General features: G+C 32.2%; 1 protein-coding gene and 2 long non-coding RNA genes across 3 annotated transcripts; 1 reads left to right on the top strand and 2 right to left on the bottom strand.

Annotated features, from left to right (window-relative positions):
• Window positions 1-8,719: 8,719 nt before the first annotated feature.
• Window positions 8,720-13,074, top strand: LOC143058635 (uncharacterized). The gene is made up of 2 exons (XR_012973161.1): window positions 8,720-9,161; window positions 12,253-13,074. It is a non-coding gene; the product is annotated as an uncharacterized LOC143058635 (long non-coding RNA).
• Window positions 13,075-18,569: 5,495 nt separating this feature from the next.
• LOC143059266 (uncharacterized) lies at window positions 18,570-34,359 on the bottom strand. Its single transcript, XM_076232748.1, has 7 exons — window positions 34,342-34,359; window positions 32,606-32,635; window positions 28,523-28,552; window positions 27,237-27,266; window positions 26,754-26,789; window positions 24,460-24,496; window positions 18,570-20,977 (listed from the first exon to the last, which is right to left on the bottom strand). The coding sequence occupies exons 5-7, from the start codon at window positions 26,784-26,786 to the stop codon at window positions 20,238-20,240; spliced, it is 810 nt and encodes a 269-aa protein (XP_076088863.1). The 5' UTR covers window positions 26,787-26,789; window positions 27,237-27,266; window positions 28,523-28,552; window positions 32,606-32,635; window positions 34,342-34,359; the 3' UTR covers window positions 18,570-20,237.
• Window positions 34,360-45,710: 11,351 nt separating this feature from the next.
• Window positions 45,711-48,039, bottom strand: LOC143058412 (uncharacterized). Its single transcript, XR_012973049.1, has 3 exons — window positions 47,825-48,039; window positions 47,179-47,311; window positions 45,711-45,885 (listed from the first exon to the last, which is right to left on the bottom strand). It is a non-coding gene; the product is annotated as an uncharacterized LOC143058412 (long non-coding RNA).
• Between the last annotated feature and the right edge of the window lie 24,050 nt (window positions 48,040-72,089).

Here is a 72,089-nt window from a genome sequence, read left to right as displayed (position 1 = left end):
TGAGTCAAAGTCAACCTTAACCTTAACTTTAACCTTAAACTTAAAAAATAGCCTACAAATGCTTAAGAAATGATTAAGGTTAAATGGAAAATAAACCTTAACCGTAAACTTAACCTTTAACCAGTAACCGGTTAAAAAAAAATTAACCTCAAAATTACCCTTATGCTTAACCTCAATCCTAATCTTCAATAAGAGCCAACATATGCTGAAATTAAGATAAAGGTTGAGTAAACGTCAACCTTAACCTTAACTTTAACCTTAAACTTAAAAAATAGCCTACAAATGCTTAAGAAATAATTAAGGTTAAATGGAAAGTTTACCTTAACCTTAACCTTAACCTTTAACCAGAAACCGGTTAAACGAAAAATTAACCTTAAGCTTAACCTCAATTTTTATCTTCAATAAGAGCCAACATATGCTGAAATAAAGATTAAGGTTGAGTAAAAGTCAACCTTAACCTAAACTTTAACCTTAAACTTAAAAAAATAGCCTACAAATGCTTAAGAAATGATTAAGGTTAAATGGAAAGTTAACCTTAACCTTAACCTTAACCTTAACCTTTCACCGGTTAAACGAAAAATTAACCTTAACCTTAACCTTATGCTTAAACTCAATCCTAATCTTCAATAAGAGCCAACATATGCTGAAATAAAGATTATGGTTGAGAAACGTCAACCTTAACCTTAACTTTAACCTTAAACTTAAAAAACAGCCTACAAATGCTTAAGAAATAATTAAGGTTAAATGGAAAGTTAACTTTAACCTTAACCTTAACCTTTAACCAGTAACCGGTTAAACGAAAAATTAACCTTAAAATTACCCTTATGCTTAACCTCAATCCTAATCTTCAATAAGAGCCAACATATGCTGAAATAAAAATTAAGGTTGAGTAAAAGTCAACCTCAACCTTAACTCTAACCTTAAACTTAAAAAATAGCCTACAAATGCTTAAGAAATAATTAAGGTTAAATGGAAAGTTAACCTAAACCTTAACCTTAACCTTAACCTTCTGCTTAAACTCAATCCTAATCTTAAATAAGAGATAACATATGCTGAAATAAAGATTAAGGTTGAGTAAACGTCAACCTTAACCTTAACTTTAACCTTAAACCTAAAAAACAGCCTACAAATGCTTAAGAAATAATTAAGGTTGAAAGGAAAGTTAACTTTAACCTTAACCTTAACCTTTAACCAGTAACCGGTTAAACGAAAAATTAACCTTAAAATTAACCTTATGCAGAACCTCAATCCTAATCTTCAATGAGAGCCAACAGATGCTGAAATAAAGATTAAGATTGAGTAAAAGTCAACCTTAACTTTAACTTTAACCTTAAACTTAAAAAATAGCCTACAAATACTTAAGAAATAATTAAGGTTAAATGGATAGTTAACCTTAACCTTAACCTTAACCTTAACCTTTAACCAGTTACCGGTTAAACGAAAAATTAACCTTAACCTTAACCTTATGCTTAAACTCAATCCTAATCTTCAATAAGAGCCAACAGATGCTGAAATAAAGAATAAGGTTGAGTAAAAGTCAACCTTAACCTTAACTTTAACCTTAAACTTAAAAAATAGCCTACAATGTTTAAGAAATAATTAAGGTTAAATGGAGAGTTAACCTTAACCTTAACCTAAACCTTAACCTTTAACCAGTAACCGGTTAAACGAAAAATTAACCTTTACCTTAACCTTATGCTTAAACTCAATCCTAATCTTCAATAAGAGCTAACGTATGCTGAAATTAAGATTAAGGTTGAGTAAACGTCAACCTTAACTTTAACTTTAACCTTAAACTTAAAAAATAGCCTACAAATTCTTAAGAAATAATTAAGGTTAAATTGAAAGTTAACCTTAACCTTAACCTTAACCTTTAACCAGTAACCGGTTAAACAAAAAATTAACCTTAAAATTAACCTTATGCTTAACCTCAATCCTAAGCTTCAATAAGAGCCAACATATGCTGAAATAAAGATTTAGGTTGAGTAAAAGTCAACGGGAAATCAATAAAGTTAAAAAAAAAAAAAAAAAGAAAAAAAAAAAAGAAAAAAAAAAAAAGAAAAAAAAATTAGTCAAACACTCCAGCATGTGGCATTTAGTAGACAAGTACCTAAATATCATATAAAAGAAGAAATGTTTGCACTTTTTATATCTGTTGACAAGGGTTTTAGACTCTGTAGACTCAAAACTATGTACCCAAAAGAATAAAATATGATGCCAGTATAGAATCAGCAGGAAAAAGGTCAATGTTGGCACCCTATACTGATGGTAACAACATATATAGCCATTTGAAATTAACAATCCTTCACTTAAATGTCCAACATTCAATCTTGAGGTACAAAGAGTACTTAATTACCAAGCCGGTACAAGAAAATTAATCTAAAGAAAGAAATTCTGTCGCCTTTTTTTGTTATCGACACAAATAAAAGTAACCGTACACTTATACAGGTCTCATTTTGTGTCAAATTATCCATCATAAGAAGAAAATGTTCATGCCAGCACAGAAGTATCACTAAAAATGATAGATTTTGGCACCATTTATAGATACAGCCAACAAATACAGCAACCTGAAACCTTCATTTCTTCAATTTTGTGTCTGAGAATCCATATAAACTCATAAATATTACTTTATTGTCAGAATATCATAAAACATATGAAATGGTGTCGCTTTTAATTGTTTCGCGACATAAATATAAGTAACCGTAGACTTATAAACCTCAAATAATGCATTCTTATAGTTGTCGACAGAGGTTTTAGTAACCGTAGACTTCAAACCTGTGTAAAAGTATCAATCATGAGGTACTGACAGAATAAATTGTTAATGCCGGTAAGTAATAACCATTAAAATGGTCAATATTGGCACCCTATAGTGCTGAATGCAACAAATTTAGCAATTCAAAAACCTTTATTCTTTCATTTATATGTCTGACAATCCATTTGTAGGTAACAAATGTCCTCTATGATCAGGCCAGAACAAGAATATCATAATAAAGTTGAAATATTGTCGCTTTTAATTGTTTCGCAACACACATATAAGTAACCGTAGACTTATAAATCTCTTAATGTGTGTCACAATATACATTCTTATAGTTGTCGAAAATTTTTTTAGTAACCGTAGACTTCTAACCTGTCTAAAACTGTCAATCCTGAGGTACCAACACAATAAAATGTGAATGCCAGTAAGTAATAACCAAGAAAATGGTCAATATTGGCACCCATTAGTGCTGAATGCAACAAATATAGCACTTCAAAAACCCTTTATTGTTTCATTTTTATGTCTTACTATCCATTATTAGGTATCAAGTGTCCTCTTTGATCAGGCAAGAAAAAAAAATTATAAAAAAGATAAAATTTTGTCGCTTTAAATTGTTTCGCGACATAAATACCAGTAACCCTAACCCTAAACCTAACCCTAACACTAAACCCTAACCCTAACCCTAACCCTAACACTAACCCTAACACTAAAACCTAACCCAAACCCTAACCCTTCTCATGCATGCGCAGTCACAGAAAAGGGCAGACATGCGCAGAAGTGAAAAAGGGCACCTCACTAATCTCGCCAAAGTATACTACACTAACCCTAACCCTAACCCTAACCCTAACCCTAATCCCTAACCCTAATCCCTAACCCCTAACCCTAACCCTAACCATAACCCTAACCATAACCTAACCTTACCCCTAACCCCTAACCCCTAAATCTAACCCTAACCCTAACCCTAACCCTAACCTTAACCCTAAGCTTAACCTCAATCCTTATCTTCAATAAGAGCCAACATATGCTGAAATAAAGATTAAGGTTGAGTCAAAGTCAACCTTAACCTTAACTTTAACCTTAAACTTAAAAAATAGCCTACAAATGCTTAAGAAATGATTAAGGTTAAATGGAAAATAAACCTTAACCGTAAACTTAACCTTTAACCAGTAACCGGTTAAAAAAAAATTAACCTCAAAATTACCCTTATGCTTAACCTCAATCCTAATCTTCAATAAGAGCCAACATATGCTGAAATTAAGATAAAGGTTGAGTAAACGTCAACCTTAACCTTAACTTTAACCTTAAACTTAAAAAATAGCCTACAAATGCTTAAGAAATAATTAAGGTTAAATGGAAAGTTTACCTTAACCTTAACCTTAACCTTTAACCAGAAACCGGTTAAACGAAAAATTAACCTTAAGCTTAACCTCAATTTTTATCTTCAATAAGAGCCAACATATGCTGAAATAAAGATTAAGGTTGAGTAAAAGTCAACCTTAACCTAAACTTTAACCTTAAACTTAAAAAAATAGCCTACAAATGCTTAAGAAATGATTAAGGTTAAATGGAAAGTTAACCTTAACCTTAACCTTAACCTTAACCTTTCACCGGTTAAACGAAAAATTAACCTTAACCTTAACCTTATGCTTAAACTCAATCCTAATCTTCAATAAGAGCCAACATATGCTGAAATAAAGATTATGGTTGAGAAACGTCAACCTTAACCTTAACTTTAACCTTAAACTTAAAAAACAGCCTACAAATGCTTAAGAAATAATTAAGGTTAAATGGAAAGTTAACTTTAACCTTAACCTTAACCTTTAACCAGTAACCGGTTAAACGAAAAATTAACCTTAAAATTACCCTTATGCTTAACCTCAATCCTAATCTTCAATAAGAGCCAACATATGCTGAAATAAAAATTAAGGTTGAGTAAAAGTCAACCTCAACCTTAACTCTAACCTTAAACTTAAAAAATAGCCTACAAATGCTTAAGAAATAATTAAGGTTAAATGGAAAGTTAACCTAAACCTTAACCTTAACCTTAACCTTCTGCTTAAACTCAATCCTAATCTTAAATAAGAGATAACATATGCTGAAATAAAGATTAAGGTTGAGTAAACGTCAACCTTAACCTTAACTTTAACTTTAAACGTAAAAAATAGCCTACAAATGCTTAAGAAATGATTAAGGTTAAATGGAAAGTTAACCTTTAAACGATTAAACGAAAAATTAACCTTAACCTTAACATTAAGCTTAACCTCAATCCTAATCTTCAATAAGAGCCAACATATGCTGAAATAAAGATTAAGGTTGAGTAAACGTCAACCTTAACCTTATCTTTAACCTTAAACTTAAAAAATAGCCTACAAATGCTCAAGAAATAACTTGCACATGTTGATATTCAAAAGTATATTGGCCCATCACTAAGCCTTAACCATGACATGCTTTGATTATGACGTTTACTTTCGTCCTATCGACGAATTCATATTGTCATAATATCTGAATTAGAAAATTAATTTTATAATGACAAAAGTTATTAATATAATGTCAAATCAAATCGATCTGTAATAAAAGACAACTCAATATTTTAAAATTAACTATTGCTTTATGCTTCTTGAAATAAAACAAATTAAATCTACTAACAAATGTGTCATGTGTCTCTTTTCTTTGACTCCATTGAGCATCATAAATCCGATTCTCATAAATCTAGCATTCATTTAAGTCAGGTATTAGAACAATAAATGGTTCTTATGATTTCATCAAACGATGGTATTTTGATTTAAATGCGGAAAAAGAACGGTCTGCAATACGTCTGGATGTACATGCGGCCTTATAACGCATATACGCATCTTTCTCAGATTGTATTTTCAAGGATATAATAAAGTCTAGGACCTCAATTTCATTACTACTCCATTTCATAGTTAGTCCTGCTGGTAAATGTCGTCTTCCTTCTTTTGATATGTTCTCGTGTTCGATGTTGGGAGGTTCTTCTGTACTAGAGTCATCTGAGTCATCCTTGTTTTCTGTGGATATTCTATTATCATCGTCCGTTAAATCGTCTTCTGATGAAACTGTGCTGACCTTAGTTACTGGTTCTGGTATAGATAATTCTAACGATGAATGCAATCTAAAAATATGCAATCTATGAATTGAATTAAGCCTAAATCTTGAAAGAATTTCACGACTTTGAAGGACCGACTCGATTTTTGGAATGTTAGTTAATATTTTATTGTGAAGCTTTGAGAACTTACAATAATGAACATACCACCGATTTTGTAAAAGTCCTATACATGAAAGATATGATATTACCTGTAATAACACATCGTTTGTTGCAGAATAATCGGACAGTTTTTCAAGTATGCTGCACATCCATGGAAACGTAAAATTGTCCTGTACTGACAAATATTCTCTAAATTTTGACATATGCACTAAACCTTCGTTTTCAAGAAACCAAATCACATCTGTTGAAAACTGACTTGTTTTAGCTAACACAGAGTTTTCATTGCTATACCCTGTTATTCGTACAACTCCGTTGTTAGGCCAGTGTATTTTGCTATTGTTTGCTCTATCAGTAAATCGAACATCCGGAAAGTAATTGAGTTTAAAATGATTAAATCCAATCTCTAAAACATCTACAGGTTTCATTTGCAGCATTTCGATGAATTCAATAGCTCGCCGAAATACAAATGGTGGTTTATAGATTTTCTTTCTACAAAGTCTTCCACACAAATTATGTACAGTTATTTGTCCCGCTAGAATAACCCAACATGGAAGGTCTTGTGTTCTTAGATCCGATAAAAGTGAGCGATCACATTTGGCAATACGGCTAGGATCTGTCTGTAAATCGTGTATCAAACGGATCACTGACCGAATACCAATAGCTATTATACCGCCATCCATTACACCGGAAAAATTTACAATCTTTTTAATGCTTTGCTTTTGGCATTCACTTAAAGCCCAAAATGTGAGAGGTGGCAAGGAACATTCATCAAATGCGCAGGCTGTGGCATCATCAAGGCATAAAAAGCCTTGTTCCCAAGTCGAACAGCGACTTGGAAAACAACCTCCTGGTCCTAAATTTATTCCAAAATTATTATCTGCGGCGCTGTTAGGTCGACCTTTGAATAATATTTCACATGCCAGCTCGTACTGGTAACATTTCCAAACGTTTAAAAATCCACCCATTTTACAATTTTTCACATAAAGATCCCTTAGAGATTCTAATAAATATGTTCCTAACATGCGAATCGATTTTGTGAAGCTAAAATTTTCCTTGTATAAGTCATTAATAATTGGAACAATGATTGGATGCTTTGTTAACAGGACTGACAGTGCACTTTTTGATATATACCTTTCAGCACATAGCATATTCTCTTTTTTGGTTTCACACACTATTTCAAGCCGTGCGTTTGATATTCCTAATTTAAGTATATTTTCCTGTATTGACGTTAAATATTCAGATGCTCTGTTTTCAAGAGCTTTTTGAATATTACCATGTAATACACCACACGAAGCGATACATCCGAAGACGGGATGGATAGAAGATGAACTCATATGTGGCAAATCAGCATACATTTGCAAAAATCGCAATGTCTCAGGGCATGTGCATAACTGTCTTAAATCTCCAGATATGTCAATACTTCTGCCGTCTAAATTTGTTTGGAAATTACAACAGGAGCGGAAACTTAGTGACGAATATAAAGTTCCACGATCACCAATTATGTCTTGTATACCACTTCGTGACCAAAACAGATTTTGATTCAATATTGGGGATGACAATGTTACGGCCGCATGTATCGTTGTTGATGCGTTTGCAGTGTCATATTCCGTAATGTTCATAGCGTTGCTATTTCTGTCCCCAAAACGGTGGGCTATGATAATGAATTCGAAATTTTCGTCACGAGGTAGAGAGTTTTCCGTTTGGCATAACAGATTTAAGACAAATTCCCTGTCATCTGGTAAGACATGCCAAGTTCTTATATCAATTATTTTGTTTTTCTTGAATGTATTTCGTGTAATATCTTGTTCTGGCAAACCTTTGCATTTATTTGCTAATGATAACCTAAAAGATTCGTAAAATTCAAATTGCAAGTTTTCAATTTGTTGGCGGCTGTAATTCTTAAATAATCTCAGTGGTCCGGATTTCGGTAACAAAGTAATCAAAAACTGAAAACCGTGATCGCCTACAATTTGTATTCCTTGGCTCCATCTTAAGTATTGTAAAGCTTTTTTATTGTATACCTCCAGTTTTAGGTGTTTTCGTAATATATTGAAAACTGGAATCAAACTGTTTCTACCACGCGGTAGTATATTCAAATAAGAAAACGGAACAAGGATGTCTTTCAAAGAGGAAAAAGTTGCGACAATACCATCTAAATCATATGTTTGATTCAACCAAAGTCGTTGCGCACACCCTGTAACTTGACAATCACGTAGAGTAAGATTTGAGTCTCTCATAAAATTTACTGTGTTAACTTAGGTCAAAAAATGTTTGTCACAACGTTTTTAGAGTTGGGACAGTCGTTAAATGTTTGTTACAACTTTCTAAAGGTTGGCACAGTCATTAAATGTTTATTACAACTTATAAAAGGTTGACACAGTCGTTAAATGTTTAAAACAAACACTTCAAAGGTTGATACAGTCGGTAAATGTTTTAATACAAATATTTTAGCGTAACGGTAGTCCATCAGTGTAAAAAAAAATCACGTCTGACCCGGCTCTCAAGATTTGATTTTGTTGTGAAATAGTCCATTACTTATACTATTATCGTCTATCGGGCGATTGTAAACTTGTTTTGCTGTTTATTCACTTATTTTGCGATCGTTGTTTGTCTTTTGTCGTTTTCCATTTATTGCCGTAGCATTGTCCTTTCATTTTTGACAGTCATGTGCGTTTGACTTTAAATAATCCTTTTGATATCCTTACTTTTTATTTTATAATATCTGTTTTATAACATTTTCGTTCATAACTGGTTTTAAAAACCAGAAGCTTTCATTTAAAATAGAGTTTTAATATTATTGCAGAAGAATGAGAAGATGATAATGGATTCATTCAAATCATATTTGATAAATTCTGCGCAATAGAAAAATGTACAAGGGTGTACCTGAAATAAATTTAAAGATTATGACTAAGTTACCAATATTGTACAGCATAATAAACCCGTTTTAATTCGAATTACACCAAGAGGGACATTTCCGATGATTAAAAAAATAATTAGTAAAATCTGTCAAGTTTCATTAAAAACGGAAAACAATTCTTCACCGTAAACGATTTATCCACTTTAATTTTTTGTCGGCAAAAAAACAAAAAAACCGGGACCTCAGGTCGGCAAACTATATTTTTACACAGGTAACTACAGATGTTAGACCACATGTTCAATAATCTGAGCTGGAAAATACAATCGGTGAGTAGAAATTATCAATATTTTAAAGCATGTCTATCGAATAATCATGGATTCATAATTTTGAAGGGAAAATGTGCACATTTGTCGGCTTACAGATCTACCTTACAATGAGGCCCCTCATGGGGGGTCCTAGTAATCACATAATCACCATTTTTTTGCCAATATAATCACATAATCATTAAATATTTGCTTATCTTTAGTAATCAAATAATCATAAACTAAAAATACAGTCCTAGGTAATCAAATAATCATGAAATATTTGGCTTAATAATCAAATAATCATTAAAAAAACGGCCAAGTAATCACATAATCAAAAACCCCATGAGGGCCCTCTACAATGTGTTCTCATTGGCGGATCCAAAAGGGGGGGGGGTTCCAAGGGTTCGAACCTCCTTTGTTTTGGCCGCTCAATGCATTTAAATGGGGACATATAGTTGGACCCCCCTACCCCTGTTTCGTTCTGGGTTGGACCCCCCCCCCCTTTTTAGAATGGCTGGATCCGCCACTGATCCTACGGAATCTATATTGAGATACTCCGATAGGCTATATATAGCTATGAATCGACGTTATATATTACCACACTCGTGCATAGTTGCATGTTCCAGAGAAAATATAAGCTTTGAGCCACCTTTAAGCTTCAATGTACATATTGTATGTTAAAGTATTGCTAACTCGGGTCATAAATTTGCATGAAATACTTGTCACTGGACATTTTATAACCAACAACCAACCGATCTTTACATGTACGTATCCATATAAATGTGTTTCTTATCATGCTTATGCTGGATTACTAGTATTTCCCTAGTTTTGCTTTATCAGCTGATAGTTTTTGTTCTATTTAGAATGCATTGTGACGTCACAATTTCGATTAAAAAAAACCATGCATAGTACAAACACATATGATTTGATCATAAAATGTTAAGAAAATTATTAACTTTAAGATTAAATAGTGACTTATTTAGCAAGTGTCCATTTTCATTTAGATTTTAAATAATTCTCAAATCATGGACAACAAAACATTAATATATTTGATAATACATTTGTAGCATGCATATGCCAGGCATTGAAAGTGAATAAATATTTTAAAATGGTTTAAAATAGCATTAATCATCAAAATAAAACAATATTATTAAATTAATGTTCCTGAAACAAGGCACAGAGTCATAAACAGTTGTCATTTAAACACAGTTGATTAAACAAATTGTGCTAATTCAATTAGTAATTGTTTTATCATGTACTACATTGTTTAAAAAACACATATTAAAAGAGCAAAGCTAGCATCATAATTTTATTCTTTTTAGATTTAACATAGAATTTATATTAAATCACTATAATTTGTTAATACTTTGATTGAACCCAAACTATATATTTTCATGTGAAATTTTTATATAAATTGTGCCCTGTTAGCATTGTTTTTCAAAATTCATTTGTGCCATACATGTTATCTAACTTACAAGTAGTAACATTCAATGGTCATTATATTTATTCCGCAATGATTAAGGACCTTCTAATCATAAGTCATATATATTTTTCGACACGCATTCAATTGTGTTTTGGTTACTTTATTGTTGCCTATTAAACTGTTGGGTTGATGCATCATTGATATATCCCACATCTCCTTTGATCATGTGCATTCACATACGACTGCAGATTTTTTGCATTTTTTACATAATCGTGATAATTATTTTATGTAAACATTCAAAATGTTAGGAAAACATAAAAAAAAATCTATCTGTATGCATATTTTTTTATGTTAACATGGTATAAACTTTTTAAAAGTATTTTATGAAGCTCAAAATATTTTTTATAGATATACACAAATGTAGTATTATCCAGTAAGTTCTCATAAAATTTACTGTGTTAACTGCATTGTATGTGTTGTATCTACTAATTTAGTCTAAAACAATTTTTTTTAATTCAAATTCAAAATTAACAATTAAAATATTTGTATTTACTGAATATGACCATGCAAATGTGACATTAAAATAGGTAATAATCAGGATGTTAACACTGGATATGCAATAGGTAATAATCAGAAATTCTTATATACATGATTTAGCTAATATACAAATTAAGACACAATAGTTTATTGCCCTGGGGGATGATATTTAATCTGTCATTGGTATAATGATACAATTTTATAATAATGTTCACAAATTATCATGATTAAAATTGTCCTCTTCAAAATTTTGATAACTTTTTCAAAACAAATTATAATTTAAGAAAAATATGAAACAGCAGGATATATATTATTTTGGATATAAAAATGCAAATTTTAAAAGTAATCTGAATATTGATTTATTAAAATAAAATTGGGTAAATAACTAAATTAAATAAAAAAGTGAGCTGCAAAGCAATATTTAATGCAAGCTGTTATAACAAATGAATAAGTAAAAAGTATTCAGGGTAACACAAAAGATGTAAAAATTATTAAACTCAAGGATTTAAAACATTAACTGAGATGGTTAAGTCTTGGAACAATATTTTTACATCACAAAGGTTTATTCATTATATGCACTGGACAAAGGTAAAGTCAATATCATAGATCTACATGTATATAGTAACAGGGCATTTATTTATTTTATTTTTTCGTTCCTTAAACTTTTCTTTGTCATGTTTGTCATGTTTGTAGTATCAATATATTTCATATTAAATCATAAACATAATTAAAATAAACAAAAGAAATAACCTGTTGTGTTTTAGAGAGGAATAACTATGTCCATGATGTCTGACTTTAAAGAATTGATGAAAAAAAGTATGGTGTGAGCCTCAATGAGACAGTAACCCTTCAATGAAAGTACATAATCACACTTAACAAATCATTAATGCAGGAAAAAAGACAATACTATATAGAATTTAGACCCCCTTAAAAGATTTATTTTTCTTGTTAATAGGGACTTGAAAATAGAATTGTATTAGTGCTAGAATTTTTTGGTCAATCAAATGAGAAGTGCTAGTTTTATCTAGGTAAATACAGTTATTGTAATTAACTTTCTTATTATTGCACAATGTATATACATGTAGTATTATTTATTTATTATTAGTTAAACATTTACTGTACTTGAGTCTAAATGTATATTTTATTTTGTAGAATCATACTGAATATGTATTGGTTTGACCATGATTCCCACTTTAATAGAATATGACACCTGCTAGTACATGTGCACTTTGATGCATAGAAAATATAGATGTCACTGAGTCGCTGTATAGCTGCAAATTGTGAAACAATGGATTAATTCATTATTTAATGCTAGGTTATCTATTGTTTTTGGAAATTATGAATATGGCGTGCAGCATTATTCCATGATGATAATGTGATGTTCTGATTAAATTGGACAAGAAGAAAATTGTGCCTTGTACAAATAGGAAAATTACAAATTGTATTAAAGGAGGACCACATTACTGGAGGACTAATTACCTTGGATTATCATGATCAATTGTGAATTTGGAATAACAAAATTTCGTAGTTGCAGTGAATATTAATAGTGCGATCATATATGTACATTATTTCTGAATTCCATGAATACCCAGGATAACTATTCATTTGAAATAGCAATTTGGAATAATGAAAATGCATAGTTTCAGTGAATACTACTAATAATAGTGCATCATATCTGAATTCATGAATACTTTTAATTAGTGGATAATCAGTCATTTTAATATAATAACAATATGGATAATGTGAATTTCTAGTTTCAGTGAAATTAACAAAACAGTACATGTATATCACATCTGAAGTTTATGTTGGCATTGCAATTGTTAACTACCGCCAGCATGTCCAGGGTGTGTAAAAAGATCTTAACCAACTATGAGGGTCTCGTGCAGTCCGTGTCAATTGTTTAGAGTCAAATGACTGCTTGCTGTACTTAAATTATTAAAGTCTGAATTAGAATTAAATAAAAATCTTAATTAGCATGATTAGTCATGTTAGTGGCCAAGTGTTCATGGTTTTTGAAACAAATAAACCATGCACATACATTAAAGTATAATTTTATTATCCCTCCTGCAACAAAAGTTGAAGTACATGCATGCAAGCCAAGAAATATGTATTACAATCTGGCAGTGGCTACAGCGTACCGTTTTGTATTTAAGCTTCACCAGATACATTTTAGAAGCTGAAATGCCTGGATACTTCCTTTAAAATGTTATGAAGTTTCTGTTATTGATTTGTTCATTGCACTTCACCTAGTTTTCATGGTACACTACATGTACATGTAACTGTTTACAAAAAAATATTACTGTTTGAGCAGTCACAGTGAAATACACTTGAAGTCTTAAATGTATAACGTATGTATATTAATTGAGTTACTGGATTAATTGTTATGGTATCTTGAAAGGTGTACATGTCTCAGTGTCTGTCAGGCAGGGTTGGCCTGATCCTGACTTTATTTCATGGATCAGTGATTAAGGTTACTTCAGTTACATGTAATTTGTCAAGTTTGTTTCTCACACATGTTTAAAAATACTACAAGCAGTAGGAAAAGTAGGTCAACTATATTTGGTTTATGAAATGAGTGTAAGGTGAATATGTCTAATTGCAAGACTTACATCAGACTTTGACCCCAATGAAAATGTCATGGTTCATTGAACAATGCTTAGTTTTTGTGGTTTGATCTATTTCAAATGTTTCTCAGATGCTACAGTATAAACTACATGTACATGCATGACATGTATAGGATCACTATTTTTGGCATATTATTGGATATTCATAAGTTAGTTTTCATGGTTTGGATGTTAAGAATGTTAAGTCTATTTCACAGACAGTATAAATCGCTAAATTTTGGGTATCATGGGTATGGAATGTCAGTTTGAAGGGTGTACATCATCTAGCTGTCTGGCATGGTTAATTTGACTGCAACTTCATTTTCAAAGGTTAATGAAAATTGAAAGTTTATGTGATACTTGTACATGTAGTAAAACCTTCATACATGTAGGCAAAGCAGAGATGACATTTCAGCATTTGCACAGTCACTCTTGTTTACATCTGACACCAGTGATCATGTCTACATCTTGATTATACACATGTACAGTAGCTGCTTTTTGATAACAAAAGTCTGACAACTATTAACAATTGTTATAATTCATTTGATAATACTAGGTATTTTAGTCTTGTATAACATATAAAAAAGAAGATGTGGTATGATTGCCAATGAGACAACTATCCACAAAAGACCAAAATGACACAAACATTAACAATTTAAGGTAACCGTATGGCCTTCAACAATGAGGAAAGCCAATACCACATAGTCAGCTATAAAAGGCCCTGATAAGACAATGTAAAACAATTCAAACGAAAAAACTAACGGCCTTATTTATTTTAAAAAATGAACGAAAAACAAATATGTAACACATAAACAAACGACAACCACTGAATTACAGGCTACTGACTTGGGACAGGCACATACATAAATAATGTGGCGGGGTTAAACATGTTAGCGAGTTCCCAACCCTCCCACTAATCTGGGACATTGGTATAACATGTATACTGTATGATAACCAGAATAAGGAGATGTGGTATGAATTTCAATAAGACAACCATCATGAACCGTAAACCAAGACAGGGATCTCCATGGATGAACATTGAACGATGGAGGAACTTCAAGTGAAGTGATGTTATTGTTAGTAACTGTACATCCTTCAACTATGAGCAAAATCAGTTCCCCATAAGTGTGATAATGAAAAACCTATAACAGGCCTACATGTAGCTATATTAGATAATGTAACACCGTGTAAACAAGTTCAGATGAGAAACCCAAGTTGGATTTTTATACCATGTATACAAAAGCAACATTGATACGTCAGTGATGACAAATATAATATTGTGGTTAATCAAAGACTTGTACTATAATAGTTGATCATCTGCCCTTTAATATTCATGTTTTTCTACAAATCAGTTCTATCTGCTTTTGAATAAATGCCTTCTTAATATATGTCCCAAGATGTTAAGCAACATTTTCCCATTGTTTTCCATAGACACAATAAGCATTACAAAGTCATACATGTATAAAGCACTAAATCATTATAGGTCAATGTATAGCCTCAGGCGCGGATCCAAGGGGGGGGGGGGGTCCGGGGGTTTGAACCCTCCTTTTTTGGACGATCAAGGCATTTGAATGAGTACATATAATTGGAACCCCCCTTTGTCCTGGGTTAGTAACAACTCCTTTTTAAAATGGCTGGATCCGCTCCTTGGCCTTCAACATGGAGCCTCGGCTCACACCGAACAAAAAAATATAAAGGGACCCAAAATATTGTCTGTACATAATTATCTATCTATCTATCTAGTAACATTGTTAGTTTTCTTTACTGATTGAATAATATGTCATTATTGTACAAGCATTTATGGGATTAAATAATTTGAATTTGAACAATTGAAATGGGAAAATATTTTGGATAAACGTTAGTACATCTGATCAACTGAAACCACACAAGAGAATCCGATGTCAGTCTTTAGAATTTAATAAGACCGGAGTACATCAAGTTATAAAAAGTGATGTGAAAAAAATAAAAGAATTAAGATTTAATTTCCCTGTCTTAAACAATGCGAGTTTTCATGTTTTGAACATTTGAACTTTCACTTGCGCTAGTTATTTTGTCGGGTCTTGAACAGTACGTCCATCTACTAGTATTTACATAAATTATGTATGGTAAATTCTTTGAGAAAAATCCGGTGAAAATATGAATTTTTCTCGCGAGTGATAATATTTTTTTTACCTCAATCATGAATGCTGACGTGCTATTTACCTGTATCATGTGTATCAATTACAATTGAACTTCAAATAGACCATTCCGTACAATGTACAATACAAAGTCGAGTTAATATTGACCTATTCAAAAATAAAATACGGTAAAATAAAATAAATTAAATTCAGATAGATTGAAGATTTGTTTTCCATAGCTGCAAAAGATGTGTTAAATGTCTGATTTTTTTTTACATGTATAGAAATCAAAATGATTATACGGCAATATTTATAATTTTACAAGAAATGTAGCCCCCCAAAAATTAGTGTGTGAAATAAGCCCTCAAGAAAATATAAAGCAGTTTTATGTGGGGATAAGTTTGACAAGTGCGTGTATTAGGAGTTCCCCGCTAGGTTTAGAGTATATCATGTATATTCAGCGTTATTATGAAGTGATGTGATTCGTAAAACTACGGGTATTGAAAACAACCGTGTATGCATGAATGATTTTACACCTAACTAATTTAATAGAAAAATAATTAAATTGTTATTTAGATGATATAAAAATTGTCAACTTTTAATTCAGTTATAAAGATACATTTGGTAACAAATATATTGGGTAACGTTTTTCGATTTTTCTGTTAGTAGATATATCTTTTATCTAGTGAAATTGCAGGTATCTAGTGCTGGTTCCGATTTTATTGGTTCGAAGAGATAAGGGCGAGGAAGTGTTAAAAAATATATAAATTCAGCACATTCACTAAATAACCGAGGAATACAAAAATGTGTTCAGCGGCAAATATTTCAAAATACTTTTTTTTTTAAATCAATATCTATCTAAAATTAATGTATTACATTGGAGTGATAGTTGTTTCTCTTTGTCACAACCTTATATTTCACACAGTAAATTTTTTTTTACAAATAATTGAACCTATATCCCTGACTGTTGGACATTTTGTATCCGTGACTTTTAAGTGTACATGAAGATCAATGTTTGGAGTTGCTACGCCTATAAATTAGCTATGCCTATACAATGGTTGTAGCTATCATATTTTAACTGTTACAACTTTTTCTGCGTTTAAACAGTTTATTTATGACTGTTTCAACGTTTTCCGTGTTGGTACAGTAATTAAATGACTGTTACAACTTTCAAATGGTTGCATCAGTTTTAGTACGACTGTGACAACCCTTTAGGCGTTTAATCAGTTTATTTATGACTGTTGCAACGTTTTTCGAGTTGGGACAGTTGTAAATCAACTGTTACAACTTTGAAATAGTTGTATCAGTCCTTTAATAACGGTGACAGTTATTTCTTGCGTTGTTACAGTCGATTTATGTTGTAGACAAACACTTTTAAAGTTGGGACAGTTACAAAAAAACTGCAGCAGTGAAATTTAACAACTGTTACAACTTTAACAAACATTATCAGTCTTAGAACGACTGTTACTGGTATGGACAGACGTTTTTTCGTCCAGTAGTGTAGTTAGCAACAGTCAGTATCATTACTTAATGCATTCTAAGTGTCTATTTTTTGTTTTTGATAAGAAATCGTCTAGACATACATTTGGTGTTCAACGTTTGCTTCTTTTTCTACAACTGGTACTAACTGTTAGAAACTGACATTGATTACTGCAAATGGCAAACACATCCTTTCTTGTGACATTTTTATTTTAACTGATAAATTTTTTTTAAGGGATTTTCTACATAAAAATTGGCTGCTTAACGTTTTAAAGAGCTGTAACTTATACATGTTGACGGTCAATCTATATTTGAAAATGATATGACAGGTAATGTTATAAAATTTCCAAATGTCATTAATTTGTTGTTGTTTTTTCAAAAGAAAATAATAAAAAAATGTTTCAGTTTAAAATATAACACATAATGGAAAACAATATACCAATGTTCAAATAATGTCAGGACTGAAAATATGTGTTCCTTAAATGTCTAAATCACATCACAATCTTAAAGGAAAAAATGAAAAAAAAAACATGGCATTTGTTTGTTTTATTTAATCAGGACATTATGCGCAAAGCACTATTTGAAAATATTTTCATCAAACTAGTGTTTTTCTCAAATAATTTTAACATTAAGCTAGCAGATAAATTTGCTCAATGCCTCCGAGGACTATTTGTATTCTTAATCTTGAAATTAGCACCTCAGTTTTAGCTTAATTTATAATATAAAGTATTGAGAAAGCACTAGACCCTAAGTAGCTGAATTATACTAAGAAATGCAAAGCTTGAATGTAAAATCATAAAACTAGCATTCACAATGTTGGGACCTTGTTTCATGTGATAAATTGTATCATATATATAACACATTTGTATTATCAAGTGGGTTTTTTTGTTAACAGTTTACTAAACAAAAATGCCTTTCCCTAATATTTCGTTGTGAATAAACTCATCATAGATACCAGGACTAAATTTAGTATATGCCAGACGCGCGTTTCGCCTACATAATGAGATTGAGCTCTTGAGGTTCAAGAATTTGCCTTGAAAGCATGTGTTTCCTTGATTTAAAACTTCCGATATCAATTCCAATTTCATATAAGTTAACCCAATATTTTTACGTAACTACATTGAAATTCAAATGCAGAAAAAGATTTAGTTCCAATTCGACTTTGAACAAACTATATGAGCCCACTTAATTCAAAATGGAGGCTAAAACAAGATTTCATTTATTGACAAATTGAATAAATTTCGATTATCATAAATTCGAATATAGTATGTGCTTTCTAATTTTTATTCTTTATTAACTTTGAGCCTTACGGCTCATCAGCATAAACTAGTACATGTACAGTGTATATGTATGGCATAGTATTACAAACAATATGCAAAGTACACAATAGGTGACATCAGAAGTTTCATGAATACCAAATATCTTTTATTACAATAAACTGTTTCTTAATTTGAACAAAAATGTATATACTTTCATACGTTACAAAGCTGTTTTGTGTTTTCACCTGACAATAATTCTAAAAATTATTAATTAGATTTAGTATTAAAAAATTTCAAACAAATAATGACAATTAACCACTGTTTAACTTCATTGATATTGTTATTAAGACAACAACATTTTAATACCAAAGCCTACCTATTGTTTGTTAAGAAAAACTCAAGTAGTGATTAACACCTGTAAAACATTAATGGATGTGTCAATTATATTCCAACAGACAATAAAACTATACTTAATTAATTTGTCCTTTTTTGTTCAGGTTTTTTGTTAATAAGGCAGTTGGTTAAAAATGAGAGGAAAAAGATAAAGTTAACTTTTTTACTTAGAGAAAGGACACTTGTCCATAGCTATTTTATCAAGTTACACATGTTACACTGTACTTATCGATAAATTCTTTCAAATAAGAGGAATAAATGAATGCTTTCAAAAAAATCCCTAAAGTTAGTTTTTTTTTGGATAAAAATTTATAAAAACACCTTTGATATTGCAATATACAATGTAATCATAAGTAATCTAAAGTAATCATCATTACTTTAAAGAAAAGTAATCAAAGGTAATCGATTACATATGAAATAAGGTGTTTTTGTAATGTAATCGATTACATTTTATAAGCAAACTAATTGTAATTGAATCGATTACATTTTAAAGTAATCGACCCCATCCCTGCTGTACATTAACGATATTTCAAAAATGAAAATAAACTCGAAAGTAAGGCAAAACAATACAAATATAACAATTCACTTTAAGAAATAGTATGCAGTTTCAACAATATTTAAGTTATTTTTTATATATTAAGTAAATGGAGATATACATTTGGGACAATATTTTTGGCATAATAAAATATAAGATTGCTGAAGTTCATCACGACTTTCAAACAAACAACAATATGGAAAAAATTGACTCATGCACATTTCAAAATGAATAATGTCTTATTGTTTTCTACTGATTAACAGTTTGGTTGTTGATTAAACAACATTAAAACACAGAAACAGTTAGAATTCCTTAATATTTAATCATGACATTTGAAAAGTCACCACTATCTAACTGCACAATAATTTTTTTTTCAAAATTGACAATAAACTCGTAAGCCAGGCAGAACAATACAAATATAACGTCGTTGATATCAATCAAATAATAAAAGAAAGGAATTTATAAGTGGACGATCTGTAATTAACTCTAAGAAATAGTATGCAGCGCTGAAACACTCTTTCAGTTAGTTTTGATATAACATTAATGGTAAAATACATTTTGGACAGTTTTGTAAGCATATCAAAATGTTAGATTTCTGGAAAAAACACAATGTTCTATTAAACAAAAATAATTTAAAAAATCGAATTATGCACACTTTGAAATGATTATATACGTACTCCCAGTACTTTTACTTTATGACCTTTAAATCAAATAAAAGTTAAATAAATGTATGTCGAATGATTCACATTACTTATTTCTTTAGCTTGTGCAGATTGTCAATTTTTTGGCACACTCTCATGAAAATATTGTTTGCCTCAAGCCATAGGCCCCTCTTAATTCCCTCCTTATAAACATTCATTTTGAAATCTTGGGCCCTCGAAAAATCAGGCACATCGGCTCTGCTTTCAAGGAACTCCAGTCCCGCTGGATTGCTCTTCTTCCATGAATATCTTAATAATATTTTTTTATTGTTTTTTTTCCCTCCATCCTCAACTGTTCTCTTTCTTGTACATTCAGGTTTTTTTTGTAGTAGGTTTGTTGAAACAGGGGTTGACGTGGCATTCATTGGTTCATCCACTGACTCATCAATCTCGAATGTGTTGGGGGATATAAACGCTAATGTCCCGCTGGATATGATTTCTTCAATGATTTTTGGTATCCCAGCAGTGATCTCGTTCAACTTACGATCTACATCTGTCACTTTGTTTTCTAATTCTTTTATTTTTCTTTGGCTGTCATTGGTTTCAGTTTCGATCTTTGAAATGGTGATTTCCATGGAGTTAACAGTGGCTGTTAAATCTTTAAATCCCGTGTCACATTCCTCTGCGTTCCTGTTAACTTCTTTTTTTACTTCATCTAGATGGGCTCTTAATTCCCCAATAGCATTATTACTGTACTGTTTTCTAAATTCAGTTAACTCCTTGTGTATGTTGTTTTCTGATTTTTGTATTTCATACTTAACTACGCATTCGATAGCATCAAGGGTTAAATCTAGAAATAAATAGAAGCAAAGTGTGTTACAATTGGCTAGAAGAGATACATTGATCTTACATGATTACAAAAATAGTTAGCAAAAAAATGCAAGATATGACCCCGCTGTTTCTACAAGTTCCTACTTACCAAGTAGTTGTTCTCAATGGACGATGACATTATATTATGCTAAATGGCCAAATCTCAACGGACTGAAATACCATTGTTCATGATTATCTAAATCTGATGATATAATATTATATATCAACTTCCACATGTATATAAAAAATAAAAACTAGGAAGTTACAATGATAAAGTAAATACTCGATAGGGTAAACAAAATAAGTACAAAGGTCCATAACCCATGGAAAACTCAATTGACCAGAACGTCCGACCGTCGTGCACACCTGTATATGTGAATCTAGCAATATAAATACTTTCATGTATGTTTGACCAACCATGCCAGAGAAGTTGCTATGACAAGAATAGGGTCAACATTTCGATATCCGAAGGGCTATAACTGATACTAGATCATCATATAGAGAGCGATTTTAACACATAGCGGTTAGTGGGGCATGTGACAGACAAACGGACTTACAATATAAAACATATAGAACTACATGTACATAAGCATATGCGAATATATCAATGTACAAACTTCTATGTGTATCAAATAAGACTGGTCAGAGGAGTTGCGATGAATAGGGTCAAAATAGCAATGTTTAAAAAGGCTATAACTCATGGAAACAAGATGAACCGGACCATTTCATCAACATGTACATATGAATACATGTATCTAACAATGTACCCACATGCATGTGTATCCAACAAACCATGTAAGATGAATTCCGATGACAAGCTGTCTACTTCAAAAGGGTCCACATTTCTTAGTCCGAAGGGTCATAACTGCAAAAGAACTCAATATACCGGAACATCCTTCTTATAGTGATTTCAACACATCATGGTCAGTTATGAATATTTTCAAAGGTTGGACAAAAGATATTGGAATTGGTCCGGATAATGTGACAGACAGGCGGACAGACAATGTAAAACCTATACAACCCTGTAACCTTGTTAGAATGTTGGAATAACTGAAGATCATGTGAGTTTGTATTACTTACTTGAAATAATCTATTCTTTTGGATAATGGGATGATGCTCATTATTTTTTCTTTTGATGCGAAGACAGGTTGGAACTATTTTGATTTAAAATAAGTGGTTCCGCTAGGTTTTTTTTTTTTTTTTTTAAAGTAACAGCACCCACCATCGAACAAGGAGAATCTTGCTAGACATCCATTTGAAAGGGGTCATATGTAAACCATTCAGGAGGAAATTTCTATAGGATAATGTTTGAATGTTTTTTTTAATAGTCATCGTTTTTGGTGGATCCAGGAGGGGATTTCTATATGCTAATGTTTGAATGTTTTTTTTTATAGTCATCTTTTTTTTTTTGGTGGGGTCAGGAGGGGATTTCTGTAGGCTAATGTTTAAATGTTTTTTTCTAGTCATCGTTTTTTTGGGCAGTCAGGAGGGGATTTCTATATGCTATTGTTTGAATGGTTTTAAACTAGTCATCGTTGTTTGGTGGGATTAGAAAGGGATTTCTAGGAGGGTGTTTCTACCTGTTCATGTTTGATTGGTCTTACACAACTCATCTTTTTTAGGGGGTCAGGAGGTCTTTTTTACATGCTAATGTTTGATTGGTTTACACTAGTTATCTTTTTAGGGGGTTTCTACATGTTAATGTTTGATTGGTTTAACATAGTCATCTTTTTTTAGGGGGTCAGGAGGGAGTTTCTACATGCTAATGTTCGAATGGTTTTACACTACTCGTCTTTTTTAGGGGGTCAGGAGGGGATTTCTACATGCTAATGTTCGAAGAGTTTTACACTAGTCATCGTTTTTTGCTGGGGTCAGGAGGGGATTTCTATAGGCTAATGTTTGAATGTTTTTTTCCTAGTCATCGTTTTTTGGTTGGTTCAGGAGGGGGTTTCTATATGCTAATGTTTGATTGGTTTACACTAGTCATTTTTTAGGGGGTCAGGAGGGGGTTTCTACATGCTAATGTTTGATTGGTTTTGCACTAGTCGTCTTTTTTTAGGGGGTCAGGAGGGGGGTTTTACATGATATTGTTTAATTGGTTTTACACTAGTCATCTTTTTTCAGGGGGTCAGGATGGGGTATCTACATGCTAATGTTCGAATGGTTTCACACTTTTCATCTTTTTTTAGTGGGTCAGGAGGGAGTTTTTACATGCTAATGTTTGATTGGTTTTACACAAGTTATCTTTTTTAGGGGGTTAGGAGGGGGTTTCTACATGTTAATGTTTGATTGGTTTTAACATAGTCATCTTTTTTTAGGGGGTCAGGAGGGGGTTTCTACATGGTAATGTTCGAATGGTTTTACACTAGTCGTCTTTTTTTGGGAGGTCAGGAGGGGATTTCTACATGCTAATGTTCGAATGGTTTTACACTAGTCTTCTTTTTTGGTGGGGTCAGGAGGGGATTTCTATATGCTTATGTTTGTATAGTTTTACACTAGTATTTTTTTTTGTTGGGTCAGGAGAGGGATTTCTATATGATAATGTTCAATGGATTTACACTAGTTATCTTTTTCGGTAGTGTCAGCTTGCTGTACGGTGTGAGTCAAGGCTCCATGTCGAAGACCGTGAGCTAAAGTATTATGGTTTACTTTTACAAATTGTGACTTGAATAGAACTTTGTGTCATTGGCACTCGTACCATATCTGCTTACATCAATGATATTCTATTTTGCCTAACAGCATTAACAACCAAAAAAAAATATCAAAGTTGCCAATCAATCCAGTTACATGTGTTGAAGAGTTGTTAAACCTAAAACGGAGGTTTTTAGATTTTTTTTATGGTTGGGGACTTGTTTTGCAATTCGGATTTGTAGGATTTATTTTCTTGTATTTCGACCAAGGCATTGCTACGTTTAAAATATCTTCAACATAACAGTTGTTCTCATCAAATTAGAAAATCGCCAAAATTTTAGCGACATTTTTTAGCTTGTAACGTCACACTAATCATTGTCGTACCCCGTTCGTGTAAATGCACTCGACTCATATCTTAAATAACAACGATTGCTAGTTTACCTAACGAAGTTAGATTGTTTTCCCCGAGCACTTCGGCTTTCTCCGCTAATAAAAAAAAATGTGGCCAGGAAACAGCCAAAATGCGATGCTTAAAAGTGGCGTTAAAACACCACAAAACAAATCAAAACATTATAATCAGCTGTAATGCACCTTGTAACAAACTTTAATGTGTGCTAATTACTTCCGTTATTTGAAACAATTTCGAGAATGCAAGTGTTCTTTTTTATGTAGGACATACACTCTATTACAAAATATATGTACTCCTTCTTTTTAAGACAACTGCACACGATAAAGTCATATCAAAGATCAAGGAAAGGGACATCATTTAATGACCAAGGTCAAGTCATAAAGTTGTAATGAGAGAAATTGAACAAATGGTTTAAGACTTACCTTCCTCTAGATCTTCAGGGTCACTCTCTGCTTCGTTCTAAAATATAAATTTCAACTATATAGTTTGAATATAAAATAATTCTAACTAATTCCATTTCAATAAACCTAATTGTAGAAGGGTCTAAATACAGCACAAACAACATTTTCTAAAAGACTAAAAAGTGAAAAAGTATATTCAAACAAAAAGCATATGACTAACAGGTCGAACAACTGATGTTCTTAAACCCTGCTTACTGCCATTGGCGATTGCCAAATAAAATTGATCACAAGACGTAACAAAAAGGATCTTAATTTAAATTTAATACTAAACAGAAAAAATTAAACTTGTGGCTAAGATGTTATGCCACAAACGTAAGGTGTCAATATCTTTTTTGTACACCAGATCCAGATTTCGACAATAAACGCCTCTTCAGTGATGTTGGGGATCGAAACGGTATTTGGAAGGCCATATAATTTACCCTCAATTTTAGACAGACTCTTGAATTGTGATAGTCAATTTAGGATGAACGATTAATATAAACCGGAGGGAACATATGATACAGGCCCAAACTAAAAAAAATAAACAAGTCTAAATTGAAAACTTCGTTCAAACCTATGATTGCGTTGGATAAAAACCGCATTTTTTATACGTGTGCATTTAAACAAGTTTCGTTGTAGAAGGGTCTAAATACAGCACAAAAAACATTTTCAAAAAGACCAAAAAGTGAAAAAGTATATTTTAACAAAACACATTTGACTAACAGGTCGAAAAACAGATGTTCTTAAAGCCTGCTGGCTGTCATTGGCGATTGCCAAATAAAATTGATCACAAGATGTAACAAAATGGATCTTAATTTAAATTTAATACTAAACAGAAAATTATAAACTTGTGACAAAGATGCTATGCAACAAACATAAGGTGTCAATATTTGTTTTGTATACCAGATCCGGATTTCGACAATAAACGCCTTTTCAGTGATGTTAGGATTAACGGTATTTGAGAGGCCATATAATTTACCCTGAATTTTAGATAGACTCTTTATGTATATATATATATTGGTGATTTGGTGTCACAATATCTCAGTACCATGGGTTGGAATCTCGGCGAGGGAAGAACAAAAAATTTGCGAAAGCAAATTTACAGATCTAACATGGTTGGGTTGATGTATAGACGAGTTGTATATACATAATGTACACAGCCGTGTATCACCATCACTGCTGGTGATCCGATGAATAAATCTGTTGTAGAGTTGTCACTGGTTCAGACGTACTTATAAATATAATAATTTTCTGTGACTGTATCTTACATTGATTTGTAGGATTCTTTACTATAGATAATTTAACTGATCTGTAAAAATAACATCTCCATGCTTTATATATCATGTACTATAGTACGACGCTAGATTCAAAACTGATATGGAAAGGTTACAACCGGCCACTGAAGCTTCATTTTTATGAAGCCCAGGTGGTCGTGTGGACTAGCGAGACGGCTACAGTGCAGGCGATTTGGTGTCACGATATCTCAGTAGCATGGGTTCGATTCCCGGCGAGGGAAGAACAAAACATTTTAGAAATTAGATTTTCAGATCTAAGATTGTTGGATTGATTTTTTTAGACGAATTGTATATACAACACTAAATTAAAAATTACGTTCAAACCTATGAACAACCGCCACTTTTATACGTGAGCATATAAAACAAAGTTCGTTGTAGGAGGGTCTAAATACAGCACCAAATACCTAAAATTTACATTAATGAAACTTTCAGTGGCCGGGTGTTACCTTTCCTCGTATTTTTTTTTTTATCTAGTTTCGGAAATAGTCAATCAAGGGTACCAGTATTATAATTTAATACTCCAGACGCGCGTATCGTCTACATAAAACTGATCAGCGACGCTTATATCAAAATATGTATAAAGCCAAACAAGTACAAAGTTGAAGAGCATTGAGGATCCAAAATTCCAAAACGTTTGACCAAATACGGCTAATGTAATCTATGCATGTAACACAGTACACGATATATAAGGCATAATGATGCATTTTTTACAGATAAGCTTAATCATCTGTCTTACAGGAATTTACTAACTAATGTTTGATGCAGTCCTAAAAATAGTTCTATTATAAGATTGTTTGACCCATAGACAACTTGGGCAAACATATTACATATATAATGGTGGAGTTTTAGCCAAACTCTCACGGTTATATGTATTTACTTTTAGTGCGTTTGAAGAAGTGGTACCATTAATGCATTCCGTATTTGTTATATTTTTTATCAGTTTTGTAAAAGTAAAAAGGCAGTGTAGTATTACTGACATACCTCACTTTCTCTGCTTCTATTTGTGATATCCATATTCTGGAAAAAAAAATAATATAATTCATATCATCGATTATAAGCTACTGTTCTTTTCAAAGTAGATATCAAATTAAAATCTTCGAACTATATAGCAATAATTTACAACAAATTAAGTAAGGAACAACAGTGGCTTATTTTATTTCCACATTTAATTCCAAATTATCAAGTTTTCACAGTTTGACCCTTTCTCTTTTCAGAAGTATATAGCTTTTTTTTTGTGCAAATTAGCAACTACACAAACACGGGAAATAAAAGTAAAATTATCGTCTTTAAAATTGGTTAATTTTATTCTTCACTTTTAACAATCATTTTTGCAATGAAAAAAAATTAAAGCACTATTTACAATTTTGTTAGTACATTTACACAAATGAGAATGAAAAAAATCTTGTTTAACTGTTATATAAAGTTTTTTACATATTTTTTTTCTAATAATCTAATGTGACTTACCCCTGGTCTCTCTTCTTCTATGTTTCCTTCCTGTATAAATCGAAAAGAACGAGTAAATTAAAAGACGAATTTCAATTGTCACTTAATGTCACAAGCATTTATTTAGTTAATGATGTAATAAAGATCATCAATACGTTTTGAAAAAAGGTAAATAGATCTATTACCAACAACTGTCATCAGTTTGATACCTTTTAATTTAAGACTCTAAGTATACATGTGCATGTTATATTAGGCTGGATGTTTTAATTGTAACGTGAACAACGTTAGATAGACACATGTACAAATACATCTGTGGAACAGTTCCGATCTAATACGCTTTAATTTTTTTAGGATTTGTTCATATATCCATATAGAATAAAACATCTGGTCTCCATGCTGTCGTTGACACTTGAATCGAAGTGTGGTTACACCGTGATGTTGCCACATGAACCAAGGCAGACCGACGACCAAAAGGTTCCCGTCTGCGACCCGAAGTTTGATGCTACATGATATTCTGTTTTCATTTTATATTCATATAATAGTAGTAGTTGATATATTGATAAAGTGACATGAGGTAATAAGCAAAGAGACAACCACAAACACCTCTTAAAATTACTTGATAGGTGAGCACCAACACAGAAACTGGAGATATAGGCTAAATTATTGCTCGTCATACATGTTTGGGACCTAATTTTTTTTTATCATTATACTAATTTTTTGCACGAAAACGTCACAAAAAAACCTGTCTTACATCTTTCAATAAAGTTATGAAAATGAATAGTTCTTATTAACCATGGTATTCAAATAGCAAAAACGTTACCTACCAATAAATTTCACAAGTTATTGTTAGGTCAACTTAGTAAATCAAACTAGTGATCGTCATAATGATATTAGAAACCTTGCGAAAAGGAATTTGGAAAATACTTCTTAACCCTATAAATTCTTAAACTAGAATGAAATGTAAATTTTTCAGCAAATGGGAGGTGCTAATCTATTTCAGTCGTTGATATGCATGTTTTGCAATTTTTTTTCACAGTTTGACCCTTTCTCTTTTCAGAAGTATATAGCTTTTTTTTTAAATTTATCAACGACACAAACACTGGGGAAATACAAGTTAAATTATCGTCTTTAAAATTGGTTAATTTTATTCTTCATTTCTAACAATCACTTTTGCAATGAACGTAAATAAAAACAAACTTTATAATTTTGGTAGTACATTTACTCAAATGAGAAAGAAAAAATCTTGTTTAACTGTTGTATATAGTCTTTTACATATTTTTTTTTTCTAATCATTAAATGTGACTTACCACTGGTCTCTCTTCTTCTGTGTTTTCCTCCTGTAAAAATCGAAGTGACACGAATAAAGGTATTTTTTAGTCAATGTTGTAATAAATATCACCAATACCTTTCGAAAAAGAGGTAAACAGGAACTACGTCCAAACACTTTGAATTTCTACGCTGGAATGACAATTTAAGCATTGAGCCTATTGGGAGCTACTACTATATTATCGTCGTTGCTATGCTTTTTTGCATTTTTCTATCGGCTGACCCTTTATCTTTTGAGAAGTATATAACTTCTTTCTTTGCAAATAAGCAGCAACACAGACAATTTGAAAATATAAGTTCAATAATTGCTCTTCATAATTAGCTAAATTTATTCTTTTCTTTTATCAAACATATTTTGCAGAAAACGTGAATATAAATATGCTTTATTTTTTTTAGTAAATTGACTGAAATGAGAATGACATTGTTTTTTAACTGACATATAATGATTTTAACACATTTGTTTCCTATAAGTAAATGTGACTTACCACTGGTCTGTCTTCTACGTTTCCTTCCTGTTTAAATCCAAGAGAACGAGTAAATTAAAAGACGAATGAAAATTGTCACTTTATGTCACAAGTATTTTAATGATGTAATAACGATTATCAATACCTTTTGAAAAAAAAGGATCTGACTTATTACCAAATAGTATCATCAGTTTGAAACCTACAAATTTAAAACTCTAAGTATACATGTGCATTTTATATTAGGCTAGATGTTTTAATTGTAACGTGAACAACGTTAAGTAGACACTTGGACAAAGACGTCCATAAAATATTCCGATCTAATACGCTTTAAAGGTTTTTGATTTGTTTATGTATGCATATAGAATAAAACATCAGGTCTCTATGCTGTCGTTGACACTTGAATCGAAGTGTGGTTACACCGTGAGGTTGCCACATGAACCAAGGCAGACCGACGACCAAAAGGTCCCCGTCTGCGACCCGAAGTTTGATGCTACATGATATTCTATTTTCATTTTATATTCATATAATAATAGGAATCTGATTTCTATGTAGTAGTTGATATATTGATAAAGTGACATGTGGTAATAAGCAAAGAGACAACCACAAACACCTCTTAAAATTACTTGATAGGTGAGCACCAACACAGAAACTGGAGATATAGGCTAAATGATTGCTCGTCATACATGTATGGGACTTAATTCTTTTTTTATCATAATACTAGTTTTTGCACGAAAACGTCACCAAAGAAAAACTGTCTTACATCTTTCAATAAAGTTATGAAAATGAAAATGAATAGTTCTTATTAGCCATGGTATTCAAATAGCAAAAACGTTACTTACCAATAAATGTCACAAGTTATTGTTAGGTCAACTTAGTAAATCAAACTAGTGATCTTCATAATGACATTTGAAACCTTGCAAAAAGGAATTTGGAAAATACTTCTTAACCCTATAAATTCTTAAACTAGAATGAAATGTATATTATTCAGCAAATTGGGGGTACTAATCTATTTCAATCGTTGATATGCATTCTTTGCAATTTTTTTCACAGTTTGACCCTTCTTTTTTCAGAAGTATATAACCTTTTTTAGGCAATTTAGCAACGACACAAACACTGGGGAAATACAAGTTAAATTATCGTCTTTAAAATTGGTTAATTTTATTCTTCATTTCTAACAATCACTTTTGCAATGAACGTAAATAAAAACAAACTTTACAATTTTGGTAGTACATTTACTCAAATGAGAAAGAACAAATATTGTTTAGCTGTTGTATATAGTCTTTTATATAATTTTTTTCTAATAATTAAATGTGACTTACCTCTGGTCTCTCTTCTTCTGTGTTTCCCTCCTGTAAAAATCGAAGTGACACGAATAAAGGTATTTTTTAGTCAATGTTGTAATAAATATCACCAATACCTTTCGAAAAAGAGGTAAACAGGAACTACGTCCAAATAGTTTGAATTTCTACGCTGGAATAACAATTTAAGCATTGAGCCTATGGGATGTACTACTATATTATCGTCGTTGCTATGCTTGTTTTGCATTTTTCTATCGGCTGACCCTTTATCTTTTGATAAGTATATAACTTCTTTCTTTGCAAATAAGCAGCAACACAGATAATTTGAAAATATAAGTTCAATAATTGCTCTTCATAATTAGCTAAATTTATTCTTTTCTTTTATCAAACATATTTTGCAGAAAACGTGAATACAAATATGCTTTATTTTTTTTTTAGTAAATTGACTGAAATGAGAATGACATTGTTTTTAACACATTTGTTTCCAATAAGTAAATGTGACTTACCACTGGTTTGTCTTCTTCTAAGTTTCCTTCCTGTTTAAATCCAAGAGAACGAGTAAATTAAAAGACGAATGAAAATTGTCACTTTATGTCACAAGTATTTTAATGATGTAATAAAGATTATCAATACCTTTTGAAAAAAAAGGATCTGACCTATTACCAAATAGCATCATCAGTTTGAAACCTACAAATTTAAAACTCTAAGTATACATGTGCATTTTATATTAGGCTAGATGTTTTAATTGTAACGTGAACAACGTTAGATAGACACGTGGACAAAGGCATCTATAAAATATTCCGATCTAATACGCTTTAAAGGTTTTTGATTTGTTTATGTATGCATATAGAATAAAACATCAGGTCTCCATGCTGTCGTTGACACTTGAATCGAAGTGTGGTTACATCGTGAGGTTGCCACATGAACCAAGGCAGACCGACGACCAAAAGGTCCCCGTCTGCGACCCGAAGTTTGATGCTACATGATATTCTGTTTTCATTTTATATTCATATAATAATAGGAATCTGTTTTCTATGTAGTAGTTGATATATTGATAAAGTGAGATGTGGTACTAAGCAAAGAGACAACCACAAACACCTCTTAAAATTACTTGATAGGTGAGCACCAACACAGAAACTGGAGATATAGGCTAAATGATTGCTCGTCATACATGTATGGGACTTAATTTTGTTTTATCATTGTACTAGTTTTTGCACGAAAACGTCACAAAAAAAAACTGTCTTACATCTTTCAATAAAGTTATGAAAATGAAAATGAATAGTCCTTATTAGCCATGGTATTCAAATAGCAAAAACGTTACTTACCAATAAATGTCACAAGTTATTGTTAGGTCAACTTAGTAAATCAAACTAGTGATCTTCATAATGACATTTGTAACCTTGCAAAAAGGAATTTGGAAAATACTTCTTTACCCTATAAATTCTTAAACTAGAATGAAATGTATATTATTCAGCAAATTGGGGGTACTAATCTATTTCGTTGATATGCATTCTTTGCAATTTTTTTTCACAGTTTGACCCTTCTTTTTTCAGAAGTATATAACCTTTTTTAGGCAATTTAGCAACGACACAAACACTGGGGAAATACAAGTTAAATTATCGTCTTTAAAATTGGTTAATTTTATTCTTCATTTCTAACAATCACTTTTGCAATGAACGTAAATAAAAACAAACTTTACAATTTTGGTAGTACATTTACTCAAATGAGAAAGAACAAATATTGTTTAACTGTTGTATATAGTCTTTTATATAATTTTTTTCTAATAATTAAATGTGACTTACCACTGGTCTCTCTTCTTCTGTGTTTCCCTCCTGTAAAAATCGAAGTGACACGAATAAAGGTATTTTTAGTCAATGTTGTAATAAATATCACCAATACCTTTCGAAAAAGAGGTAAACAGGAACTACGTCCAAATAGTTTGAATTTCTACGCTGGAATAACAATTTAAGCATTGAGCCTATGGGATGTACTACTATATTATCGTCGTTGCTATGTTTTTTTTGCATTTTTCTATCGGCTGACCCTTTATCTTTTGAGAAGTATATAACTTCTTTCTTTGCAAATAGGCAGCAACACAGATAATTTGAAGTTATAAGTTCAATAATTGCTCTTCATAATTAGCGAAATTTATTCTTTTCTTTTATCAAACATATTTTGCAGAAAACGTGAATAATATGCTTTATTTTTTTTAGTAAATTGACTGAAATGAGAATGACATTGTTTTTTAACTGACATATAATGATTTTAACACATTTGTTTCCAATAAGTAAATGTGACTTACCACTGGTCTGTCTTCTTCTAAGTTTCCTTCCTGTTTAAATCCAAGAGAACGAGTAAATTAAAAGACGAATGAAAATTGTCACTTTATGTCACAAGTATTTTAATGATGTAATAAAGATTATCAATACCTTTTGAAAAAAAAAGGATCTGACCTATTACCAAATAGTATCATCAGTTTGAAACCTACAAATTTAAAACTCTAAGTATACATGTGCATTTTATATTAGGCTAGATGTTTTAATTGTAACGTGAACAACGTTAGATAGACACGTGGACAAAGGCATCCATAAAATATTCCGATCTAATACGCTTTAAAGGTTTTTGATTTGTTTATGTATGCATATAGAATAAAACATCAGGTCTCCATGCTGTCGTTGACACTTGAATCGAAGTGTGGTTACACCGTGAGGTTGCCACATGAACCAAGGCAGACCGACGACCAAAAGGTCCCCGTCTGCGACCCGAAGTTTGATGCTACATGATATTCTGTTTTCATTTTATATTCATATAATAATAAGAATCTGTTTTCTATGTAGTAGTTGATATATTGATAAAGTGACATGTGGTAATAGGCAAAGAGACAACCACAAACACCTCTTAAAATTACTTGATAGGTGAGCACCAACACAGAAACTGGAGATATAGGCTAAATGATTTGCTCGTCATACATGTAGCTGGATGTTTTAATTGTAACGTGGACAACGTTAGATAGACACATGTACAAAAACATCTGTGGAACAGTTCCGATCTAATACGCTTTAAATTTTTTAGGATTTGTTCATATATCCATATAGAATAAAACATCAGGTCTCCATGCTGACGTTGACACTTGAATCGAAGTGTGGTTACACCGTGAGGTTGCCACATGAACCAAGGCAGACCGACGACCAAAAGGTCCCGGTCTGCGACCCGAAGTTTGATGCTACATGATATTCTGTTTTCATTTTATATTCATATAATAATAGGAATCTGTTTTCTATGTAGTAGTTGATATATTGATAAAGTTATATGGGTTAAAAAGCAAAGAGACAACCACAAACACCTCGTGAAAATACTTGAATGGTGAGCACCAACACAAAAAATGGAGAATATAGGCTAAAAGATTGCTATTCAATTGGGTGTTATTTTTTTTTATTTGAAATTGTTTTGCACGAAAACTTCACAAAACACCTGACTTACATATTTCAATAAAGTTATAGAAATGAAAGAGAATTGTTCTTATCAATCATTGTATTCAAATAACAAAAACTGTTGCTTACCACTAAATGTCACAAATTATTGTTAAGTCAAATTAGTATATCAAACTAGTGATCTTCATAATAACATTTGAAACCTTACAAAAGGGAATTAGGAAAATACGTTTTAACCCTATAAATTCTAAAACTAAGTGAAATGTATATTATTCAGCTTATGGGAGTGTTACTCTGGTATTGTCGTTGATATGATTTTTTTGCAATTTTTTATAGTGTGCCTCTTTTTATTTTCAGAAGTATATATCCTTTTCTTTCCAATTAAGCAACAACACAAATACTTGGGAAATAAAAATTAATTTATCGTCTTTAAAATTTGTTAATTTTATTCTTCACTTTTAACAATCATTTTTGCAATAAACGTTAATAAAAAGATGCTTTACAATTTTGTTAGTAAATTTACTCAAATGAGAATGAAAAAAAAATTGTTTAACTGTTGTATAAAGTTTTTCTACATATTTATTTCTAATACTTAAATGTTACATACCACTGGTCTATCTTCTTCTGTGTTATCCTCCTATAAATCAAAGTGAGACGAATAAAAGAAAAAATATCACTAAATGTCACAGGTAATTTTTAGTCAATGTTGTAATGAATATAACTAGTAACTTTCAAAAAAGGAGTAAACAGAAAACACGTCAAAATACTTTGAATTTCTACACTGGAATGACAATTTAAGCATTGAGCCTATGGGAGGAACTACTATATTATCGTCGTTGCTATGCGTTTTTTGCATTTTTCTATCGACTGACCCTTTATCTTTTGGGAAGGATATAACTTTTTCGTTTGAAATAAGCAGCAACACAGACACTGGGGGAATAAAAGTTAAATGGTTGCTCTTCATAATTGGTTACATTTATTCTTTACTTTTAACAATCATGTTTTGCAAAAAACTTAATTAAAAAATGCTTTACAATTGTTCAGTTAATTGACTGAAATGAGAATGACATTGTTTTTTAACTGACGTATAATGCTGTTCACACATTTGGGTCCAATAATTAAATGTGACTTACCACTGGTCTCTCTTCTTCTATATTTCCTTCCTGTATAAATCCAAGAAACAATATAATAATAAGAAGAATAAAAATCGTCGCTAAATGTCACAGGTAATGTTTTTAATGTTTTAATTAATACCTTTTGAAAAAAGATTAAACAGAAAATACGTCCAAACACTTGAAGTTCCTATAATGGAATGAAAATTTCAACTTTGAGCCTATTGGAGGTACTACTATATTGATATTATTTTTTGCAATTTTAAATCGGCATATCTTTTCAGAAGTTAATACCTTTCTTTGTCTTTGCAATTTATCAACAGCACAGAAATTAGGTATGGTGGTAAAATGATTGCTTTTTAAAATTCAATCATGTTTGGAAAAAAATCTTTTTTAATTCGTAGGTAAAGGATCATAAGGTCAATAAAGACAATTTGTTGGCCCCAAAATACAGCAGTTTTACAAATTTAAATACTTTAAGCTATGTATTGAAAAGTAAAAACAGTGTTTTTTGTTTTGGACAAAGCAAACGCTCATGTATCGAGTACTAGCATAATAGAGTCCTATAAAGTCATATATACTGCATCTGTGCTAATTGCATTGACTGTATATTCAAAAGTGTCTCGCTCTCTACCTGTGTCTAAGCCTTGTACAAATAACATTGATATTTTCAGACAATGCATAGTTATTCTATAAATACAATTACTGAAATCTCCAAAATGTTAGCATTTTTGATAATTAATTAATGATTTCAGTCTAAAATATGAGTTGTCGCATTAGTGCTCTTTCTTAATAATTTAATGTTATTTGTATTTGATGATGATACATAACATATATATTTATATATAAAGGTGAGGAAGAACACGCATGCGGCTACTGTCATTTTTGACAAATAAACTCATCATAGATACCAGGACTAAATTTTGTATATACGCCAGACGCGCGTTTCTTCTACAAAAGACTCATCAGTGACGCTCGAATCCAAAAAAGTTTAAAAAAAACCAGCAACAAAGTACGAAGTGACATCTAAAAAGTGACATAGTATGGCATATTTGATACTTTTTCTTTATGTCATCTTAAATTTGAGTGTCTTGAATAACAAAAACAGTTCTTATATTGAACCAAAAATAGATACCCCAAAGATGATTGTGGCCAAGTTTGGATTAATTTGGCCCAGTAGTTTCAGAGGAGAAGATTTTTGTAAACGATAACTAAGATTTACGAAAAATGGTTAAAAATTGACTATCAAGGGCAATAACTCCTAAAGAGATCAACGGACCATTTCGGTCACTTGACTTATTTGTAAATCTTACTTTGCTGAACATTATTGCTATTTAAAGTTTATCTCTATCTATAATAATATTCAAGATAATAACAAAAAACAGCAAAATTTACTTAAAATTACCAATTCAGGGGCAGTAACCCAAGAACGGATTGCCCAATTCATCTGAAAATTGCAGGACAGATAAATCTTGACCTGATAAACATTTTGACCAATGGCAGATTAGATACTTTGGTTTTTGAGTTATAAGCCAAAAACTGCATTTTACCCCTATGTTCTATTTTTAGCCATGGCGGCCATCTTGGTTGATTGGCCGGATCACCGGACACATTTTTTTGATTAGATACCCCAATGATGAGTGTGGCCAAGTTTAGTTTAATTTGGCCCAGTAGTTTCAGAGGAGAAGATTTTTGTAAAAGTTAACGACGACGGACGACGACGGACGCCGGACGCAAAGTGATGTGAAAAGCTCACTTGGCCCTTCGGGCCAGGTGAGCTAAAAAGATAAAGAAAAGATCTTTCAGACGCATAACTAAATTAAAGATAGCTTATAAAATATGGATGTTATGAAAAGTTGCAAGCCATTTCAGTGCACATTATAATTCTTACGGACTTTTAAAAGTTATTCAGGCCCGGTTTTATTATAATCTATTCCATTATGAGAGATATATTTAAACGGTTTTCCGCTTTAAAAAGATAAAGAAAAGATCTTTCAGATGCATTGATAAAAGTAGAGATAGCTGATAAAATATGAATGTTATGAAAATGTTTGCAAGCCATTTCAGTGCACATTTAAATGCATTACGGACTTTTAAAAGATATAAAGACCTGGTTTTATTATCAACCATTTAATTATAAAAGATATCTTTAAACAGTTTTTTGCTTTAAAAAGATAAAGAAAAGATCTTTCAGATGCATTAATAAAATTAAAGATAGCTTATGAAATATGGATGTTATGAAAATGTTTGCAAGCCATTTCAGTGCACATTTAAATGCATTACGGACTTTTAAAAGTTATTAAGGCCCGGTTTTATTATTTACTATTTAATTATAAGAGATATCTTTAAACGGTTTTCTGCTTTAAAAACATAAAGGAAAGATCTTTCAGATGTATTAACAAATTTAGAGATAGCTTATTAAATATCTATCTTATTTAAAAGTTTGCAAGCCATTTCAATTCACATTATAATTATTACGGACTTTTAAAAGTTATTCAGGCCCGGTTTTATTTTTACCTATTCCATTATAAGAGATATCTTTAAACGGTTTTCTGCTTTAAAAAGATAACGAAAAGATCTTTCAGATGCATTAATAACAGTAGAGATAGCTTATAAAATATGGATGTTATGAAAAAGTTTGCAAGCCATTTCAGTGGAAATTATAATTCTTGCGGACTTTCAAAAGTTATTCAGGCCCGGTTTTATTAGTACCTATTCCATCATAAGAGATATCTTTAAACGAATTTCTGCTTTAAAAAGATAAAGAAAAGATCTTTCAGATGCATTAATAAAAGTAGAGATAGCTTATAAAATATGGATGTTATGAAAATAATTGCAAGCCATTTCAGTGCAATTTAAATGCATTGCGGACTTTTGTAAGTTATTAAGTCCCGGTTTTATTATTACACGGCCGACACTCTGCTAACCGAGAGATTGGTCGGTTAATCTATATTGAGTATGCGGCTATATCGGCGGTTGGTCTGTTAATCGGGTTGGCTAAAGTCTGTTAATCAGGTGTTATCGGGGAAAATCATTGAAAGTTCAGCATGTTTCATTGTATAACTTTTTAAATATATTGTTATCATAAAAATTATTCATGTCTAACAAAACAATCAAATGTGCTGAATGCAGTGGTGTAATTATTATTTTTCTAGCTTCAATGTACGATCTATAAAATGAAAAGGCGGGTTACTCATCAATAAATTTATACACATTTTACACATACATAAAGTACACAAAATGACACGTTAGTTGAATTTACTTGCATGCAATAATTTGAACATCGAAAAAAGACAGGCATTATGTTTGTTAACCATATTGATATCATTGTGTGAAAAATCTACACGAAAATCTGTATTTTCGTAACATAAATCAATCTTTATTTAAAACCTGGTCTGTTAATGGGTCGGATGTATAAAACCCGGTCTGTTGATTGGTCTGTTAAGAGTAATGAATGGCAATAAAGTATAATTTTATTGCTATATTGGGTGTGATCGAATCAAATGGGTAGGCTCAAGAAGAGCGGCTAAAATATACGGAAACAGCAAATGGACAATGAAACATAAAATATACGGAAACAACACATGAACAATCATGAACAATTAAGACAATGGAAAATGAAAATTGATAAAAATGGTTTCAAAAAGTGTAATATTGTAGTAATATTAATTTCATCCAAAAATGGTCGCATATATCATGTGGATTCTGTTTAATTGTCATGAATGTGACCAATTTGTCATCTACATTGGTAACTAGTATATAAATAAGAGATAAACGTCGTAAGGTAACTCAACATCAGTAAGTTAAATATATTGAGATGCTAAAATATAAAGAATAGAGAAAGAATAATGAGTAAGATCAATAAAATTGAAAGAAAAGTGACAAAACAATTTAAATAGCACAGAAATAAACAACACCCCGATCCGGACCCTCGTGGTATACAAGAGAATCTGGATGGATACGCAGAATATAGAATAATAGATAAGAACAGTAGAGGCTGATGCATTGCTAAAAAAAGAGAGAACAAATAATATTTTTTTAAGAATACAGACATGAAACCCCTGAGTGTTGAAACAGTAACGGATTGTGATGTACTCATATTGGTGACAAATGCTAGAAGTTTACATGTGTAGTTCTCCTCTGCACTTATGTAGAAAGGAACTAGAAATGGAATGAAATGAGTTAAAACTTAGGATAACCTTATGTAGCTGCATTCGCTCCTTTCCATTTACTTCTTTAGAATGATTTTTAAACAACATATGATTAAGTAATAGAAGAAAAGAATCAGTTGGATGATTCTGACGAATTAGGATTAACGTCCAGTGACAAACATTATGTGCATATGAGAACCACAACACGTTATATGTACCCTGTGCTGTATTAGAAAGACACTTTCAGTCGGATTTGTGAACGTGCTACTCTGAACACACACAAAAAAGGCTGATTGAAAACGTTAATAATAAATGCATGCATATTCCAGAGGCCAATCCATAGACACATCCTTCCATAAAATGCAAAGAAATTCAAAATAAAAATGCTCTTACTAGAAGGATACTGTTGCACCGTATTCAGTGTCAATTTTTTTTTACTCAAGAACATCTCATTCTTAACTTTTTCAATGGGAAAATATAAAGGTAGCAAACTATTATCGTGGCTAAATAACTCTTAACTGACACAATTTCAATTGTCCAACCCATTAACAGACTTTATTCCCATAATTTTCAATAAAAACGTGGTATTATTCACGTTATATTACAATTATGAAATATTTACTAAAGTCAATTTATTTTTTAGAACCAAAGTACTATTTTGTGTCCTTTAAATGATATCTAAAATTGTTTGTTTCCTTTTATTAAAAAAAAATGCTATGCGTATAAGCATAAATAAAACATACTTGCGCGACGCCTCTTAGTTTTACTGAAAACTGTGCAGACTATGAAATGTTTTTGCAGGTGGAAAATGTTCTATGATAGATATCATTTTGTCAGACACTTTTCTTTTTTTTATTTTGTTCTTATAATATGCCAAAAATCTGTATATTAAATAGAGTTTAACATTAAATTGTGCGTTTTACTCTTAACAGACGTATAACCAACCCGATTAACAGACCAATCGCCCATATAGCCACATACTCAATATAGATTAACCGACCAATCTCTCGGTTAGCCGAGTGTCGGCCGTGTATTAACTATTTAATTATAAGAGATATCTTTAAACGGTTTTCTGCTTTAAAAAAATAAAGAAAAGATCTTTCAGATGCATTAATAAAAAAAGAGATAGCTTATAAAATATGGATGTTATGAAAATAATTGCAAGCCATTTCAGTACATATTGTAATTATTACGGACTTTTAAAATTTTGTTCAGGCCCGGTTTTATTTTTACCTATTCCATTATAAGAGATATCTTTAAACGGTTTTCTACTTTAAAAAGATAAAGAAAAGATCTTTCAGATGTTTTAATAAAAAAAAGAGATAGCATATAAAATATGGATGTTATGAAAATAATTGCAAGCCATTTCAGTGCACATTTAAATGCATTACGGACTTTTAAAAAGATATTAAGGCCAGGTTTTATTATTAACCATTATATATAAGAGATATCTTTAAATGGTTTTCTGCTTTAAAAAGGTAACGAAAAGATCTTTCAGACGCATTAACAAAACTAAAGATAGCTTATAAAATATGGATGTTATGAAAAAGTTTGCAAGCCATTTCAGTGCAAATTATAATTCTTACGGACTATTAAAAGTTATTCAGGCCCGGTTTTAGTAGTACCTATTCCATCATAAGAGATATCTTTAAACGGTTTTCTGCTTTAAAAAGATAAAGAAGAGATCTTTCAGATGCATTAATAAAAGTAGAGATAGGTTATAAAATATGGATTTTATGAAAATAATTGCAAGCCATTTCAGTGCACATTTAAATACATTGCGAACTTTTAAAAGTTATTAAGGCCTGGTTTTATTATTAACCATTCCATTATAAGAGATATATTTAAACGGTTTTCTGCTATAAAAAGATGAAGAAAAGATCTTTCAGACGAAGCAACAAAATAAAAGATAGCTTATAAAATATAGATGTTATGAAAAAGTTGGCAAGCCATTTCAGTGCATATTATAATTCTTACGGACTTTAAAAAGATATTCAGGCCCGGTTTTATTTTTACCTATTCCATTATAAGAGATATCTTTAAACGGTTTTCTGCTTTAAAAAGATAAAGAAAAGATCTTTCAGATGCATTAATAAAAAAAGAGATAGCTTATAAAATATGGATGTTATGAAAATAATTGCAAGCCATTTCAGGGCACATTTAAATGCATTACGGAGTTTTAAAAAGATATTAAGGCCCGGTTTTATTATTAACCATTTAATTATAAGAGATATCTTTAAATGGTTTTCTGCTTTAAAAAGACAACGAAAAGATCTTTCAGACGCATTAACAAAACTAAATATAGCTTATAAAATATGGATGTTATGAAAAAGTTTGCAAGCCATTTCAGTGCAAATTATAATTCTTACGGACTTTTAAAAGTTATTCAGGCCCGGTTTTATTAGTAACTATTCCATTATAAGAGATATCTTTAAACGGTTTTCTGCTTTAAAAAGATAAAGAAAAGATCTTTCAGATGCATTAATAAACTTAGAGATAGCTTCAAATAAAAGCCAACATATCCTTTAATAAATCTTTAGGTGTAACTAAAAACTTAAATAAAAATTGACTTTAACTACCAACTCCTCAAATTATATTTACTTTTTGTTTCATTAATAGGAAAAAAACATTACTTACCACAGGTGTTATTTCATCTGTATTTCCTTCCTGTATAAATCCAAGATGAATATGTATTCAGAAGACGCAAAAAAAATAATTTCACACAAGTTATTATCAGGTCAATGTTTTCATAAAGTTCAGTAATACCTTTCGAACTAAAAGTAACAGAAAAAACGTCCAAGCACTCTGAATTTCAAAACTAGAATGAACTGCATAGAATTGAGCCTATGGGAGGTACTACTAATTTATCATCGTTGATATGACATGCTTGCAAGTTTTTATCAGCCTACCTGTTATATTTCCAGAATTATCCAATGGGAATTCAAGCTAACACATCATTGACATTAAAAGCCATTTATTTAAGATTTATGGTTATAAACAGTTATCAATTGTGGAGATTGATAAATTCACACGCAATTTATAATGTTTGGAGGTTTTTGAAAACTTGAACAAAGAATGAAGTTTCTTCTGATTACATCAGTGTCGATAAAAGTTTAATCCTTTAAAGTTATAAAACTAATGGTCATTTGATTTACAACCAATCAGTTTTAAACTTAATTATATAAAGTTATATTTCAATTCCGGACAGTTCTAAAACGGTGTGTCTACGGGAAATAAATTAAAGTAGCCGTTCTTAAACATTTTGGTGTAACATGGTTTTCAATTATCAAAGTTTTGTATCCTTATAATCTTAAAAATCATTTTTATTATCTTAATCGCCACCATAAAATTAACAAATTACAAGTATAATTGCTGCAAGTATTAATTTTGGATCCTCAAGGCTCTTCAACTTTGTTCTTGTTTGGCTTTTTAAAAATGTGTAATGAGCGACACTGAGAAGTCTTATGTAGACGAAACGCACGTCTTATAGTCCTGGTACCTTTGATAATTATTTACTTTAATAAAATAAGAAATATTTGTAATTTTAAACAATGCGAACAGCTGAAATATTTTTTACTGATGTTCTTTAACCGTAATTAAAAATAAATATTCCTTAACTACATCAACTACAACAATACAATGGTGATCAATGATTTTCATTAAAATAAAGAAATAATTGAATTCTTATTTAACAAAATCAAAAGTTGATGCATATGTATCTTTCAACTACCAACATTTTATTCAAACTTAATTACTAAAAGACATTTACAAAGAATGATTGGAATTGAGCATATTTTATGAAAAAAAAATCTTGATGTACAAAAAATACTGAATCTAATGTTGGCTCCTGATTTGTATTTACAATAACTGCATTCTTGTTCTACTGAAACAAAACTTGAAGTATTTAAGTTCTGATTATAGCTTGATTCTTAAGACAAACTTATAATGAAGCCTTAAAAAATGTTATTACAAATAAAAAAACCTTCATCTTTTATCAAAAGAAGAATAGTTTTGCTAAATCTTAACAAAGTAAACATCCTTTTAGTATATCTTCTCTGATAACCTTTTAATTTAATGGGAAAAAAAAATTCCGACATCATTTGAAAATATAGCTCAACATGTAGACTTCTTATACGTTCTGGTATTTCACATTCAATTTTTTATGGAAATCTTCTTTATAAAGCACAAAAATATCAGTATTTCCCTTAGAAACTATTAAAACCTTTAAAAAGACGTATTAAAAAGGGATATAGATACGAAACTGTTGTCAGGTCATTAAAGATTGCATATTTTGGCGTTAATATTGATTCACTTATAGGGTCTTTGCATCGGAACTGAACTCATTTATTCAAAAACTAGTTGTTGGCATGCCACGGGTTATGTTCTTTTCATATATGTTATGATGGTATGATACGAAACCTCTAACGGGAAGGATTGTGCCTGATATTCATATGATGAAGACATAATCTTTCAATCAGTTTGATTGAAGTCAAGTTTGGAGCTGGCATGTCAGTTAACTGCTAGCAGTCTGTTGCTATTTATGTATTATTGTCATTTTGTTTATTTTCTTTGGTTACATCTTCTGACATCAGACTCGGATTTCTCTTGAATTGAATTTTGATGTGCGTATTGTTATGCGTTTACTTTTCTACATTGGCTAGAGGTATAGGAAAGGGTTAAGATCTCATAAACATGTTTACCCCGCTGCATTTTTGCGCATGTCCCAAGTCAGGAGCATCTAGCCTTTGTCAGTCTTGTATTATTTTTAATTTTAGTTTCTTGTGTACAATTTGGAGTTTAGTATGGCGTTCATTATCACTGAACAAGTGTATAATTGTTTAGGGGCCAGCTGAAGGACGCCTCCGGGTGCGGAAATTTATCGCTACACTGAAGACCTGTTGATGACCTTCTGTTGTTGTCTTTTCTGTGGTCGGGTTGTTGTCTCTTTGACACATTCCCCATTTCCATTTTCAATTTTATTGTTAAAAAAACCCCAAATATTTTGCTTATCTATCCTTCAAGAATTAAACATTTTATTCAAAATAACTTATGAAAAGGCATGTCAAACGACTGATAGCAATGGTGTGAGCAAACAATCATATCCTAATGCTGCCTACTTTTGTGCATTTCTAACCAGCTCGACTAGCGAAGTGTACAAATTTTCAAATAAATAATATAGTTATTCTATAAAATCCCCCCTTTTTTTTTAATTGGATACAACCGCTTGTTTTTCATTTTAAATCTTTTTAATATTTTGCAAAACTGTTAAAATAACTAATTAAACATACTTTTGAAAATCTGTCAAATGAATGTATATTAATACATGTAATTTTAGAAATATTATTAACAAACGACTTTATATGAAGAAGAAATCACTTACTATGCATACATTCCAGAGTTTACTTATTGCCTAAAGTTATGTTCGGCAATAGGATGAATAATCATCTTCAAATTTCAGGAAATAAGCTTAATGCCTGAAAATTTCAGGCAATAACTGAATGCCTAGGCGTTAGCTTATTGCCTAGGATTTAATCTTATTACCTAATTTCACTTATTGCCGTTAACATATACAACACACCGAATTAAGACAAAATAAAAAGTTAGGGTGAGAGCAAGTTAGAAAATTGTGTCACTCCTGACTGATTGTTATGGGTAGAGAGAAAAAGTTTCTAATGCAGTGTTGTAGTCCACTTGAATTTTTGTCCATCTGATGATTTACGTCTATTTTAAGTGATTTGTATAGGTTTTTCATATGTTGTAATGTTATACCACTGTCCCAGGTTTGGGGGATGAATGGGATCCCGCTAACATGTTAAACTCCACCCGATTCTGTATGTAAGTGCCTGTCCTAAGTCAAGAGCCTGTAATTCAGTGGTTGTTGTTTGTTAATGTGGTACATGTTTGATTTTCGTTTATTTTTTGTACACATATAAGACCGTTAGTTTTTACGTTTGAATTGTTTTACTTTGTCATTTCGGGATCTTGTATAGCGTACTACACGGCATGGGCTTTGCTCATTGTCGAAAACCGTACGGTGACCTATAGTTGTTTATTACTGTTTCATTTTGGTCACAAGTGGAGATTTGTCCCATTACTAATCAAACCACATCTTCCTTTTTTTATATTTACGAAAAGTGTTTTTATAAATATAAGGGTAATAATTGACCACGCTATGATATTCATATGTAAATGTATACTGATGTATTGGTTTCAGAAATGATAAAAATTTAACATTGTAATGGAATGATTTCGTACATTAAACTTCAAGGATTAATCTTTAGTTTTCATCAGATTGACTGTGTGTGCTCAATCAAATCAATGGACGAAGGCGTCGTTTTAAACAATCCTTAGAATGATTCTGATGTAAAGGAGTAAATGCTTACCTTTTATGAAAATTTCTCCACAATGGTATTATATATCAATCACAAGATAAACACTTATCCAACGATCAACTAAGCATCAACAGAAGCGTTTTGTGAACTGTACATGTGCATACATAATTTGAATGTCAACAGCAACCTTTAGATAATATTCATTATAACCTTAACTTTTGGATTTTACCTTAACCTTTTAATAAAACTATCACCTTAACCATCAATTTTAACCTTTAAACTTGAACTAGACTCAATATCTGTATGCATTCACATATTTTGTCATTAACAAATCCTGAAGTAAATAGTACTTACCTTTAACCGCCAAGGAAACTGGTCATATTCTCCTTGAAAGTATGTGAATGTTACTTCTTCACCTTCGCGGATTGTTCTTTTAGCATAGAAACAAAGATGGGGAAGACCACCGACCATTATTCTCTTAACAATAGAGTTACTATCATTCTCGTCATCGTTTACTAGCCTTCCCAAGGATTTGTCGTCATTAGATGCATCGATCCTGCAATGATGGAAAGAACATCTTACTGTTAAACTGTAGCTTAATGGTGCGAATATAACAAATTAACTTAAGTTATGATTCCAGTGAATTTTAAAAGTTATGGGTTTTTAGGTTACGGTATAATGATAAGTTCAAAGATTAAGGTTACCATTAACTAGAACGGTTAAAGTTAAAGGTTAGAATTAACTATTAAGGTTAATAATTTATGTTAGAAGTAAATGTGATGGTTAAAAGGTAAATATTAAGATAATAGGCATAGTTTCAGTTTGAAGTTTGCTGTAAGTTAAAGGCAAACAAAAACGTTATTGATCAGTGATAATAAACAGTCGGTGAAAGGTTTGAGGTCATTTTCGATACATTTAAATACATCAAGGTAGGAATCAGGCCAGAACTGGTTTAATTTCTGGTATTCTTGATTTGGATAAATGATGAGTTATAAATCAACTTAAAAAAATATATCTGAATAGCGTGATACTAATATTAAAGATCTGAAGCAAATGTTTTTCTTCTATTTTACTAAAAAGGATCGTTTATAAAGTCGACTCTATACGAAAAAGCAAATTGTGTGATAGAAAGGAGCAGATTATTGCAATTGAAATATCGAAGTTTCTTGCAATTGCATGAATACCAAAATTCAAGAAATGAATAATCAACACAAAAAAAAACGTATTGTTTTCCTTCAGGCGGTACGGTACGCGAGTCTCAAATGAAAGGATAGAATTGGCTCATTTTGCCAAAACCTATTGTATAGTAATATATGTTCCAAAGTATACTAAAAACGATAGGTCATCATGTAATTTATCAAGCTACAGGTTGTGGCACATTGTGTATGGCTTAGACGGATAATAACATCAGTATGCAATTAGAAGCTACACAACTTGATAGAATAGTAAAATAAAACACACAAAATTGAGAATATCAAAATAAGGGATAAAGTCAACATACGTTTTTTTTCCCGGTTAAATACGAAATTGGAACATTCCATGTAAATTTCTTCAGAAGATGCACTTTTCCAGAGTTTACTCCCATTCAAATGGCATTATTTTTTAAACCAAAATTAATTGCGAATTCTTTTTTTCAAATGACAGTGTTCATTCAGTTATCTGCATTTTTGTATGATATTTTTTTTTTATTTAATTAACAGACACTAGACATTAGGTTCACTGATTTTTTACAAGATGGCGAAATATCCCAATACCACTTTAATGTCATATACGTGTTCAAACCGCTACCATATAGTTTTGAAGTCGACAAGACAAATAAAATCATTTAGCATAAAAAGTTTAAACTTACCAACATTTTCTTGAATTCCAAAGAAACTCGAATGCATACTCGTTGAAGCCTGGATCAACTGTTGTTAAATTTCCGCGATATTCAAACAGAAACTCGCCTTTTTCAATCGGTTTTGTCGTAAACACACCTCTTCCTTTTATAAATGGTAAACGACAAATATACACATCAAACAGCTCAAAAAAATTTAAACTACATAACGATGATTGATTGATTAGGTCAAATATAATATTAATAAATAGTTTGTTAGTAAACTATATTTTTTTTCGAAAAAGAAATCATTTTAGAAAATATTTTCCTCACAAATAGTTGAATACTTATATTAGAGAACGTGTATAATTTGAAATTTATTATTTTCAAAATTTTTAGCAAAGTATGAAGAAAAAAATTTCACCGCATTTTTATGAATTTAATGCATATTAAAATAAAGAAAAAACACTTCTTTAAAGATCAAATCGAGAACAGAAAACTTGAAATACAAAGGTTAAAGGCACCGCAAATGAATATAAATTGAAGACACACAAGTCATCCGTAATTTAACTTTTCTGAAACACCTATTCAAGGATTACAATGAAACGACATATTAACACACTGAAAAATAAAACAGTTTACGCATAAGGTCTAAATAAACAGAATAACTAATATTTACCTTTTATGTCGTCAATCTTTCTTACCAAAAACCCTTCTCGATCTGATTTACTATTTATATAATCTTCAATTTTTAATATTCTTCTATTTGATCTTCGCAAATCTACAAATTTCAGAATAAATCCTTTACTGCACTCATTCAAGTGTATAAATAAGAAATTTTAGATAGTCTTCACGGTGCTTGGACTCTTTACGTACATTATTATAAGCTTGTTATTTAAGTTAAATACATTCATCTCAAGATTTATACATCGTGTACATAATACTTGTATCATAATTTCAAAAATTGAATACTCCGAGTTCCACATTTCTGATTAAAAAAGGACGAAAGATACCAAAGGGTATCAACTGAAAACAAACTGACAACGCCATGGCTAAAATGAATAAAGGAATACACAAAACCTAGTACAAAATGCATGGTTGGAAAGCGTTGTACAGAATTCCTTAACATAATGTTAACTACATTCAATTCTGGTAATATAGAACACCAACAGAGACCAAATAATCTATCTATACTCAAACGAAAAGTCGGAGTCAGTTAAATAATAAAATGTTTCGTTGGTAAAGCTTACGCCATGTATCCAAAATGTCGACTGAGAAGTGATTAAAACAAAACATATTCATACAAAATCTGGTCTCAATTTTTTAATATAAATACCAAAAGCCTGCGTCCATTTGTAAAACAAACGAATGTTACTTACCTGTTTTAAGTAATTTATAATCCATAACACAAAATATATAGAAGTGTCCTTTCTACTCATAACTTCCTTTAATTCGTCAGTTTGCACACGCACCCTTACCAGGTGTACATGCACAAAGATGAAATCTTGTCTTAAACTTAACTGTAACCATACTGTTTACCGTTGACCTTATTCACAACCCTAATCCTTTACCGTCCAAGAATATTACCTTCAATCAAACTTACAATTAAACTACCATGATATACCCTAAAATTGACATTAACCTTCACCTTTTTCTTACCTTTAACCTTAACCGTAACCTTAACCGTAACCTAAACACAAACCTTCACTTTCTCTTACCTTGAATTAACAAATAAGCTATCTCAACTATAAACAATACGTTTAAAACATACCTTCACTTTCACCTTAAACTTAAGCTTAACATTAACATTAATGTTAACCTAAAACTTAACTCTTTTATATCTTCAATTAACCTTAAAAAAGAGAGACGAATGATATCAGAGGGACAGTCCAACAAATAGATCGAAAATGAATTGAAAACGATTTTGCAAAATAAGAAAAACACCAATAGACCAATACTAGTTCACATAAGAGTACTTCCACCTGTGATCTGAATTTGCAACTATCAATGCATCCTCAATAAACATTGAGGTAAAAGCATACCTTACCCTTAACTTCAACATTTACTTACACAATAACCTTAACTGAAACTTTGACATTTTTTAACCTTCAATTAATTTAAAGGCTACATCAATCTTAAAACTAAATTTCAATCGTTAATCTGAATTTTCAACTACCATTTATTCTTCTGACATAACTTCAATTTAACCTTTAACTAAATGTTAACTTCAACTATAATCTTAATTTTTACATTAACCTTAACCTAAACCTACATATTAAACTTATCTATCATTGAAATAACATCAAGGCTATCGCAAGCTTTTATCTGAATTTTCAACTATCAATTAACCATCTATGAACATTAATGTTAAAAACACCTTTAATTTAACATTAACCTTAACCGGAACTTTTTTTTATTAACCTTGAATTTACCTGTACCTTTAATGTGAATTGTTAACAAACCAACTAACCATCAAATAACGTTAAGGTTAAATAATAACTTAATACCTTTACCTGAACAGTAACCTCATCTTATAAAAATCGCTTGCAAATGAAATTCAAACGGCCATGACTTATTATGCAAAGGCTTCTCAAAATAATTCGACCAGTAATAAGCCAGGAAAAAACAATAAACCAACTTCAATAGCCAGAAAATCACCCTATGGCAAAATACCCTAAAGGGTTTGATATTCTGTGAGCATCACGGAAGGGTGCCAAAATGTAAGATATTGCTTATTATAAAGCTAAGGTACCCGGTTAGATTCCTACATCCAATTTTTGGACAATCGTAAGTTAAAACACTATTGTTGTCCGACTGCTACCCTATATATCTAAGAGCAAAACGCTAATATTTAACATATTGACCCAGGACTATTTTAACCTATAGACTAAGTTTATTCTGTCATAGGTTCAAACCAGGTGTAAATATCATAACAATGGTCGTTCTAGCTAGTAAAATCAATACAACGCTTTGGGTCTCTGCTGCACGCCTGTTACCTTAGTAATCGTTTGTTGTACAATGACAAGACACAGTAATTTTTTTTTATTCTTACCATACCCGTCTGTCAAAAGAAGAACACAATAAAAATAAGTTGGTTTCTGGTGTCTGTTGCAAAAAATAGCTAAGGAAATCAATATCCCTGCAAATGTTGGTGATATGATCTCCTACGACCTTTCCTGCTTTACAAATGTTCACATTGCAGCCATCAACGCCGATATTCAGTCCACAAGCCCGTGTGCGTTATCAAGGATTAGATATCACTATTTTTAAAAGGGATGATTGATTTATAATTACGCATAATATAACTACTAGCATTCTGTACAATAAAAACATAAGGCAATGATCATACGTAAGATCGAGATGACAATATCAAAATTTTAATTTTGATGACATCATGAGATCACACTAGATGTTGCGTCTCGCATGGTTTTGACGAATTCCTGACTGTGTGTATGTATGTGTGTATGTTCGTACGTTTGTATGACTTTTGTGTCTTTGTTTTTTGTAGGTGTGCATTTTACATGCATGTTTGTATGTTTATCATATAATTATAGAAAATAATGATATAAGTGTACCCCATGATAAAACAAATGTGTTCATATATTTATTTATCAAATTTGAAGAATTGCCTTACCCGTGTGATATGACTTCTGTTATCGACTGCCTACTGTTTATATCATCTTCTTCTGTTTTAAATCAACCGCTTCGGCTTATTATCGCATGCGTTGCTGTAACGTATCGCATGAAATTTTGATTTCATTCAGTAAATTCCGGAAAATATACCTAAATGGTACGTTTGTATGTGTAAAACATAACAAGATTTAACAAAAAGAAATCATTAGGTATAAAGAAATTATACTATTAAGAAATGCAAAACATATATTACAACAAAAGCATTTTAAGAATAGTCTTTGTTAGTATGTATTCTGTTGACGTTTATGATAAAAAGAACAACATATCATTTTTCATATCAGACCCTCTATTAGTCCATCCGGCTCTTAGGCTAATGTCATGACCTAAGGCTGATAAGAGGTCTGAAATTAAAAATGCCAAGTTATAATCTATATTTATATGCGTATATGTGAGTATGCGTGTAGGTTCCAAGAACTATTTTACGTCGTTCAATGTCATGCAGCTAACAAATTTAGTTTCACTCTTGTTTACACAGACACATGAACACATCAATAATAAAAGTAAAAAAATCGATCCAATGTTCATAACTGACTCGGACCGTTTAAGGCTTATACATCATATTAACCAAATGACATGGATGCGCATAAGCAGTGACTCTATGTAACTCCTTCAGTACACAATGTCACTCAGAGCTGAAGAATATACATTATGAAAAGATATCATTAACCTTTTCAAAATGGTGACTCTGTACATCTCTTTTAATTACGGTAGCTGTGTATGAGCCGCTTGCCTTGCACGTACCACCACACCACCTTATGTCCTCCAGACCTCAGACATGTATAATGCACATACATCTTATAAACCATTTTTTAATGTAGCTCTGCTCTATGGTAACATATATTATGCAAATAACATGAGTGCGCATGATAATTGCCTCTGTATATGCGTAGGTCGCTATGCTTATGTCGTCTGCAGATATAAGTCCATGTATGTATGTATAAAATTGATAATGCATGTCTGTCTGTTTTTGAGTCTGTGTGTCTGTCTGTCTGTATGTAAGTATTATTTACGGTGACCTATAGTTGTTAATGTCTGTTTCATTTTGGTCTATTGTGGATAGTTGTCTCATTGGCAATCATACCACATCTTCTTTTTTTATATATGTATGTGTGTATTTATAGAAGAAAGAAGATGTGGTATAATTGCCAATGAGACAACTATCCACAAAAGACCAAAATGACACAAACTTTAACGACTATAGGTAACCGTACGGCCTTCAACAATGAGCAAAGCCCATACCGTATAGTCAGCTATAAAAGACCCCGATAAGACAATGTAAAACAATTGAAACGAGAAAACTAACGGCCTCATTTATGTGAAAAAAAATGTATGTATGTATGTCTGTATGTGTGTATGTACGTATGTATGCATGTATGTATGTGTGTGTTTATGTATGTATGTATGTATGTATGTATGTATGTATGTATTTATGTATGTATGTACATGGAGTATGCATGTATGCATGTATGTATGTATGTATGTATGTATGTTTGTTTGTTTGTTTGTTTGTTTGTTTGTTTGTGTGTATGTATGTATGTATGTATGTATGTATGTATGTATGTATGTATGTATGTATGTATGTATTTATGTATGTATGTATTGACATTATTTCTAATATTTTCGTTACGTACTATGACGTCATGTAGCTCAAAAATCGTATCGCCATTTTACTCTAATATTTATGCACATGCGCAAATCCAACAAAGTCACTTGAATTTTATTTTCTTGGTTCATTTCATATCATCCAGGTTTATACTAAAAACAAATTATCTCCCTTAGTGCAACTCAGTTGCAGTCTAGTAAAAACCCCCTAACCCTAACCCTAACCCTAACCCTAACCCTAACCCTAACCCTAACCCTAACCCTAACCCGAACCCTAACCCTAACCCTAACCCTACTTAGAAATATTTTTAAATAACCCAAACCCAAACACTAACACTAACACTAACCCTAACCTAAACACTAACCCTAACCCTAACCCTAACCCTAACCCTTCTCACGCATGCGCAGTCACAGAAAAGGGCAGACATGCGCAGAAGTGAAAAAGGGCACCTCACTAATCTCGCCAAAGTATACTACCATGTCCCTGACATTGACCCTTACTCAAAACCTAACCCTAACCCTGACCCAAACCCTAACCCAAACCCTTAATTAGGGTTAACCCAAACCCTTAATTAGGGTTAACCCAAACCCTTAAATAGGGTTAACCCTAACCCTTAAATAGGGTTAACCCTAACCCTTAATTAGGGTTAACCCTAACCCTTAATTAGGGTAACCCTAACCCAAAGCCTTAATTAGGGTTAACCCTAACCCTTAATTAGGGTAACCCTAACCCAAACCCTTAATTAGGGTAACCCTAACTCTAACCCTTAATTAGGGTTTAGGTTAGGGTTAGGGTTTAGGTTAGAGTTCGTGTTTGGGTTAGGGTTTGGGTTAGTGTTTAGGTTAGGGCTAGTGTTAGTGTTAGTGTTTGGGTTTGGGTTAGTGTTTAGGTTAGGGTTAGTGTTAGTGTTTGGGTTAGGGTTTGGGTCAAACACTTACCCTAACCCAAATCCCGAATGTGTTAAAATTGTTGATTTAGAGGCCTTACTTTATCTCGGAACGAGTAAGTCTAGAAGGATAACCTATTGGAGTTTCGTATTAAGTTTTTCACGAACTTCTTAAAAGAAAGAGTTTTGTAAAGAGGAAATCAATATAGTTAAAAAAAAAAAAAAGAAAAAAAATATATATATAACACAAACGTTTGTTCAGTGAGGTAGGAAAGTGCGGCCGTACACTTCAGTGATACCAATAAGTTTTCATCCTCTAGATCGCCATATCATCTTTTAGGAACAGTTAATTTTAAGAAGATATCTCTATTCAAATCCATTCTACATCTGTTTGAAGATTGAAGTCAAAGGCACTTTTCATACTCTGTACTTAGAAATATTTTTAAATAACCCAAACCCAAACACTAACACTAACACTAACCCTAACCTAAACACTAACCCTAACCCTAACCCTAACCCTTCTCACGCATGCGCAGTCACAGAAAAGGGCAGACATGCACAGAAGTGAAAAAGGGCACCTCACTAATCTCGCCAAAGTATACTACCCTAACCCTAACCCTAACCCTAACCCTAACCCTAACCCTAACCCTAACCCTAACCCTAACCCTAACTCCTTAAACGTTTTGCCAAATACAGCTAAGGTAATCTATTCCTGAGGTGGAAAAGCCTAAGTTTTTTTTTCAAAAATTTAAAGTTTTGTTAACAGTTAATTTATAATTATGAACATATCAATGATAACTCAAGTCAATACATAAGTGCTGACTACTGGGCTGGTGATACCCTCGGGGAAATAAATCTCCATCAGCAGTGGCATCGACCCAGTGGTAGCAAATAAACTCATCATAGATACCAGGATAAAAAATTCTTATTTACGCCAGATACGCGTTTCGTCTACAAAAGACTCATCAGTGACGCTCGAATCAAAAAATGTTTAAAAGGCCAAATAAAGTACGAAGTTGAAGAGCATTGAGGACCGTAAATCCCTAAACGTTTTGTCAAATACAGCTAAGGTAGTCTATTCCTGAGGTAGAAAAGCCATAGTTTTTCAAAAAATCTAAGTTTTATTGACAGTTAATTTTAAATTATGAACATATCATTGATAACTCAAATCAACACTGAAGTGCTGACTACTAAGCTGGTGATACCCTCGGGGAAATAAATCTCCAGTAGCTGTGGCATCGACCCTATGGTTGCAAATAAACTCATCATAGATACCAGGATACAAAATTCTTATTAACGCCAGACACGCGTTTCGTCTACTAAAGACTCATCAGTGACGCTCGAATAAAAAAAATTTGAAAACGCCAAATAAAGTACAAAATTGAAGAGTATTGAGGACCAAAAATTCCTTAACGTTTTGCCAAATACAGCTAAGGTAATCTATTCCTGAGGTAGAAAAGCCTTAGTTTTTCAACAATTCAAAGTTTAATTAACAGTTAATTTATAATTATGAACTTATCAATGATAACTCAAGTCAACACAGAAGTGCTGAATACTGGGCTGGTGAAACTATCGGGGAAATAAATCTCCACCAGCAGTGGCATCAACCCAGTGGTTGCAAATAAACCCATAATAGATCCCAGGATAAAAAATTCTTATTTACGCAAGACACGCGTTTCGTCTACAAAAGACTCATCAGTGACGCTCGAATCAAAAAATGTTTAAAGGCCAAATAAAGTACAAAGTTGAAGCGCATTAAGGACAGAAAATCCCTAAACGTTTTGCCAAATACAGCTAAGGTAATCTACTCCTGAGGTAGAAAAGCCTTAGTTTTTTTCAAAAAAATAAAGGTTTGTTAACAGTAAATTTATAATTATGAACATATCTATGATAACTCAAGTCAAAACAGAAGTGGTGACTACTTGGCTGGTGATACCCTCGGGGAAATAAATCTCCACCAGCAATGGCATCGACCCAATGGTTGCAAATAAACTCATCATAGATACCAGGATAAAAAATTCTTATTTACGCCAGACACGCGTTTCGTCTACAAAAGACTCATCAGTGACGCTCAAATCAAAAAATGTTTAAAAGGCCAAATAAAGTACGAAGTTGAAGAGCATTGAGGACCGAAAATCCCTAAACGTTTTGCCAAATACAGCTAAGGTAATCTATTCCTGAGGTAGAGAAGCCTTATTTTTTTCAAAAATACTAAGTTTTATTAACAGTTAATTTATTATTATGAACATATCAATGATAACTCAAGTCAACACAGACGTGCTGACTACTGGGCTGGTGAAACCCTCGGGGAAATAAATCTCCACCAGCAGTGGCATCAAACCAGTGGTTGCAAATAAACCCATAATAGATACCAGGATAAAAAATTCATATTTACGCAAGACACGCGTTTCGTCTACAAAAGACTCATCAGTGACGCTCGAATCAAAAAATGTTTAAGGGCCAAATAAAGTACAAAGTTGAAGCGCATTGAGGACCAAAAAATCCTAAACGTTTTCCCAAATACAGCTAAGGTAATCTATTCCTGAGGTAGAAAAGCCTTAGTTTTTTTCAAAAATTCAGAGTTTTGTTAACAGTTAATTTATAATTATCAACATATCAATGATAACTCAAGTCAACACAGAAGTGCTGACTACTGGGCTGGTGATACCCTCGGGGAAATAAATCTCCACCAGCAGTGGCATCGACCCAGTGGTTGCAAATAAACTCATCATAAATACAAGGATAAAAAACTCTTATTTACGCAAGACACGCGTTTCGTCTACATAAGACTCATCAGTGACGCTCGAATCAAAAAAATTTGAAACGCCAAATAAAATACAAAGTTGAAGAGTATTGAGGACCAAAAATTCCTTATCGTTTTGCCAAATACAGCTAAGGTAATCCATTCCTGAGGTAGAAAAGCCTTAGTTTTTTTTAAAATTCAGTTTTTGTAACAGTTAATTTATAATTATGAACATATCAATGATAAGTCAAGTCAACATAGAAGTCCTGACTACTAAGCTGGTGATACCCTCAAGGAAATAAATCTCCACTTGCAGTGGTATCGACCCAGTGGTTGCAAATAAACTAATCATAGATACCAGGATAGACAAAATCTAATTTACGCCAGACGAGCGTTTCGTCTACAAAAGACTCATCAGTGACATTCGAATCAAAAAATGTTTAAAAGGCCAAATAAAGTACGAAGTTGAAGAGCATTGAGGACCAAAAATTCCTAAACGTTTTTCCAAATACAGCTAAGGTAATTTATTCCTGAGGTAGAAAAGCCTCAGTTTTTCAAAAATTCAAAGTTTTGTTAACAGTTAATTTATAATTATGAACATATCAATGATAACTCAAGTCAACACAGAAGTGCTGACTACTGGGCTGGTGATACCCTCGAAGAAATAAATCTCCACCAGCAGTGGCATCGACCCAGTGGTTGCAAATAAACTCATAATAAATACCAGGATAAAAAACTCTTATTTACGCTAGACGCGCGTTTCGTCTACATAAGACTCATCAGTGACGCTCGAATCAAAAAAAATTGAAACGCCAAATAAAGTACAAAGTTGAAGAGTATTGAGGACCAAAAATTCCTTATCGTTTTGCCAAATACAGCTAAGGTAATCCATTCCTGAGGTAGAAAAGCCTTAGTTTTTTTTAAAAATTCAGTTTTGTTAACAGTTAATTTATAATTATGAACATATCAATGATAAGTCAAGTCAACATAGAAGTCCTGACTACTAAGCTGGTGATACCCTCAAGGAAATAAATCTCCACTAGCAGTGGTATCGACCCAGTGGTTGCAAATAAAGTCATCATAGATACCAGGATAGACAAAATCTTATTTACGCCAGACGAGCGTTTCGTCTACAAAAGACTCATCAGTGACATTCGAATCAAAAAATGTTTAAAAGGCCAAATAAAGTACGAAGTTGAAGAGCATTGAGGACCAAAAATTCCTAAACGTTTTTCCAAATACAGCTAAGGTAATCTATTCCTGAGGTAGAAAAGCCTCAGTTTTTCAAAAATTCAAAGTTTTGTTAACAGTTAATTTATAATTATGAACATATCAATGATAACTCAAGTCAACACAGAAGTGCTGACTACTGGGCTGGTGATACCTACGGGGAAATAAATCTCCACCAGCAGTGGCATCGACCCAGTAGTTGCAAAAAAACTCATCATAGATACCAGGATAAAAAAAATCTTATTTACGCTAGACGCGTGTTTCGTCTACAAAAGACTCATCAGTGACGCTCGAATCGAAAAATATTTAAAAGGCCAAATAAAGTACGAAGTTGAAGAACATTGAGGACCAAAAATGCATAATCGTTTTGCAAAATAAATGCTAAGGTAATCTATTCCTGAGGTAGAAAAGCCTTAGTTTTTCAAAAATTCAAAGTTTTGTTAACAGTTAATTTATAATTATGAACATATCAATGATAACTCAAGTCACCACAGAAGTGCTGACTACTGGGCTGGTGATACCCTCGGAGAAATAAATCTTCACCAGCAATGGCATCGACCCAGTGGTTGCAAATAAACTCATCATAGATACCAGGATAACAAAATTCTTATTTACGCCAGACGTGCGTTTCGTCTACATAAGACTCATCAGTGACGCTCGAATCAAAAAATGTTTAAAAGGCCAAATAAAGTACGAAGTTGAAGAACATTGAGGACCAAAAATGCATAATCGTTTTGCAAAATAAATGCTAAGGTAATCTATTCCTGAGGTAGAAAAGCCTTAGTTTTTCAAAAATTCAAAGTTTTGTTAACAGTTAATTTATAATTATGAACATATCAATGATAATTCAAGTCACCACAGAAGTGCTGACTACTGGGCTGGTGATACCATCGGAGAAATAAATCTTCACCAGCAATGGCATCGACCCAGTGGTTGCAAATAAACTCATCATAGATACCAGGATAACAAAATTCTTATTTACGCCAGACGTGCGTTTCGTCTACATAAGACTCATCAGTGACGCTCGAATCAAAAAATGTTTAAAAGGAAAAATAAAGTACGAAGTTGAAGAGCATTGAGGAGCAAACATTCCTAAACGTTTTGCCAAATACAGCTAAGGTAATATATTCCTGAGGTAGAAAAGCCTCAGTTTTTCAAAAATTCAAAGTTTCGTTAACAGTTAATTTATAATTATGAACATATCAATGATAACTCAAGTCACCACAGAAGTGCTGACTACTGGGCTGGTGATACCCTCGGAGAAATAAATCTTCACCAGCAATGGCATCGACCCAGTGGTTGCAAATAAACTCATCATAGATACCAGGATAAAAAAAATTCTTATTTACGCCAGACGTGCGTTTCGTCTACATAAGACTCATCAGTGATGCTCGAATCAAAAAATGTTTAAAAGGCAAAATAAAGTACGAAGTTGAAGAGCAGTTAGGAGCAAACATTCCTAAACGTTTTGCCAGATACAGCTAAGGTAATCTATTCCTAAGGTAGAAAAGCCTTAGTTTTATAAAATTCAAAGTTTTGTTTACAGTTAACTTATATTTATGAACATACATGTATCAATGATAACTCAAGTCAACACAGAAATGGTGACTACTGGGCTGTTGATACCCATCGGGGAAATAAACCTCCACCAGCAGTGGCATCGACCCAATGGTTGCAAATAAACTCATCATTGATTCCAGGATAAAAAATTCTTATTTACGCCAGACGCGCGTTTCGTCTACAAAAGACTCATCAGTGACGCTCGAATCAAAAAATGTTTAAAAGGCAAAATAAAGTACAGTTGAAGAGCATTGAGGAGCAAACATTCCTAAACGTTTTGCCAAATACAGCTAAGGTAACCTATTCCTGAGGTAGAAAAGCCTTAGTTTTTCAAAAATTCAAAGTTTTGTAAACAGTTAATTTATAATTATGAACATATCAATGATAACTCAAGTCAAAACAGAAGTGGTGACTACTGGGCTGTTGATACCCATCGGGGAAATCAATCTCCACCAGCAGTGGCATCGACCCAATGGTTGCAAATAAACTCATCATAGATACCAGGATAACAAAATTCTTATTTACGCAAGACGTGCGTTTCGTCTACAAAAGACTCATCTGTAACGCTCGAATCAAAAAATGTTTAAAAGGCCAAATAAAGTACGAAGTTGAAGAACATTGAGGACCAAAAATGCATAATCGTTTTGCAAAATAAATGCTAAGGTAATCTATTCCTGAGGTAGAAAAGCCTTAGTTTTTCAAAAATTCAAAGTTTTGTTAACAGTTAATTTATAATTATGAACATATCAATGATAACTCAAGTCACCACAGAAGTGCTGACTACTGGGCTGGTGATACCCTCGGAGAAATAAATCTTCACCAGCAATGGCATCGACCCAGTGGTTGCAAATAAACTCATCATAGATACCAGGATAACAAAATTCTTATTTACGCCAGACGTGCGTTTCGTCTACATAAGACTCATCAGTGACGCTCGAATCAAAAAATGTTTAAAAGGCAATATAAAGTTCGAAGTTGAAGAGCATTGAGGAGCAAACATTCCTAAACGTTTTGCCAAATACAGCTAAGGTAATCTATTCCTGAGGTAGAAAAGCCTCAGTTTTTCAAAAATTCAAAGTTTCGTTAACAGTTCATTTATAATTATGAACATATCAATGATAACTCAAGTCACCACAGAAGTGCTGACTACTGGGCTGGTGATACCCTCGGAGAAATAAATCTTCACCAGCAATGGCATCGACCTAGTGGTTGCAAATAAACTCATCATAGATACCAGGATAAAAAAATTCTTATTTACGCCAGACGTGCGTTTCGTCTACATAAGACTCATCAGTGATGCTCGAATCAAAAAATGTTTAAAAGGCCAAATAAAGTACGAAGTTGAAGAGCATTGAGGAGCAAACATTCCTAAACGTTTTGCCAAATACAGCTAAGGTAATCTAATCCTAAGGTAGAAAAGCCTTAGTTTTATAAAATTCAAAGTTTTGTTTACAGTTAACTAATATTTATGAACATACATGTATCAATGATAACTCAAGTCAACACAGAAATGGTGACTACTGGGCTGTTGATACCCATCGGGGAAATAAACCTCCACCAGCAGTGGCATCGACCCAATGGTTGCAAATAAACTCATCATTGATTCCAGGATAAAAAATTCTTATTTACGCCAGACGCGCGTTTCGTAAACAAAAGACTCATCAGTGACGCTCGAATCAAAAAATGTTTAAAAGGCAAAATAAAGTACAGTTGAAGAGCATTGAGGAGCAAACATTCCTAAACGTTTTGCCAAATACAGCTAAGGTAACCTATTCCTGAGGTAGAAAAGCCTTAGTTTTTCAAAAATTCAAAGTTTTGTAAACAGTTAATTTATAATTATGAACATATCAATTATAACTCAAGTCAAAACAGAAGTGGTGACTACTGGGCTGTTGATACCCATCGGGGAAATAAATCTCCACCAGCAGTGGCATCGACCCAATGGTTGCAAATAAACTCATAATTGATTCCAGGATAAAAAATTCTTATTTACGCCAGACGCTCGTTTCGTCTACAAAAGACTCATCAGTGACGCTCGAATCAAAAAATGTTTAAAAGGCAAAATAAAGTACGAAGTTGAAGAGCATTGAGGAGCAAATATTCCTAAACGTTTTGCCAAATACAGCTAAGGTAATCTATTCCTGAGGTAGAAAAGCCTCAGTTTTTCAAAAATTCAAAGTTTCGTTAACAGTTAATTTATAATTATGAACATATCAATGATAACTCAAGTCAAAACAGAAGTGGTGACTACTGGGCTGGTGATACCCTCGGAGAAATAAATCTTCACCAGCAATGGCATCGACCCAGTGGTTGCAAATAAACTCATCATAGATACCAGGATAAAAAAAAATTCTTATTTACGCCAGACGTGCGTTTCGTCTACATAAGACTCATCAGTGATTCTCGAATCAAAAAATGTTTAAAAGGCAAAATAAAGTACGAAGTTGAAGAGCATTGAGGAGCAAACATTCCTAAACGTTTTGCCAAATACAGCTAAGGTAATCTATTCCTAAGGTAGAAAAGCCTTAGTTTTATAAAATTCAAAGTTTTGTTTACAGTTAACTTATATTTATGAACATACATGTATCAATGATAACTCAAGTCAACACAGAAATGGTGACTACTGGGCTGTTGATACCCTCGGGGAAATAAATGTCCACCAGCAGTGGCATCGACCCAATGGTTGCAAATAAACTCATCATTGATTCCAGGATAAAAAATTCTTATTTACGCCAGACGCGCGTTTCGCCTACAAAAGACTCATCAGTGACGCTGGAATCAAAAGATGTTTAAAAGGTCAAATAAAGTACAAAGTTGAAGCGCATTGAAGACCAAAAGTTCCTAAACGTTTTGCCAAATACAGCTAAGGTAATCTATTCCTGAGGTAAAAAAACCTTTGTTTTTCAAAAACTCAAAGTGTTGTTAACAGTTAATTTATAATTATGAACATATTAATGATAGCTCAAGTCACCACAAAAGTGCTGACTACTGGGCTGGTGATACCCTCGGAGAAATAAATCTTCACCAGCAATGGCATCGACCCAGTGGTTGCAAATAAACTCATCATAGATACCAGGATAAAAAATTCTTATTTACGCCAGACGCGCGTTTCGTCTTCAAAAGACTCATCAGTGACGCTCCAATCAGAAAATGTTTAAAAGGCCAAATAAAGAACGAAGTTGAAGAGCATTGAGGATCAAACATTCTTAAACGTTTTGCCAAATACAGCTAAGGTAATCTATTCCTAAGGTAGAAAAGTCTTAGTTTTATAAAATTCAAAGTTTTGTTTACAGTTAATTTATATTTATGAACATACATGTATCAATGATAACTCAAGTCAACACAGAAATGGTGACTACTGGGCTGGTGATACCCTCGGGGAAATAAATCTCCACCAGCAGTGTCATCGACCCAGTGGTTGCAAATAAACTCATCATAGATACCAGGATAAAAAATTCTTATTTACGCCAGAGGCGCGTTTCGACTACAAAAGACTCATCAGTGACGCTCGAATCGAAAAATGTTTAAAAGGCCAAATAAAGTACGAAGTTGAAAGGCATTGAGGACCGAAAATTCCTAAACGTTTTGCCAAATACAGTTAAGGTAATCTATTCCTGAGGTAGAAAAGTCATAGTTTTTTCAAAAATTCAAAGTTTTGTTAACAGTTTTTTTATAATTATGAACATATCAATGATAACTCAAGTCGCCACAGAAGTGCTGACTACTGGGCTGGTGATACCCTCGGAGAAATAAATCTTCACCAGCAATGGCATCGACCCAGTGATTGCAAATAAACTCATCATAGATACCAGGATAAAAAATTCTTATTTACGCCAGACGCCCGTTTCGTCTACAAAAGACTCATCAGTGATGCTCGAATAAAAAAATGTTTAAAAGGCAAAATAAAGTTCGAAGTTGAAGAGCATTGAGGAGCAAACATTCTTAAACGTTTTGCCAAATACAGCTAAGGTAATCTATTCCTAAGGTAGAAAACCCTTAGTTTTATAAAATTCAAAGTTTTGTTTACAGTTAATTTATAATTATGAACATATCAATTATAACTCAAGTCACCACAAAAGTGCTGACTACTGAGCTGGTGATACCCTCGGAGAAATAAATCTTCACCAGCAATGGCATCGACCCAGTGGTTGCAAATAAACTCATCATAGATACCAGGATAAAAAATTCTTATTTACGCCAGACGCGCGTTTCGTCTTCAAAAGACTCATCAGTGACGCTCTAATCAGAAAATGTTTAAAAGGCCAAATAAAGAACGAAGTTGAAGAGCATTGAGGATCAAACATTCTTAAACGTTTTGCCAAATACAGCTAAGGTAATCTATTCCTAAGGTAGAAAAGTCTTAGTTTTATAAAATTCAAAGTTTTGTTAACAGTTAATTTATATTTATGAACATACATGTATCAATGATAACTCAAGTCAACACAGAAATGGTGACTACTGGGCTGGTGATACCCTCGGGGAAATAAATCTCCACCAGCAGTGTCATCGACCCAGTGGTTGCAAATAAACTCATCATAGATACCAGGATAAAAAATTCGTATTTACGCCAGAGGCGCGTTTCGTCTACAAAAGACTCATCAGTGACGCTCGAATCGAAAAATGTTTAAAAGGCCAAATAAAGTACGAAGTTGAAAGGCATTGAGGACCGAAAATTCCTAAACGTTTTGCCAAATACAGTTAAGGTAATCTATTCCTGAGGTAGAAAAGTCATAGTTTTTTCAAAAATTCAAAGTTTTGTTAACAGTTTTTTTATAATTATGAACATATCAATGATAACTCAAGTCGCCACAGAAGTGCTGACTACTGGACTGGTGATACCCTCGGAGAAATAAATCTTCACCAGCAATGGCATCGACCCAGTGATTGCAAATAAACTCATCATAGATACCAGGATAAAAAATTCTTATTTACGCCAGACGCCCGTTTCGTCTACAAAAGACTCATCAGTGATGCTCGAATAAAAAAATGTTTAAAAGGCAAAATAAAGTACGAAGTTGAAGAGCATTGAGGAGCAAACATTCTTAAACGTTTTGCCAAATACAGCTAAGGTAATCTATTCCTAAGGTAGAAAACCCTTAGTTTTATAAAATTCAAAGTTTTGTTTACAGTTAATTTATAATTATGAACATATCAATTATAACTCAAGTCACCACAAAAGTGCTGACTACTGGGCTGGTGATACCCTCGGGGAAATATATCTTAACCAGCAGTGGCATCGACCCAGTGGTTGCACATAAACCCATCATAGATACCAGGATAAAAAATTCTAATTACGCCAGACGCGCGTTTCGTCTACAAATGACTCATCAGTGACGCTCGAATCGAAAAATGTTTTAAAAGCCAAATAAAGCACGAAGTTGAAGAACATTGAGGACCAAAAATTCATAATCGTTTTGCAAAATACAGCTAAGGTAATCTATTCCTGAGGTAGAAAAGCCTTAGTTTTTCAAAAATTCAAAGTTTTGTTAACAGTTAATTTATAATTATAAACATATCAATGATAACTCAATTCAACACAGAAGTGCTGACTACTTGGCTGGTGATACACTCGGGGAAATAAATCTCAACCAGCAGTGGCATCGACCCAGTATTTGCAAAAAAAATCATCATAGATACCAGGATGAAAAAATTCTTATTTACGCTAGACGCGCGTTTCGTCTACAAATGACTCATCAGTGACGCACGAATCGAAAAATGTTTTAAAAGCCAAATAAAGTACGAAGTTGAAGAACATTGAGGACCAAAAATTCATAATCGTTTTGCAAAATACAGCTAAGGTAATCTATTCCTGAGGTTGAAAAGCCTTAATTTTTCAAAAATTCAAAGTTTTGTTAACAGTTAATTTATAATTATAAACATATCAATGATAACTCAAGTCAACACAGACGTGCTGACTACTGGGCTGGTGATACCCTCGGGGGAAAAAATTTCCACCAGCCCTGGCATCGACCCAGTGGTTGCAAATAAACACATCATAGATACCAGGATAAAAAATTCTTATTTACGTCAGACGCGCGTTTCGTCTACAAAAGAATTCCAAGATTGCTGTTATTTGTTTTTAAATTGATGAAACATTTTTAAAATTGACAAGATAGTTGATTTTTGGTGTGGCCACGGTTGGATTGTATGTCACTTCTGTTATTTTGTATTATAAAAGGGCAAATTTATAGAAAAAAAACAACCAGCTGTTACGGGAAAGATAACATGTTTGTAAACCAAATACAACTTTATTTTCATTCATGTGTGTAGTTCTTTATGGTGTGCCAGGCTCTTGAAGTTGAACGATCACACGCCATCTTTGAATGATGCCCGTCACCATGGTATTCAGGTGGGGGATTTTGAGACACCAGCAATTAAAACTTTGGATGATAAAAATAAGTTCTGGGTATGAAAGTTTCTAGACTAAATTCAAGATAATTTCAAATTTCAATGATTTGTTTTTATGAATAAAAAGCCGATTTACACTAGAACAGCATTAACCTACATGCGTGGGATTGATTTCGGGGTAACGCTTCACTATCACACAAACGTTTCTTCAGTAAGGTCGAAAAGTGTAGCCGTACACTTTAGTGATACCAATAAGTTTCCGTCCTCTAGATCGCCTTTTCATCTTTTTTGAACAGTTAACTTTAAGAAAATATCTCTATTCAAATCAATTCTACACCTGTTTGAAGATTGAAGTCAAAGGCACTTTTCATACTCTGTACTTAGAACTATATAACCTTAACAATAACTCGTACCCTAACCCTAATTCTAACCCTTCTTGTCCCTTCTCATGCATGCGCAATCACAAAAAAAAGCAGACATGGGCAGAAGTGCAAAAGGACACCTCACTAATCTCGCAAAAGTCCACTACTCTCACCCTTACCCTAACCCTAACCCTTACCCTAACCCTAACCCTAACCCTAACCCTATCCCATTAAATACAAATTACATTTAAATATTAAGAATGAACACAAATGCGGCCACTTCGATTTCAGATGGAAACCGCCAAAATATTAACCAAAATGCTAAATTTTTGAAGATTCCAGTAATGTAACATGACTTAAGGATGTTAGTATCCAATAAGTGTTCACTGTATTGTCAAGAGCAGCCCATATTCATGTAAAAGAAGTATTCTACTTTCTGGTCGGTAGCTACAAGTTCACATTTTAACAATCTTGTAAAACTGCTATATTTTGGGGACCAAAAGGGGTCTCATTGGGCCTTCTACTTTATTCTTTACTTTTAACAATACTTTTTGCAAAAAAACGAAAATAAAAACATGTTTTACATTTTTTTAGTAAATTTACTGAAGTGATAATAAAAAAATCTTTTTTAACTGACGTATAAAGCTATTTACTTTTTTTTTCTTATAATTAAATGAAACTTACTACTGGTCATTCTTCGTCTGTGTTTCCTTCCTGAATAAATCCAAGAGAACGAGTAAATCAAAAGACGAGTAAAAATTGTTACTAAATGTCACAAGTAATTATTTAGTCAATATTGTTACAAAGATCACAAATACCTTTCGAAAAAGAAGCAACAGAAAATACGTTCAAACACTTTGAATTTCTACACTGGAATGACATTGTTTAACCTTGGGCCTATGGGAGGTACTACTATATTATCGTCGTTAATTTGAATTTTTGCATTTTTTCTCGGCTGACCTTTTATCTTTTGAGAAGTATATAACTTTGTTCTTTGTTATTTAGCAACAACACATACACTTTGGAAAGATAAGTTAAATGATTGCTCTTCATAATTTGTTAGATTTATTCTTTACTTTTAATAATCATGTTTAGCAAAAAACGAAAATAAAAAAAATGCTTTACAATTTTTTAGTAAATTTACTGAAATGAGAATGAAAAAATCTGTTTTAACTGACGTATAATGTTATTTTCATATTTTTTTTTCTAATAGATGAATGTGACTTACCACTGGTCTCTCTTCTTCTATATTTCCTTCCTGTATAAATCCTTTTGAAAAAGAAGTAAACAGACCAATAACCAACTAGTATCATCTGTTTGATACCTTATAATTGTAGACTCTAAGTATACATGTGCATGCAATATTAGGCTAAATGTTGCAATGCTATCGTAAACAACGTTAGTTAGCCGCGTGGACAAAGGCATCTATCAAATAGTTCCCATCTACGACGCTTTAAAGGTTTTTGATTTGTTTATGTATCCATATAGAATAAAACATCAGGTATCCACGCTGTCGTTGACAATTGAATCGAAGTGTGGTTACACAGTGAGGTTGCCACATGAAACAAGGAAGACCAACGACCAAACAGTCCCCGTCTGCGACCCGAAGTTTGATGCTATATGATATTCTGTTTTCTTTTAATATTCATAAAATGATATGAATCTGTTCTCTATGCTGTAACCCTATGCCATAAAGTGATATGGGGTAAAAACCAAAGAGACAACCACCAACTCCCAGTGACAATACTTGAAGGGTGAGCACCAACACAGAAACTGGAGATATATGATGAATGATTGCTCATCAAATGGGTCTAAATATGTTTTACTTTACAATCGTTTTTTCACGAAATCGCTATAAAAAAACCTGTCTTACATCTTTCAATAAAGTTATGGAAATGAAAATGAATTGTTCTTATTAACCATTATATTCAAATAGAAAAAAAGTTACTTACCACTAAATATGACAAGCCAAATTAGTATATCAAATTAGTGATCTTTATAATAACATTTGATACCTTGCGAAAAGTAATTTGGAAAATACGTCTTAACACTATAGATTCTAAAACTAGAATGAAATGAATATTATTCAGCATTTGGGAAGTGCTACTCTATTATTGTCGTTGATATGAATTTTTGCAATTTTTTTTATCGGCTGACCCTTTATCTGTTCAGCAGTATATAGCAATTTTCTTTGCAATATAGAAACAACACAAACACTGGGAAAATAAAAGTTAAATTATCGTCTTTAAAATTGGTTAATTTTATTCTTCACTTTTAACAATCATTTTTGCAATAAACGTAAATAAAAACAAGCTTTACAATTCTTTTTATAATATTTACTCAAAAGAGAATGAAAATATCTTTTTTAATTGACATATAGAAATATTAACATATTGTGTTCTAATAATTAAGTGTGACTTACCACTGGTCTCTCTTCTTCTATATTCCCTTCTTGTATAAATCCAAGAGAACGAGTAAGTCAAAAGGCAACTGAAAATTGTCACTTAGTGTCACAAGTTATTATTTAATCAATGTTGTTATAAAGATCATCAATACCTTTCAAAAAAGAAGTAAACAGAAAATACGTCCAAATACTTTAAATTCCTCCACTGGAAAGACATTTTTAGCATTGAGCCTATGGGAGGTACTTCTATATTATCGTCGTTGATATGAATTTTGCATACTTTTTTTATCGGCTGACCCTTTATCTTTTCAGAAGTATATGACTTTTTTCTTTGCAATTTAACAACTACCTCCCCTTAAAATGGCATGTTTTTCAACCGAAAATAATCTACACTTTTTTAAAGTGTTAATACTTATACTTATAATCTTATAAACTTTTAAAATTTGATATCGATGATTGATTGATCGATTGATTAAATAAAATCTAATGTTAATATATATTTTGTAAGTAAACTATTTTTTTTCGAGAAAGAAACCATTTTAGAAAATATTTTAATCACAAATAGTTGAATACTAATACTAGTGTACTTGTATAATTTGAAATTTATTGTTTTCACAATTTTTATCAATGTATGAAGAAAAAAATATTCACCTCATGTTTATGCATTTAACAATGTGTAATGCATATTAAAATAAAAAATGAACCTTTGTTTTTTACAGACCAAATTGAGAAAACAAAACTTGAAATGCAATGCAAGCTTGTTGAAGGTTCCACAAATGAAGATAAATTGAAGATTGAAGACACAAAAATCATCTGTAAGTAAACTTTTTTAAAACACCTATCCAGGTGTTACAATGAAACAACACATTAACACACTGAAACACAAAACAGTGTACGCATATGTTCTAAATAAACAGAGTAACTAATATTTACCTTTTATGTCCTCAATTACTCTCACCAAAAACCCTTCCCGATCTGTTTTACTGTTTATGAAATCTTTGCAAATCTACAACTTTCAGAATTATTCCATAACTGCAATCATTCAAGTTGTATAAATAAGAAATAGTCCTCATGGTGCTTGGACAAATAACATATATTATTATACGCTTGTTATTTAAGTTTGATACATCCATTGCCAAGGTGTATACATACTACTTCTATTTTAAATTCAAAAATTGACACTCCGAGTTTAACATTTCTGATTAAAGAGGGACGAAAGATACCAGAGGGTATAAACTGAAAATAAACAGACAACGCTATGGCTTAAATAGACGAACAGACAAAAAATAGTACAGAATTAAGCATTGATAAGCGTTGTACATAGTTCTGTGAAATAAAGATAACTACATTCAATTCTGGTAATGTAGAACACCCACAGAGACCAGACAATCTATCTATACTCAAGCGAAAAGTCGTCTCATTCGGAGTCAGTTTAATAAAAAGATCGTTCGTACGCACAGAGAACATGCTCGATTTATCCAATATGTCGACTGAAACGTGTTTAAAACAAAACATATGTATACAAAATTTGGTCTCAATTTGTGAATAAAAATACCAAATACCTGTGTCTACTCATTTGACATCCATTAGTAAAACATACGAATGTAGGTTCCTAACTTACCTGTTTTAAGTAATTTATAATCCATAACACAAACTATATAGAAGTGTCCTTTCTACTCATAACTTCCTTTAATCCGTCAGTTTGTACACGGACCCTTACCAGGTGTGCATGCGCAAAGATGAAATTTTGATTTCAAGCTTTATCTTGTCTTAGACTTAACTGTAACCATGCTGTTTACATTTGAACTTAATCATAACACTAACCCTATATAGTACAAATATTTTCCTTCAATCAACCTTAAAATTAAACTACTAAAACCTAACTTTAAATTGACATTTACCTTAACTTTTACCTTACCTTTAACCTTAACCTTAACCTAAACATAAAACTTCACTTTCTCTAACCTGGAATTAACCTCAAGGCTACCTCAACCTTTAATCTGAATTTCGGATTACCTATTAACCGTCTATGAAAATTAAGGTTAAAACATACCTTCACTGTAATCTTTACCTTAAGCTTAACATTTACCCTAACGTTATACTAACCTTTAACTATTTTTTTTATCTTCAATTAACTTAAAAAAAAAAAGACGAAATATCATAGTGACAGTTAAACTCATAGATCGAAGTTGAACTGATAACGCCATGGCAAAATAAGAAAAATACCAACAGGCCAATAATAGTTCACATAAATCTATTTCCACCTTTAATCTGAGTTTGCAACTATCAATGAACCCTCAATAAACCTTGAGGTTTAACTATACCTTAACCTTAACCTTAACTTAAACAAAAACCTTCACTGAAACTTTGACATTTGTTAACCTTCAATTAACTTAAAGGCTACATCAATTTTTAATCTGAATTTCAATCCTTAATCTGAATTTTCAAGTACCAACTACCCTTCAATGACCCTGGGGGTTAAGACATACCTTCACTTTAACCTTCAACTGAATTGTAACTTCAACTTTAAGCTTAACTTTTACATTAACCTTAACCTAAACCTACACCTTAAACTTATTATTTAACATTGAATTAACCTCAAGGCTTGAATTAACCTGTATGCAACGTTTTTAACCTTTTATATGAATTGTCAACAAACCAACTGACCATCAATTAACGTTCAGGTTAAACAATAACTTCATCTTAACCTGAACAGTAACCTTATCTTAACATTACTCTTTGCCTTAACCCTTATCACAACTTGCCGAACCTGCTGGGGGTCTATACGAAGTGCAAATGAAATTGCAAAACCCATGACTAAGTATTCAAAGGCTTTCCAAAAGTACTTCGACCAGTGATAAGCCAGAAGAAAAAAAAACGATAACCCAACTCCAATTGCCAGAAAATCAACCTATGGCAAATTACCAAAAAGGGTTTGATATTCTCCGAGCATCAGACAGGGATGCCAAGAAGATATGCTATTGCTTATTACAAAGCGTAGGTACCCGGTTACCTTCCTACATCCATTATTTGGACGATCGTAAGGCAAAACACTAACGCTAATATTGACCATATTGACCCAGGATCTTTTTACCCTATAGACTAATTTTATTCTGTTATAGGTTCATACAAGGTGAAAATAGGATGGCAAAAGTCTTCCTAGCTAATAAAATCAGTTTCAGAAGTCTTTCGTCTCGTGTTAAGACAGGAAAATACATTAAAACAAAATCAAAGACAAGGACATTATTCTATTAGCAACAACCAATAAGGGGTATAACTTTCCTCGAGCACCCTGCGGACATGCCATATTAGTATATCAAGTATCTCTACAACGCAAACGGTACCAATTACCTGCCTGAATCCTTAGTAACCGTTAGTTTTACAATCGTAAAGCAAAGCATCCTGTCATTTCTACATCATAAACTAAATCAAGTAACCAGCCGCAAGCAATTACCATACCGACCCCGAATCTTTTCATTGTATAGACCATTTGGGCCATTTCATACGGGTATACACTAGCTCATTCGAACGCTGCTAAGGTTCCTGTTGACTACATGTTTCCTTAGTTGTCAATACGTGTACGAGCCTAAGACAATAAAACTATTAATTCGACCCATGCCCGGATATCTGCTAGCCAACCGCAAATATTGTCATAACCGACGCCGGATCTATACCCTAACCCTAACCCTATACCCTATATCTATACAGAACAAGCCGAGCCTATTCTATATCAAACAAGGTGCAAATATAGTACCACAGACCTTGGCTAACTATATAAATATTTTTTTATAGAAGTTCAAAGTCCAGAAAATCATCCTGTAATCATTTATAGGGAATAATATACCCAGTGCACCTCTTAGGCATGTAATATAAGTATACCAGAGTTCATTACAACCCGAAGTTTCCCGGCTACCTGATATCTGTACAATCAATGGTAAAATCAAAACTTTATTCCACCCTCACCCATATATCGGGCAGTCAACCGCTAGTATTTACCATACCGACCTTTGATATTTATCCCTACAGACTTATACTAGTAGCCAGATTAAAGTCTGAAACGGTCATTTTCGCCTGATCAAGTCTTGATCGACTTAATTTACCGCTAGAGAAAAACG

This window comes from Mytilus galloprovincialis, chromosome 14, assembly GCF_965363235.1.
Source record: "Mytilus galloprovincialis chromosome 14, xbMytGall1.hap1.1, whole genome shotgun sequence".
In the NCBI taxonomy this organism is placed as follows: domain Eukaryota; kingdom Metazoa; phylum Mollusca; class Bivalvia; order Mytilida; family Mytilidae; genus Mytilus; species Mytilus galloprovincialis.
The sequence above is the reverse complement of the archived record's forward strand: the minus strand, read 5'-3'. Positions and strand labels throughout refer to the sequence as shown.

Bases quoted from the DNA above. Each gene is read 5' to 3' on its own strand.
- LOC143059266 (XM_076232748.1), bottom strand. From the start codon at position 26,786: ATGGATATCACAAATAGAAGCAGAGAAAGTGAG. The intron at 24,497-26,753 runs GTATGTCAGTAA...TTTATATTTTAG, and splicing joins ATAGAAGCAGAGAAAGTGAG to AACGAAGCAGAGAGTGACCC. The intron at 20,978-24,459 runs GTAAGTCTTAAA...ATTTATTTCTAG, and splicing joins CCCTGAAGATCTAGAGGAAG to ATTTAACCCTTGATGCTATC.